The sequence below is a fragment of the Drosophila arizonae genome, chromosome X, assembly GCF_054131065.1.
Source record: "Drosophila arizonae isolate 15081-1271.41 chromosome X, UAZ_ARI_1.0, whole genome shotgun sequence".
Taxonomy (NCBI): Eukaryota; Metazoa; Arthropoda; class Insecta; order Diptera; family Drosophilidae; genus Drosophila; species Drosophila arizonae.
Window position 1 is genome coordinate 21,663,527 of NC_142927.1, and position 72,089 is coordinate 21,735,615.

Here is a 72,089-nt window from a genome sequence, read left to right on the forward strand (position 1 = left end):
CAATACAAGCTCAATCTCATTGTAGTTTCGTGCAATATACGTCCGTCCGTTCGTCTCTACGTCCGGCTGTCCGTCTCTCCTTAAGCAAGCAAGCCACTTCGACACTATTAAAGCTAAAGACTTTAAATTTTGAACATACATATATCCCGTGTGTATCCCCTGACTATAAAGAGATTTTTCCTACCCGCTCACTTGGGACTTACTAAATCGGAAAACTTATTTTCCGGTGTTTCAGAAGCTATGCTAGAGAGTTGAAATTTAGGAATATAAGCTCAGGTTAACAAAACTAAGGAGATACAGCGAATATATCTGCGCCAATTGGAGGCGTGGCAAACCGAGGTGGACTGTTCCTACAGTTTTAGAGCTGGAAACTCAAGATTTATTGATTAAATTACTATTTACATCAGATATAATAATATATTTATATGAATTTAAATATCTATATATTTACCAATTGATGCTTGGCAAATAGAAAAATGGTTGGCTCCTTTGATATAATGTTATATTAGTATTGTGTTGCAGATCTCCTCATCAGGCAGTTGTCATTTTATATACCATAAGGCATACATGGTTCGACTTGCTCCTGGCAACTGAGTGTTTTGTCCTCATTGAATTATTTACTTCGTCAGCCTTTCGCAAAATAATCCTTTCCGGCTGCAGGTCCACAAAGTAAATAAGCAAATATACATATGTACATATCTATCTATCTATATATATATATATGTAAAAGAGCAAAAAAAAAAAAAAAAGTAAAGGCGAAAAAAAGGGCTCGAACACCCTCACTTGAATTGTGCGCTGACATTTTCGCGTTTGGCTTTGTCAGCAACGTCCTTGCTGCTGTCATTTGTTTGCATTGCACAGCAATAGCAACAACAACAACAACAACAACAACTGGCAACACTCAAACAACACAAAAGGTGATTGCGATTGCGAATTCCGTTGACGTTTTTATGGCGCATTCAGCAAACCTAACAATTGCAAAACCGACAACGTGGAAGGAAGACCAAGAGCAAGCCAACTCCTTCGGCGCTGAATGCAGCTAACCAACCAGGCAATACACACACACACACACACCCACACACACACACACACACAATTCGCGAATATGAACACTTGCCTATTTAATGTTGACGCCGACTTCAAAACTCCAAAGGCGGTTGAAGTATTTTTGTTTTCTCTGAGTAGAAACGAAAACACGGCTGTTATAAAGAACAACAACTGAGCGACGGGCAGGAAGGATTCACTCAAGCATGACGAGACACCCACTCCAAGTCAACAGACAGCGAGACAGCGTGAGGGCGGGCGGGGGAGAGTGTGAGCGAAACATCCTTTCGAGCTATTGTTTAACGTCGTTGCGCCGCATTGTTGTTGCTTGTTGTGCTTTTTGCAAATTTTTATGGCTTGCTTAAACAAAACAAGTGAGGAAGCGAAATCCCCTCACACTCTCTAGCTAGACGCACGCCGACCTAGCCCGAGCCCCACCCAGTCAAAATCTTGCCAGTTCGTGTGTCGTATTAAACAGAAAGTGTCAAGCAATTGACTTGGCCAGAAACTCTTTTCCGTTTGCACTCTCACAAAGTGTAAGAGGGTATATTGGCATTCTGCTAATCTAGCTGGTCAGTTAGCTAATTGGTATGTATAATATGTGTCTTATATTAAGTTGGTTTGACCTTGATCAATGCTGAGATGTTTTGGAAACCACTCAGCAGCAGGCGTGGCGAACCAGGAGTTTGCTATACTCCCTCACGAAAGTGAAATGAGTATATTGGTTTGGTGCAATATCCGCCTTGCTGTCCGTCTGTCTATAGAAGATTTGAGGAATATACTCGGAGGAATATACCTCAATTTATAAAGTGAATGATAGAGCTCACCTTAACGCCTAAAAATTTTTGGTACTGCAGTTTATATATCTTTATATCTGAGCAAATCTGGTCACTTATTTAACTGTTCTTTCACATATCCCATCCCATCTATCTGCAACTTATCTACTTCTATACATAACTTATCTATGTTTGCATGTGATTGATCCTTTCTATACTCTAAGGTTTAACTTATCCATTTTTTATGAACTATTTTTCCCGTTAAATAACTTGTCGCTTCTTAAAATTACTTTATAATTTATGCCATAAAACTATATGATATAAAACATTTTTTTTTTTCGACTTATCTAGTTTAATAATTGACATATACTTTTGCTCTAACCATATACATACATATATTCTTATATAAATAAATTTTCTGTTAGCCCAATTCTTAAATCTGATTTATGATTTATTCCATTTGATCTGTACATATGTAAATATATCTAGATTATATTTAAAATGAATATATATATGTATATGATATGATACATAGAAATATTTATTCTCATATATAACTTAAATAAATATATTTAACTTTTTCAACTTTGATATATAGAAATATTTAGATATATAGAAATATTTATTCTCATATATAACCTAAATAAATATTTTTAACTTTTTCAGTCCGTTATATGACTAATCTATTCCGATATTTAACTTATCTATTTATCTATTTAATTGTAATCTATATGTGAATAAAATTTGACAGAAGTCTTAAAATTTTTTCTTACTCAGGCGAACGACTTCGATCTCAATGAGGATATATACTGTTGTTTTATTTTATTTTATTTTATTTTATTTTTTTTTTAATTTTTAGTGAGCATAAAAATAAAACCATATTTAATAAAACTTATTTACTTTATATTACATTTAAATTCAAATATTTGGATATATTTAAAAACTCGCATCCACTCTGTACTGATTTACATATTAACTAAATTCAAATTTGTATTTAAAACAGCTGATTCGCATACATTGAGATACATACTATATTAATGTATGTGTATGCCACTCCAAAATGTAGCCCCTTGTGCCAACACTCGAAGTTTTCGAGTTAATTTAGCTTCAAGTTGCATTTGTTTGTTCACTGAGCCGAAGACTCGTGACGTTCTTCGGAAATATGTGAAAACCGTTTGTTGGCCCACAATTTGGTAACTTTGTGAGCCGTTGACTGCTCAGCCTCAGCTGGCAATACAAAAGGACCTCCTGCCGCCGCTGTCGTTGTTGTTGTTGTTGTTGTTGTTGCCATTGGCTGGCATCCTCGAGTGGCCACTTGGCATTTGGCACTCATGTAAATCGACATAAATCGGTCGACAAATTTGCTATAAATCCGAATCATTTGCCCAGATTCTCATTTCACAAATGTCAAACGCACATTAACGGCAACCCTCAAAACTATTGATGGGGGTTACAGCCTGTATATAACGCATGAGATTACGAGCGGACGGTGCGGACGGTGCGGACAGAGCGTACAGCGGGTCGAGAGCGGGTAGCAAATAACATACGCACACGCACACGCACACACACACACACACGCAGAGCAGCCCGTGCGAATAACGAAATTGAAAATATGACAACGCAATGGGTCTTATTTTGGGTGTCCAGAAACTGTGCGAGAGAGAGTGGGAGAGTGGGAGAGTGAGAAAACCTCTCGGACAGGGGTCGTACGTACGTCCGGCTGCTTAGGGCGGGGGCTCTTCCTGTATACCGTCCGCCTATCTGTATCCGTATCTGCCTGCAAAATGCCAATATTGTCAATGCAGTTTGACAGTTAGCCCAAAAGCCGCGGCGAGGCGCTGCGCGGAGCGGCAAGAGAGAGCGAGGCAACTGTCATCCATCTCCCAAAAACCAGCGGGACAACAAACAACAATTGAACATATTTTGCTGACATTTTAATTAATTTGACACTCGTCGCACGAATTTTTGGTATTTTTCGGCTTAGGCAGCGGCTACTGGTTTCTAGGGGTATTACGCGGCATTTTCCCGGCAAGCGCAACATTTAATAATAATAGCAAAAATAAATTAAATATGAAATGCCGAATGGGAAAATGTATGCGCCACACAGGCGAATTGCATTTCAAAATAACTACAGTTATACGAAAATATGCTCGACTACAATATACCCATTGGGTAATGTAGATGCATGAGGCATGATTAAATAAATAGAGTGAATATAATTGAAAAGAAATAATTACAAAAAATTAAAAAAATATTGAAAAGTAATTATAATAAATAAAAGTAAAGTATCTTTCATATAATTGAAAAAAAATAAAATAATAATAATAATAATAATAAATAAAATAAAAAATGTTTTTAATATATATTGAAGAAAAATAACTGTAACAAGAGGTACAAAAAAATTCATTAAAGGAAAATCAACAACAATGATAAAGATATACCGAAAAAAAACTTTAAACTAAAAAAAAAGAAAAAAAAAATAACTGTATCGAATTTTAAATTTTAAAAATTTATAACCAAAAATTTTAATAAATCTTATAGCTGTTTAAAGTGCTGCCTTAAGGTAATTTCTATAAATAATTTCTACCAAAATAAACTTTTGAAATAATAGTTGAGCAGCGGGACTTAGCCATACTTTTTATACTTTTATTTATATAGTTTATGCGATTAGAGGATATGTCTTTAATACTTACCTTCTATACTCATACATACGCATATGACGTCTATATACATACATATACATATATCACATATGCTTACATGTAGTTATGTGCTATAAATTAGGCATCCTCTTTCTTTCTACTATCGTATTGCTGAGTATTATTGACACTACGCCAAAAAAATATATATTTACTTTAGTAGACTTTCGGGGTTTATACATTATTAAATAAGGAATTATTGGTATATTTTATCTCCCAGGTGAAATTGTAGTAGAGAGTCTAAAGCAACAGAATTCTAGTCTAATTTCTCTAGACTGGAGCATCTGGAAACTTCTGCCACTTCTTACGGATAAGTCTCTCCATTTCAATTTATACATATATAAATTTACTTCAAATTATTTTATTTTTAATTTTTAAAGAGCTTGATCGTTTTATTCTTTATTTAGCCGAATTTTGTATTTGAAGAATTGCTTGTAACAATATTGTTGATTCATTTATGGATATCTTAAACTCAGATATGTCGCATTGCTTCCATGAATAAAGATTTTCCTTGTCATGTTTCTGCAAAGGAAAGTTTAGGATTTCATAATTAATAATTTTAAAGCTATAAAAACTTTTTTTTAAATCTCAGAATAAATATATGTATACCTTTTATATACACATTGCCTTCTACATATATGTACGTGTATATGTATATGTATATATTCATCTTGAGCTACTGCTATATTACCCTCTTCCATACATATAAACTTATATGGCCTAGGCTCTGCACTCAACTAATTTCGTTTTAATCCTTTTGCCAAGCAGCCAGATTTCATACCCACTAATCCGGCCGAGTTTTACGGGTGCGGGTGCGGCGGTGGGCGGACTGAAAAGAGCTGGCCGAGCCGAACAATGGCATCATCTATAAAATGACAATTGCAAACAACAATGACGACAATCGCGGCAAGGACAAACAGTAGTATCGTATCCTTGCGATATACGCGTTCGCCTGCCTGACGCTGGCCCCGATTGCCAGACTGCCGGACAGCGCTGACTACGACGGTCTGCCTGCTGCCTGGATCACTCCTTTTCCCAATCCTTTTAGGCCTCGGGCACATTCTATTCATAATTAGTTGCAGGCAATTAAGAGATGCTCGCGGTCGCTCACAAGGCTAAAGATCTATCGAACTCTGGTGGGCGTCGGCTCACGGCCAGTCACAGTCGCAGTCGCAGTGACAATCATATTCACACTCACACTCACACTCACACTCAGACTAGCCGTGACAGTTCGAGCTGGCATTCGCGTTCGAGTTCGAGTTCGAATCGTCGCCTGTGCGTTCGCAATTTGTTTATTTTGAAAACAAGCGACACCCCTTTACCCGGAGGCGAGCTGGGTCACTGATCCGCGCATTAATCCTTTGACTTTTTCGGCTCATCCCGACGGACAGTTGGCTTAGCGCGAATCGCAAAGGCAGCGCGGCAGCGACAGCGGCTAGAGCACTGGTTAGTTTTTCCGATTTTCCGGAAAGTGTGGCTTACTTTGGTTCCGCTATCCAAAGTTGATAATTAACATTTGCTCGCATCGCCTGCTAAGCTGCCTGCCAGCCACGCCCCCGTCCACAATGCGGAACGTGCGAGGGGCGTTTGTTGTTTCGCTCGAAGGCAACGACTCGACTATACTAAACGGGTTTAGTTATAATTAACTGACTTTAGACGCGCCTTGCCTCCTCTCCTGCTTGTGCCACTAATCCGCCTTCTCACCTTGACCATGGCCGTTGCACGTTGCATGTTGCATGAATATGAATATGAATATGAATACGAATATGAATATGAATATGAATACGAATATGAATATGAATATGAATATGAATATGAATATGAATATGAATATGAATATGAATATGTATATGAATATGAATATGAATATGAATATGAATATGAATATGAATATGAATATGAATATGAATATGAATATGAATATGATCTGAATATGAATCTGAATCTGCCTATGCCTATGAATATGAATATGCCTCTGAATCTGAATATGAATATGCTCTGCCTCTGCCTCTGAATATGAATATGAATATGCCTCTGAATATGAATATGCCTCTGCCTCTGCCTCTGCCTCTGCCTCTGCCTCTGCCTCTGAATATGCCTCTGCCTCTGCCTATGATCTGCCTCTGCCTCTGCCTCTGCCTCTGAATCTGAATCTGACTATGCCTATGCCTCTGGATCTGAATGAATGATTATGAATATGAGACAAAGACGTTAAGCACTTTAAACTCAGCCAGACTCTTGTTTTATACTAAATTAAATAAATTTTTGCTGTGGCCCAGAGAACTTCTCTAGCCGCTTTATTCGGGGTGGCTGATTGAGGACTTTCAAGGACAAGGCGCAACCTTAGCATGTGTCGCCCTCCACTCCCGCCCGGGAGGCATAAAAATCAGCTCACATACAACCATCGCTTAATGCGCTTTTTTCCCGTGTCCATAATCAATTTTTGCCTGAGCCCTGCAAGCGCAAGCCTAATAATGCCAATTTATTTGTCCGTCGAAAGGGTTGAATCGGACGGGGAGTGTGGGGGGAGGGCGAACTGCCTGAGAGCTGGCTCTGGCTCATGCGTGGCCTGAGTGACTCAGAGCGACGTGCACGTGTCTTTAGCCGTGTCTGCATACGTATATCCAAATACCCGCAATTTATCTATTTGATTTTTAGATATGTGGCCATGCGCTGCCTCGTCTGAGCCCTGGCAAAACTTTTGGCTTGGCTTTTGCCTCTCGTTTCGCAATGTTTCATTGGCAGTGCGAATCAGTTCGCTTCAAATGCTCGATCACTTAATTTGCGCTGCGGATTAGCCCCAATATGTGGAACAGATTTACCAAATGCCGGATTATGACCCGACTTATGCCAGCCGAGCCAAGCCAAGCCAAAAGTTGAGCTATGAATATAAATGGCTAGCCTGAGGCAGCGTCAAACCCCTGTCGATTTTCTCAAAGAACATACGAGATTTAAATGCTAGAGATTTATAGTAAAAAATCGTATGATTACTTACGGATATCTGATTATATTACTATAAAAGACCCAAATTGTTCTTCTCGATAACGCAACGTTGTCTTTTTGTACAAGTCTCTTTTGTAACTTTTCATTGTCTTGCAGGCCCTTTAGGTCTTTGCTTTCTTTATTTAATATAGTTATAATTCTTTCCATATTCTTTGAGATTCACTCAAATAACTAAAAACAATTGTTAGGTTCTTAAATTTTTTAATATTTTTGTTGTCTGAAAATTGTAGACAAGAGCATGGCCTGCTTTGTTGTTTTATTAAAATCTATAAATTTATGAATGGAGTAAAAATACATAGATAATAGAAAAACTTAACTGAATTTCATATTTACATTTTTTAAAGTAGCAAAAATTAATATGACTAAATTTTTTTTTCTGGTTTTTGATGATAAACATTCTTAAGAAAGCATTTTAAATCTCAGTATCAATGTGCATTCAGAAATATTTTTTTTTTCGAGATTTTTACTTGACTTATAAAGATTTTTAAAAATTTATTATATTTTTCATTTTTTTCCCTAGATTTTTACCTAACTTTGATAAAATTTCTTTTGAACATTTTTTTTTTTTTTTTTTTTTTTTTTTTTTGACTAGGAATATTATGAAATGCAAAGAAATTATTTTTTTTATTAATTTGAAAATTATATTTGGTATAAAATTAAAGCTAGCTTAGGGTAGAACAACGTCTACTGAGACCTACGACTTAGAAATTATAATATATCTTTAAACTTTTGACTTGCTATGATAAGTGGTATAATGCACATTATATTTTGCGCCGACAGCAATTGAGCTCGTGTCTGCTGTCGTTGCTTTAATAATATTTCATATAAGAACTCTTATGCAGTCAGCTAGTTATAGGCTTCCTTATCATTGAACTGAGCTGAAATGATATAATCTTATCTGATCTGATCTCATCTCATATGATCTAAGGATTGAGCAAATGAATTTTCTTAGTTTTTCAGTCTGATGCAGGCTATCTATAATACTCTGTATTATAATCTTAGATTATACAAGCTAGATATATTCATATTCATATATATACTCTCAGTAATTGTGGCAGCTCGTTTCCTTGAAGGAGCATTCATTGATGCGTTGACTGGCTGGGCATCTGGCTTATTGATGTCTTAATAGCTGGAATATTGGCAGTTGCAGTGAAATGCAATCGTTGACAAAGTGTGGCAAGCATTGTTGCATGCCACCCAGTTGGTTTTTTCTCTATTCTTGGTCTTCTTCTGTTTTGGCAATGTGTGCAGCCAGCGACCCTCAAGTGGCCTGTGGTCCATTCAAGCTGATGACGACGGCCGCAGCAGCAGCAGGAGCAGGAGCAGCAGGAGCACCAATGGCAGGTGACAAAGCAACTTCACGACTTCATTGAGCTCGGCTCGAAACCTAATGAGAACAATTAGTGCAAATATCTCTTCCTCTTGGACCTCTTTTTGGAACTATTTTTTTGCATTTCATTTTATTTTGCTTTGCTTTTATTTGTATTTTTTTGAATGGAATTGAGTCAAAGGCAAGAAGCGTTTCTCATTTACGGGGTCAAACGACGGGAGATCTGGCCGTGCAGCAAGTGCAGCGCACTCGACTCAACGGCGACAACATAATCAGCAGCAGCAGCAGCAGCGCAGAGAGCTGAAGCTGAGGCTGAGGCTGAGACTGAAGCTGAAGCTGAGGCTGAGGCTGAGGCCGAGGCTGAGTCTGAGGCAGCAGGGCGCAGTGCGTCCGCTGTGCGAGAGATGCTGGAGGCCATTTGCCACAGGGCCGCGGGGCAGCAGCAGCAGAGTGCGGCGTGCGGCGAAGCGTGAAAAGGCAGGAGCAGACCGAGAGCGAGAGAGAGGGAGAGGGAGAGCGAGCTGTAGCGGAGCATGCACAAATGGCTCAAAAATTGCACGCCAGGCTGCTAAAGGATGTGGCACGTCACTCCGCACAGACACTTCAATTATGAGAAAGGTAAATATTTTGTAAAAACAACGCAACAGGATATCAATTGAGAATTATGTACCCAAGCGCATTATCAAAATGTGCCCATGTGCGTGTGTGAGCCAGCGAGCGAGCGAGCGAGCGAGTGTGTGTGTGTAAGTGAGTGTGCTCTGACATTTGAATAACTCAATTTGACACAAAGTCAATAGATGAGCAGCAACAGCAGCAGCAGCAGCCGCCTGAGGCCACCCCGGAAGCCAACAACTGGAGTGCCAATTGTAGAGCAGAGCTACACGTGTGTGTGTGTGTGTGTACTGGACAATGTCCAGCTGCTGCTGCTGCTGTTGCTGCTGCTGCTGCTGCTGCTGTCTACCTCCAGCCTTGCCTCGATAATAGTTACAGCGAATGCCGCTGCTGATCCTGGCGGCCTGACAGCAATGCCACATTACGCAAGCCATAAAGAGGCAGTCGCGCTCGTTCCACGAACTGGCCAACGCCGCCGCGTGTCAGCCTAAAAAACTACAAATCTGAAACAAAAAGAATCGAAAACGAAAACGAAAAACTACGAACAACAAAGTCGCAAATTCATCAAAAAATGAAAATAATATAGAAAACTGCACGCAACTAGAAGTTCCACTGGCTCATAAAACTAGACGCAAAAAAAGGACAGCCTCACAAAGGGCTGGCACAAAGGGCGCTGCGCGTTCGGGCCATAAAAGACGACAGACAAAATCAAAACAAAAAACGCACACGCAACAAAATTGCATAAAACGCGAGCGTAAAAAATGCCCAAAAATTGGCAGAAAAGAAAAAACATAGCAAAAAAAAATGGCATCAATAGAAAATCTTCGCAGATTTCGCCAAAAAAAAAAAAATCCTACGACCGTCATTTGCATCATTTTTTAATTTTTAGTTTCCTTCTGCACTTTTTTTTTTTTTTAGCTCGAGTTGCTTTGTTTCCGAGATTTGTGTTCTTAAAAAAAAGCAAGGCAAAAAATGTTTATGGCCAATTTATGATAGGGATCGCAGCGCAGATTATGCAACACGAAAACTGGCCAAGAAGACGTCACAAATTTCGGCCTTTTGGTTAGGTTTCGGGTTCGCTAAATGGCAGCAGCAATTTTGCTTTTTATTGTGATGAAGAAATGTCAACAGAAATTTTCATTTTTGAGACATGTTTTAAAAATATTAGAATTTTTTTGATTTGTTTTTTTTTTCTATCATTTTTATTTTTATTTATTAGATGTTATATTTGTTTAATTTTTTGTTTTTTTTTTTTTTTATCAGGATCATATACATTGGGTCAACTTTAATGTAAGCACTATGATACATGATATATATTATAAGGTATAATATATGCTCAAAAATATATATACATATAATATCTTATATATTCTAAGATATTCTTCTGCAATGCCTTTATAGCACGCTTTAATCATCCTGATATTATTCTCCTCTTCAGCTTCTGAGAAGAAAGAGTCATAGGAGATGAGCTCTGAGGTATTAGGGTCTTGATACAGGTACTTTGCGAGTTATTATTTTGATATAGTTAAAAATCAAATATGTATTAGCAAACTAATAGATTTTTAATGCTCCCGAAACGCTAAATGGATATGATAATGTCACAAAAATATCAAAAATCGAACTTAGGTATACGATTATGAAATACTTTGTGAACAGCTCTCACATAAGCACTGTAAAATAAAGTTCTAATTTTTTTTTATCATAATTTATAGTAGATAATCTCATATCTAATACCATATCATACGATAGATTAGATGTGGAACATATAAAATAACATATAATGGATTATATAGTAGATCATAGCATATACTAAATTCCCAATATAGATTAACGACTTAGGTTTTAGTTTATATTCCATCTAGCGTATGCATTTGTTGCCCTAGCATAATACATAATATAATAGTATATATAATTGTAGCATATAAAGTATTGTCTCTACCTATATCAAAAGTATTTTGTATTTACTTTAATTAATGATCTCCCAAGATTTATATGTATTTTATATAACCTAAAATCTAAAGTTCTAAAAAATAACCCAAATAACCTAACATTTTTTTCTTACCGTGAAATAAGTATCTAATGTGAGGATGTCCTATAACTCTAATAAAATATATATACACATTAAATTACTTTATATTAAGAGTTAAGTTGTCGAAAAATGTCTTTCATAAAATAAAAAATAAAAAAAAAATTATAAAAAAATTAAAAAAAAATTATATTGAATAAAAAAAATACATTTTTCGAATCGAAGTTTCCAAAATCACCAAGAAACAACAGCTAAGTAAATTTTTAATTAATACGCTTCCAGCAAAGAGTCGCAAACAATTTGCAGTTGTTTAAAAAACAAAACTCGAAGCAGAAGAAACAGAGTGAATAAGAAGACGAATGAGACTAGGGGTATTCCCTGGTGTAAAGAGATTCGGTATTTTCGCTTTGTTCTGGCCCAGTGCTTGTTGGCAGCCAATGCATTGGATGAAAATATTATCATTAGGCGTTAATTATGTTTGTGTCGAACAGTAGCCAAAATATTTTCGTTTTTGGCAAAAGGGTAATCAAAGGGCCGACGCCGACGGAATTCCGTGTAAGCGCGCAACCGGGCGACAGACAATGGGCCTAATAAACATGCCGAACACACAGCATGATAAGCATTTTGGCATTTATGTGTATGTGTGTTAGGTGGTCTTCGCTGGAATGTGGCTAACATCATTCTGGTTAGGCATGGCCTAATGAGTTGGCTTTTCTCCAACTTTCAATGTTTTCATTAGACTTTTCTCTCGCTCTCTCTCTCTCTCTCGCTCTATCTCTGTCCTCTTTTTTTTTTTTTTTTGGCAAATCATGCGAATGCGAAAATGTCGACGGCACAATTAGCCGGGACTTGAGGCGGAAGTGGCAGCAGCCACTGCAATTTATAACGGATCTTGACAGCCCTCGTCGCTAACAATGCAACAAACTGCGAAAATCTTTTTCGTATTTCACTCGCCCGTTCGGGCATTGAGCGTGATTATAAAATGTAAAATTGCAATCCACCCTGTCATTAGACGCTTGCTGCTGTCCGTTCGTCTCAATTGTTTACCAGTTGGCCATAAAAGGGTCCCAACACACACACATACACGCACGCACACACACGCACGCACACTCATTGATTGAGCATAGAGTTTCAGTGTGGCCTTTGTTGCAGCTAGAGCAGCAGCCTTGCCTCATTGCCTCGTTGACAGGGGGGATATAAATGTTGTGATTTCTTAATTTTTGTTTGCATTTTTCTCGAATTTAGTAGGCTGTTGAGGTAATTACACTAATTATATGGCCCCGATCTCTCGCCATATGTGTGTGTGATTGAGCTGTTAGCGACAGATCCACTAGACGTGAGTGTGTGAGTGTGTGTGTGAGCCTTGTTAAGGGTTGCTGCCTTTGCCTTTGCCTTTGGCTTTGGCTTTGGCTTAGCCGAGGTCATCTGACGCGTTAGATTGGTTGACATGTCAAACGGCAGAAGGATTTTCCAAACAGCAGAAAGAACACACAAGCGTGGCTCACGCTCTCTCTCCCTCTCTCTCTGTGTATGTGTGTGTGTGTGTGTGTGTGTTGCATTGTCATTGATACTGGCGTAAGTGCGGGGTGTGTGCCCAGACTTCCGACTCGTATTCCAATCATTCGAGTTGCGCATTATTTGCAGCCCGTCTTCAAGTTGCTTCACTGATTCAATTATCCGTTGCCCTGTCATGGATCAGATGTAAGACTAAAACTGTTTTTGACCTAGCCAAGGTGAGTCGCAGGTAAAAATAGAAATGCAAAGATATTCTGAACGTACCTTATGTAGATCTATATGTATCTACATATGTATGTATGTAAGTAGGTTGTTTCGATATGCACATCGATATTCGATATGCATGCAGCTGTATGCAGCGCTAATCTCTCACTATCGATAACCTGACTCACTTTCTGATCGATTATAATCGATATTTCGCTTATTTTGCATATACAAATTTGCATGCCAGTTATATGCTTATATGCATGAGTGGATATATGCATATACACATGCCTACATATGTACACATATGTAAGCAAGTATGCATGTTACATGCATGCATGAAAGTGAGAGAATATGCATGTCATACATGCGCATATGTATGCATGTGTGCATGCGTGCAAGTCAGCATGCATGGAAGCAAGTGTATATATGTACATATGTATGCAGGCTTGCATGCAAGTATGCATGCTGTATGCATGTGTATATGTATGTACATATCTAATTATGTATGCATGTATGTATATACGTATGTCTTCATGTATGTATGTATGCATATATGCAAGCACATATCTGTGCATAGATGTACGTATGTATGTATGTATATGTGGAATGTATGTATGTAATGTATGTTTACATATATGTATTTTTGCAAATATGCAGTTATGCATGTAAGCATTATTATCATATGTATGCATATATGCGAGCAGATTTGCATGTTATATGAATGTGAATGCAGATTCATTGTATGTATTTATTTAGACATATGCATCTATGCATATTCATAGGTATGTATGCATGTATGTATGAATGCCTGAAGGCATGTGTATATGTAGGCATGTAGGCATGTTATATGTGAGTATAAATTTATTTATATATGTACATGTGTATGTATGTATATACATATGAATGGCTGCATATATCTATGAATGTGTGCATGTACGCACATATGCATATACGCACATATGCATGTACGTATGAATGCATGAATGCATGTTTATATGTGTGAGCGATGTATGCATGCATATATTAATGTAAACAATATTACGCTTACATATGCATGCAAAAATGTAAACGAGTGCAAGTGCATGTTCGCATGCAAATATGTATGCAGCTAAGCGTGGCATGTACGCGCGTATGTCTGCAGCTATGCATGGCATGCAACATGCGTGCTATGCATGTATTCACCCCATGCCCACAGAGGACTCGATTGCTAAACAAAACTGCAGCTGGCATAAAGTTTCACCATTTATTTAGTTTTTCTTCATATTTAACTACGATCTCGGTTAATTTTGAGAAAAATAGAGCAATGGAAACTCTGCTTAGGTTAGACTTGAGTGAATTTGTAGCCAAGTAACTAGTTTACCGAATATGCTTTGCTAGCAAATGTCGCACAACAATTGAAAGTGAATGAATAGTGGGTGAGTGGGTGAGTGGCACAGTGGCACAGTGGATATGCATGAGCAAAACATGTCGCATGTCCGGTCAGCGACTCGGTCAGGGATGCGGTTGCCAGTGGTCGTCCGTCCGTCAATATTTAGAGTTAACATTACGTAGCAATCCCTTGCATAGCCTGTACATGGCAGACTCTCCACCATTCGCTCTGGCTGATCGTTTCGGTTTGAATTGCTCCGATTTACTCTGGCGCAGCTTGATGGCTTGGGCCCTCGATTTGGCAAATAGATCCCCATTGTCCGAGTCCCTGTGCGCTGGTGTATAGATCTGTGTATCCGATGTCACCTGCTTGACCCGAGCACTATATACGGGATGTGTGTATGTGGACGCCCTTGGTGGACGCAGTTCATCAAAGTTATGCACACCCGATCGCCGGTGCCTCGACTGGCCAAACTGATAGTTGCGCAGCTTCTGTGGGGTAAACGGTGTCGGCTCTGTGTCATCCATCTGCTGCTGTAGCTGCATCAGCTTGTGTATGCGCTGATGCACCTTCACATTCTCCAAGTGCACCTTCGCCCTCTTATCATTATGCTGATGCTTGTTGTCCTGCGCCTTTTGCATGCTCTCAGTTTGAATTTTGACCCTATCAAAATACGTATCCTGCGGGCAAAGCTTTCGCTGCTGTTGATTTTGAATTTGATTTTGATTCTGCTGCTGTGGCAGCTCCTCAAGCTGTTTGTGCTGCTGATGCTGATGCTGATGTTGGTGATGCTGTTGCTGCTGCAGCTCCTGCGTCTTTTGCAGCTGATGCTGCAGCTGCAGCTCCTGATGCTGTTGCTGCTGCTGCTGCGGCGGCGGCGGTTGCTGTTGCTGCTGCTGCTGTTGTTGCTGCTGCTGCTGTTGTTGTTGCTGCTGCTGCTGCTGCTGCTGTTCCCGTTTGCTGTTGGCCAAGCTGCTGCTGCTGCTAGACGTTTTGTCAGCCAACAAGATGCTATGGCTGCTGGCGGCCTTCAATTCCGATATGCTCTTCAATTGCCAGCTGCTGTCGACCTTCTCCGCCAGCTTCTTCGATGGCTTGGCCACCAGCTGATGATCGCTGGGCAGCTTCACGGCCGCGACAGTCTCCTCCTCATCGTCACAGTCGTCGCGCAGAAAGTCCACGTGCTTCTTTGGCGACTTCGATGGCGCCGATCCGTTCGACACCGACTCGGGAGGAATCGGCGGCTGGCGTGGCTTAACCAACTGATGCCGGGACAATGTCTCGCCACTGGGAAATGGGAACTTTGGCAATACGTGATGGAATGACTTATTGCGATGCCACATCGCATCAGAAGTACCTAAAATATGTGAGTAACCAAGCGATATTACATTTTATTCATTTTTTTTAATGTTTTTTTTTTTTTTTTTTAATATATGAGTAACCAAGCAATATTACATTTTATTCATTTTTTTTTTTTTTTTTTTTTTTTTTTTTTTTTTTTTTTTTTTCTTAAATTTAAATGTCATTCGTTAGTACTTACAAATTCGTACGGAAATAAACTGCTTCAGCGCGAAAGGCTTGTTTCTTAAGAGGGCCATCTTTTCCTCCAAATCTTACGAAATATTTTGAATCACTTTAAATATTTGAAATAATCTATATATATCTAGCTAACATATATAAATATATTTATAAATATTACTACGAATTTTGGTTTATGGAAAAATTATTTTCTTTTTTTAGCCGAAACAAACAAATTCTAAAGTAGGCTGTTAATATTAAAACTACGTGTGTCCGAACACTTGAAGGTTTAGAATTGTACTGAGCTCCTGAAGCTGAAACAACGCTTAGGTCGCCTGCCTTAGACGACATCGTTTCCAGCGCCTACTTTAAAACGATAAATATGTTTAACAAATTCGTAAAGTTTCGCAACATTTGTATGAAAGTTTTGTAGCTAGAAACGTATTTAGAAACATTTATATGCTCCTTCATGAAATGAAATGGGGATATCTGTTTTGTATGTTCGACTGTTCCATCCGAACATTAAGTTCTCGGACCGTATGAATTTAATTGAAGACTGAAGACTTAAAATTTGGAATATACGTATGTGCTCTACTCGAAAGACTAGTAGGGGGCGTGGTCTATGGAGAAACGCTATTGACGATTAATTAAAGTACTAGCGTCTTGCCAAGTACAATGTAAATATACGGTGCTAAAAGCATAAGGAACAAAAAATCTATAGCATGGATATAGAAAACCTTGTATCAAGCCTTAGACCCTCAACTTCTGAGCTTACATCGTTGTAGACTCCTTGGGCCCAGCCAAAAATAAAACATCCAAGTCAACTAAATGTGTGAAAAATTGGGAAAAAATGTATCCCTTCCTGTTGTATAGCTAAAAGCTCTAAGATAAATGTTTAAATTGCTGTTGATCTACTCTACAGAGTCAGCAAAAAGCGTGGGAAATTTTATTTATATTTTTGATTATTATAATAGATATAAATAAATGGAAAGTATTTTTAATGTTTATAATAGCAATAAAATAATAGAAAATATTTGTGATGATTATAATAGACATAAATAAATACCATGTGTAGAAAAAAGTGGAATTCCAAACATATTATTATTATTATTATAATTTTATTTATTTATTTTTTTTATTTATTTATTTATTTATTTAATTTTTTATTTATTTATTTATTTATTTTTTTTTTTTTTAACTAGTTTTTGTAATCTGTGCACACGTTTAAATCTGTACAATTCGCCGATATTGCAAATTCTTTCAGTTTAGATGAATGCGATAATCTCTAATACTCGCCTTGCTGTTGAGACTCTAAAAGGACTTATGAACTATACTAGAATTAATGTAATATTATCTTTAATAGATGAATAATTAATTGAGAAATATTGAACAATTATAAATAATAGATTTATAAAATTATAAAAAAAAAGTCTCTTAAATTCGCTTTCGCATGGCTAGGCCAAAAGCCTTCTCTATAAATATGTTCAACCGAACTCTCCATTTTTTCTCACACTTCAACTGAACGCAGGCATTATTAATGTTTATTTGATCGAGTCTAGAACTGAGATGGGCGCATTACACAGCTAAGTAGTGTTGGACAACGTATTGCAACGCATCGCACTCGAATCAAAATACCTGAATGGGAAAAAAGAGAAACAATCTCTAGTATCACATGTATATAATACCTATGTATATACATATATCTATATATTTAGCTACAGGGTGGGTTTGGCCTTTGTCACGTATAGGTAAGACACGCTGACAGACAGACAGACGGACGGACAGACGGATGGGAGTTGCAACGGAGTGCTCTGCGCCAGGGGGTTGCAAGTCGACATAGTAAATGACCCAAAACAGCAGACATTATCATTATGCTATAAATGGGAAAAGCATGAAAATTGTGGAAAATCGTCGCTCGAAATGCTCAAAGTGAAATGCATACAAAGCCGAATTAAATAAAAAAAAAAAAAAAAAAAAGCCCCGCTCGCCCTCTCGCTCACTCGCTATATCTCTGTCCTGCTCGCTCTCTGTCAGTGTCAAAACAAATATATGTAGATTCGCTTGGACATATTTTATGCATTTGACAATTGCCACTTCAGCCAGCATCCAGCAACGAAATCAAAGCGAATTTATGACTACAAGAAGAAGAAGAAGAAGATGGAAGAGAAAAAAAAAACAACTATTGCATAATTTATGCATTTAATGTAAACAGACGATTTAAGCTACACACTAGAGGGTAGTAGGAGAGGGGGGGGGGTATATCACGGCACAATATTATATATAAGAAATAGCAATCCAGCGAGGTGTGCTCAGTGGCTTGTCGCAAGTGTTGCAGCTATCTTAAATATCGAGTAAGCAAAAGTATTTAAAATTTTATTATATTTAAATACATATTTTTAATTCTATTTGATAGAGAAAAAACAGAGTTAAATTACAAAAAAAAAATTATAATAATAATAACAATAATAAATAAAAATAAATAAATACAATATTTATTTTTCCTAAAGATATGGCAATATTTATATAATGTCTTCTTAAAGAAAATATATATATTTATTCATAAATTTATATTTATTAAAATATGAAATGCTTACATAAAAAGAAAAAAAAAATTAATATTTATTTTGAATATCGTATAGAAAATAAAGTTCACGTAGTTCTTACGTAAATTAATGGTCGTATCACAGATCGCGATGTTTATTTTATGGTAATATTTACATCCTCAGAATTTGATGGCAACTCAGAAAACTGTGAAAATAATTTCTGTCTCAATTTTTCAGTAACTGCTAAACTATTTTTGATTTTTCAAATATAGAGTTACTATACACTCTCGTTTAAAAATATCGTAAAAATTGTTTTTTTGTTATATTAAATATAAATCATTTTTACTCTTCTAGAAATAATATTTTTTTTTTTAATATTTCTTAAAAATTTCAGTAATAAAACTTTCTATAATGTAAATAGTTAATTTTTTGAAAAATCAATTAAATCAAATAAAGCTATCAAAAAACTGTCAATACAAAATAAAAACATTATAAATTCGAGTTTTCTGAACAATCTCTTACAGTATATATTCTATATTATATAGTTTCCCACATGATTCAATCAAAGGTAAAAGAAACGAAATTTGCCCTTAAGGAAAAGAGCAATTGGCTGATGTATGTGGCGACCCTCGCAGCTATCAAATAATAATTTGAGTTGACAGCCAGCAGTCAGCGCCATGTCAGAAATCACAATAACAAGGAGTGGAAGAAGCAGCAGCGTCTAAAGAAGCAAAAGAATAAAGCAGAGAGTGAGAAAAAGCCGAAGAACTTTGGCCTAGGGTGGACCAAATGCAAAATAGGCTTGCTGGCAGTGAGGCAGACACAAAAAACTACTTGAAACGCCAGTCAGGGGGGCGGGGGATAGCCGAACGCGGCCACATCAGGACACTTCATGGACGCATCGGGGCCATGGTTCATTTACGTATCAAATTGGAACTTCCTCTGGGATGCCTCAGCCTGCGCTGATGAGGCTGCTGCTGCTGCTGCTGCTGCTGCTCAATGACGACGACGATGATGATGATGATGATGTAACTCCCAAAACGCAGCTAATACGTTTTTTGTGTCACAGCGAGGCAGGTAGCGCAAATGGGCCCGGGAAAAGGCGAAGCGGAAGTGCAGCGAGAGGCAACGGCACAGATACGCATATTAATGGCACTGATTGTGCCGCGCTGATAGCTAGCGCCCGGCTACTTGAATTACATTTACATGCGCCTTGGACCTCGTCCCGGTCTCAAGTAATATGTATCTACAGATATATATCTGTATGCCATATCTGTCTATCTGTGTATCTGTGTATCTGTGTGTATTTGTCACAATTGTGCCGCCCGCACCCAAAGCCGACAAGAATCCGTCAACCCGTCCTAAGCGCATTACGACAATGAATGCTAGTAGCAGGAGAAGAAGAAGAAGAAGACGAAGAAGAAGAAGAAGAATGCGAATGAGACGATTCAGCATTCATTCATAAAAAATCTGAGAAGATCTTTGTGCCGTTTTTATTATGTCAGGCGGATGAGTTCGTTTACCTCGGTGTGCAAACACACACACACACACACACAGTGACAAATAAGATGCAGCTACAGATGCCGCCCGCCTCCAGCCTCCTCTCTCGCATATCGATGCTGCTTGCGGATGAGGCTCGTAAAAATCATCATCTGGCCACTTTTTGCATAGCCGTAAATCTTTGACGGCATCAGATGGTCGACTTGGTCGCACGGGAGCCACTGCATCCATCACACATCAAAGTGGCGCCCCCACATGCGACCACATGAAACGCAGCTGTCGAACATTGTTGCCACGCTCAGCCGCCCAGCCGCCCAGCCGAAACAGAGCAGCCAATTGAGAGACAAATTGCCGGCGACTCAAGCAGCTCACTTAATTTGAGATCATTAATCAATGCATCTATCTGTGATTCATTTTCAGCCTCATTTGTGTCCCACTGCATGTCTGTCACGATTCCTAAGTGCTCCACTACAGCAAATAGCCATTTGAGCTACAGATAATACATGTTGTATATCACATTTGTAATACTGTTTTATGAGCTGAAAGATCATTTCACTAGATTCTGGAGAATCTGCAACTTGCATCAAGATCACAAACTGTTAAGCCTTAAATTATCTTATAGAGTAGATATAGATATATGTTCTATGAGAGTACATTTCTCTCAGTTTTTTAGCTCGCACTCTCTCTTCTTTCCCTTTCTCTTTCACTGCTGATCTGTAAATTGTAAAAGAGACAGAGCAAGAAAGATAGAGGCAGAGGGTGATAAAAAGAGGTAGAGAGGGATAGAGTGACAGAGAAAGAGGGAATATGCGATAAAGCATGAGATTGACCATTTGAATAGGATGCTTCCCATTCTTTCCCTCTCCCCCTCTGTAACTCTTTCTCCAATCTTCACTTCTTTCTTTTTCCACCACTATCCCTTCCCCCTCTATCTCTCTCTCTCTGTCATTCGCTCTTACGCACTCTCCATTGCCCTCTCTCTCTCTCTCTCGTTCTCTCTTTCTCTCGCTCTCTCCCTTTCCCTCTCTCTCTCTCTCTCTCTCTGTGTCATTCGCTCATACGCACTCTTCATTGCTCTCTCTCTCTCTCTCTCTCTGTCATTCGCTCATACGCACTCTTCATTGCTCTCTCTCTCCCTCTCTCTCTCTCACTCTACAATTTCCTCGCTCTCTCTAATCATCTCTCTTTCATCTCTCCTCTTTCTCCATCCTTCATTTTTCTGCCACTGTCTCTTTCTCCCTCCTATTCTTAGTCTCTTTCTCCACAATTCTGTTTCATTCCTTTTTCTGCCATTGTCTCATTCTCTTGTAACTCTTTATATTTTCACTCTTTCCTCAGCGCTTTCTCTCACTACCCCTCTCTCTCTCTTTCTCTCTTTCTCTCACTCTACAATTTCCTCGCTCTCTCTCATCATCTCTCTTTCATCTCTCCTCTTTCTCCATCCTTCATTTTTCTGCCACTGTCTCTTTCTCCCTCCTATTCTTAGTCTCTTTCTCCACAACTCTGTTTCATTCCTTTTTCTGCCATTGTCTCATTCTCTCGTAACTCCTTATATTCCCACTCAATGTCTCTCTACCGTTCGCTCTTTCTTCAATTTTTCTGTCACTGCCTCTCTTTTACACTCCCATCTATTTCTATCTCCCAGTCTCTTTCTCCCCTACCCTATATCGCTCTACTTTCACTCTTTCTCTCAATTTTCTGTCATTGTCGCCCTCTCTCTCTCTCTCTCTCTCTCTTTCTCCCATTCTCTCTATCTCTTTCTCCTCCACTCTATGACTCTCTCCAGCTCTCTCTCTTTTTCTCTTTCTATGCTATTGTTCCATTTACCACCCGTTCCACTAGACTAGTCCATATACTTACTATAAAACATTTTCGTATTTCGAATTCACTCAAAGTTTATAGAGCGAGCTTAGAAACCAGCTAAACGAAACTTGAAATCGAATCTTTAGCTTCGTCTATTCCAATTCAAGGCATTTCGGCCAAAACTAGTAAATAGTTGACCAAAAAAGGTGAGTTTGGACCAAGTGGTAGATCGGGTTAAGGCGCGTCGAGTGAGGCAATCACGTAATACTAAACTAATTTCGTTACACCTGCCAAGCTTCCAGAATCAAAGCGAAGCGTGGACGTCGCCAGCTGGTGTCAGGTGTCATCGCTTACCTGCGCTGCTTGGATGCATTGAAAGCCCAGCTGTTGCCAGAGATCAGCATTAGAAGGAGAGAAGCGGAGGAGGAATGAGCCATTAATAACTGCGCTAACTGCTTCATAGGTAAATGCATAATATTTTATTGAATTTTTGACAGCGCTCATTAGTTTGTTACGGCCCGGCGAGGATGGCCGGAACAAGTTGTTGTGCATGTGTGCGTGTGTGTGTGTGTTGGCTGTTGGCTGTTGGCCAACTGTGAGCCGAGTGAGCGATAAAGATAAAGGTCAACATCCGCTTGCCCCACTCCGTGTGCCACGACGCGTTGCATGTGGATTGAACGGCGATTGAACTTGTGCGCGGCTCAATGGCAATTTGTGATCATTAAAATGGTTCCGCTGGCCAAAGCTGAAGGCGCTGGCACTCGAAACGTTTACACGACGCTCTCCAGACACTAACCGAAAGTGTCATTGGGCTTAGCCCGGGCCAAGTTGGCCCAAGGGAGTTCGACAACAACAACAGCAACAACAACAGCAACGACAACATGTGGGAAATGAGCAATAAAAACGCAGCCAGGAAATCGAAAGACAATAGAATTGCGGCGACCGGGCAACGTAATTGTTGGCGTTGGTCATGGTGAACCGTAACAACGGCAACTGTCAAGCATCAGCCGGTCGGGTTGAAATGCAATTTAACTGCAGCGAGACCCCTAAGCAGCAGCAGCAACAGCAACAGCAACAGCAACAGCAACAACAACAACAGCAATAACAAGTGTAGCTAACACGTGCGTGGGAGCTGCGACTTCGGCCAGAGTCTAATTAAGGCTTAATGCACACACACACACACACACACACACAGAGGGACAACCTGCTAGCGCGTCAACAGCTGCTGCTGCTGTTGCCATCTCGCTCGCTCGAACCGAGCTGCATGTGCATGTTCTTTTTTTTTTGGCATCTAAGTGTGTTTACGTAGATTTATGTAAATTAGCTGCTGGCCCTGCAACATCCTTAGCCAGGCGCAAATGATTCCCAGAAGGCAGCAGCAGCAGCAGCAGAGGACGGCACAGGAGCAGGAGCAGGAGGCTTGCAGCAGCAGCAGCAGCGGCGGCAGCGGCGGCAGCGGCAACTCTTTCGCTTTCGCCTTTGCCGCATTTCATTCACGTGAAAAGTGAATTTTATTTAATTTACATACACACAACACAAACTGAACAAAGCATAAATAAATATATACATATAGTATATATAGTGTGTATGTGTGTGTGTGTGTGCATAGCTGGAAAGGAATGCGCATTGCTTTATGACATTGTTGTAAACCCTTTTAGCACACACACACACACACAAAGAGACAGCGGCATGCGCAGCTCCTTTGCCTACTTCAAATAGCGGCCAGAGACGAACAGACGGACGGACGGGTGGACGGACCGACTGAGCCTGACCACCCTGGCCACTGTTGATTTTTCGCGGTCTAATAAAAACTGGTCATAGGCAAAAAGGTTTTGGGCCAGCCAAAGAGTTGAGGCTAGCGCAAAAGGCTTGTGTGTGTGTGTGTGTGTGTGTTAAATGCTAAGAAAAATCAGTGCATTTTTCCATGGAAATCACGAAAACCTTTTGGTTTTTCACCGCCATCCGCTATAGCCCAACGGCGGCCAAACCCTTTGTGCCCAACCAAAGGGTGTGAGTATTTGCATATCAATGCCGTTCGTAGCACGTCACAACAGCAGCAGCAGCAGCGGCAGAGGCAGCGGCAGAGGCAGCGGCAGCGGCAGAGGCAGCGAAAGCTCCACGAATTCGTCCATAAAAATAAACGAAATGCCACAAATGTTTATAATTCAATAATTCATATTTCATAGTACATAATATAATATACATACATACATATATATACCTATACATATACATATATATGTATATAAACAATTTGTTGTTTTGAGCGATTCCATAAAATTTCATAAAATTCTACAACTATTAAAAATACATATATAAATATCTTATTTTAGTTGTTGATATATTTTAAGTAAATACTCTTAAAAAAAAAAAAAAAAAAAAAAAATTAGCTTAGTCAACTTCAAAGTAACAGTTCTTCGTGAATTTTAAGGTAAAACAGCCTTCAGAACAATTTCCAGCAAAAGCGCAAGAACTTTCAACTAGAATTCTATCAAGTTTTCTTTAAGTAAATATACTAATATGTGTATGTGTGTGTGTGTGAGTGTGTATGTTGCATGTATGCATGTATCTGTATGTATGTGTGTGTGTTGTATATACATAATGGTATTCAATTTGGTATTGGCATCGAGCAACCCTCGCATGGCTGCGTCGGGGGCTGTGGGGGGGCGTGGTGGTTGTGTCTGGTGCCACTAGCCAAAAGGCAGCCGATAGCAGCGATCAGGCCACCTGGCCAGAGCCAAAGTTTAAGCAAACAAAAGCAAAAAAAAAAAAAAAATACAAAAATAATAATAGTAAAAAATATACAAAAATAAAAAAATTAATACAAAAATAAACAAAAATATATATGTATGTATTGATAAGCTATCGGCCAATGACGCAAAGATAAAAGAAAACGCTCTATAGTTAAGTAGCAGCAAGAGGGAGAGAGAGAGAGAGAGCAAAAATATTATTTATACATATACATATATATTTATATATAAGATAATGATAATAGAGCGCAGCAAAGTTTATTTGAGGCATACCAAATATTTAGGGCTTTACAAGGCGGCCCGAACTGAGAGCGAATGGCCAGAAGGAAGCTGCATCCGATGTTGTGATGTTGATGGATATTGAATGTGGATGTCGGATGTCGGATGTCGGATGTCGGATGTCAGATGTCGTTGGGGGTGTGTACTGGGTATGCTGGATGCAGCATGCTGTGGATGATGCCCTGGTCTCTATCGCTCCTGTCATGGGATGATGCGCGCCTGTGCGCTATAAACAGTCAACAACTCTGAGGTAGATGCGATGCTCGCTGGCGAGCAGCGCGAACTTGGCATCGAAACTGATGCGGTCCACGGTGCGGTCACAGAACTCGACGCGATGCTGGCGCAGAAAGTAGATGAGGCCGAGCTTAATCTGCAGCATGCCAATGTGCATGCCAATGCAGTTGTGTGGCCCGGCGCCGAAGGGCAGATACGACATGGGCGTTTGCTTCGGTTTATTCTCGGCACTGAAGCGCTCCGGATCGAAGCGTTCCGGCTCCGGCCAGTACTGACAAGAGAACAGGAGAACAAAGACATCGTGTTAGTGCGGTACACAGTGGTAATTGGCATGGTCAGTGTCTCACCTGCGGATCGTGGTGTATGGCCAGATTGGAGATGAACACGGGCATGCCGCGCCGGGCATAGCACTCGGCGTGCGGGCGTAGTGAGTAGAAGCGCTTCTTGTTGATCGGCGAGCATTCGCGCTCCAGCAGCGGCACAATTGGATACTTGCGCAGCGTCTCCTCCACCACCATCTCCAGATACCGCATGCCGCCAATCAGCTCATAGCTCAGTCCCGGCCCGCCCCCATGGGCCGCGGCCAGGGCGAACGTGTGCCGTATCTCGCGCCGCAGCCGCTCCTGCATTAGCGGCTGCTTGGCCAGCTCGTATAGGGCGAAGGACATGGTTGAGGAACATGTCTCGATGCCGGCCACCTCGAAGGTGGCCGCCTGGGCGGCCAGAAAGTCCTGATGGTGCGTAAAGTGCGTCTTGTCCTGCTGTAGATCGGCCTCCTTCTTGAGGGTTAGCAGCATTTCGATGAGATCATTGCGCAGATCGCCGCCTCGTTCGCGCTCCTCGATCACCAATTGGATGACGCGGCGCAGGAACTCCGAGTGCGTCTCCGTGAACAGCTTCGACCGCATCAGCGGCACCAGCTTCGGCAGAAAGAATATCACAAAGAAGTCTATTATTCGACGCACATTCGGCTTGAATATGTCCTGACAATGTGAGCCGATTTCAGACTGCGTATTCCTCAGGCTATACGATCTCAATCCAAATGCGATGCTCGCTATCATATCCGTATTGTACAGATCGCACACATCCTTGATGCTAACGATGACACCGCGCGACGCATCGCCGCGTCGCAAATCACGCGTCAATCGCTTCAAATACCACTCCAGATCGCAGCCAATCTAGATAAGAGATTAGAGTGCGGATCGTTAAAATGCGATTAGTTTGGAGTGCAGAGCGAAAGCTTATATTGGGTCTCAGCACTGTGCAACAAGAAAGGAATCGAGAACAGTATCTGCGCAAACAGGGCATGTACAAATTATATAAATAATATATATATATATTTATACTCTATATACATATCTCTCAACATTAGCCACCTTCAACAATGATAAGCAGATAATAAATACAAATATAGTCAAGTGCATGCAATCATTTAGCTAATAAATATTTTGTTTTTATTTGCCTCTTTTGAACCTATGAAAAAGTCAAAATTCCATAGAACTTAACTGAAAGTGTAAAGTCTAAAAAATTAGTAGGCATGCGAAACCAGTTGTTCAATTCTCATTTATATGTCTATATTGTCAGACACTTGCGATGAACTTTGGTAACAGCTGCTCGCACGCGAAGCTTACATTAGTTTACACTAGCGAGCAATACAACGAAATTACCAGAAAAAATATACAAATGTAAACATTGTTACAAAAAAAAAAAAAAAAAAAATTAAATTAAAAAAAATAAATAAATAAAATGAATAGCATATAATATTTCACTAATTAAAAAGTAAAAAAATAAATATCCGCACGCTTACACTAGTTTACACTAGCGAGGAATACAACGAAATTACCAGAAAAATATCAAAAAATACATATTGTTAAAAATAAAAATAAATAAATAAAAAATAAAAAATAAAAAAATTGAATTAAAAAATAAAAATAAAATGAATAGCATATAATATTTTACTAATAATAAAATAAATATCCGCACGAAATTACAAGAAAAAAAATATAAAAAAGTAAATATTGTTACAAAAATAAAAAATTAAAATTAAAACTAAAAAAAAAAAAAAATTAAAATACAATCAATAGCATATATTTTACTAATTTAAAAATAAAAAAATATTCGCACGCTTACACTAGTTTACACTAGCGAGGAATACAACGAAATTACCAGAAAAATATCAAAAAATACATATTGTTAAAAATAAAAAATAAATAAATAAAAAATAAAAAATAAAAAAATAGAATTAAAAAATAAAAATAAAATGAATAGCATATAATATTTTACTAATAATAAAATAAATATCTGCACGAAATTACAAGAAAAAAATATAAAAAAGTAAATATTGTTACAAAAATAAAAAATTAAAATTAAAACAAAAATTTAAAAAAAAATATAAAATAAAATCAATAGCATATATTTTACTAATTTAAAAATAAAAAAAATATTCGCACGCTTACACTAGTTTACACTAACAAACAATACAACGAATTACCAGCAAAAACAAAAAAAAAAAACATATTGTTACAAACTTAAAACTAAAAATAAAAATAAATTAAAAAAAAAAAACAAAAATAAAAATAAATAAAAAAAAAACAAAACAAAATTAAATAAATAAAAAAATCAATGGCATAAAGTATTTTACCTATCAAAAATTTTGTAAAAATATATTTTTTATAACAGAATCTGGAATATTTCCTTAGATGAACAATAGAAATAATTAAAAATAATAGTAATAGTAATATAATAATAAATAATAATAATAATAAAAATAATAATAATAATAATAATAATAAAAATAATAATAATAAAATGTATAAAAATACAAAAGTTAATAATTAATGACAAAATGCAACAAATAAGAAAAAATTATAGACTAAAATTATTTTTAAAAATAAAATAAAAAATAATAAAAAAAAAAATAAATAAACAAAATTAATAAATAAAAAATAAACAAATAAAAAATTATACTTAAAAAATTAAATAAATGTATTAAAGTAATTTCAATTAGAAATTATTTATGAGATATTTTAATATGTACAACAAAAATTAACTAATTAATTATTAATTAATTAATTTAATTAATTTTTTTGACTGAAATATTTTATCAGTTAATTTAAATTAACAAAAAAATTATTTACAGTTTGCTTATAAAATAAAATACAAATAAATTTAAAAAATTAGAAAAAAAAAGTATTATAGATAGATACTTTTTACATGTATGTATACAAACAAAAAGCAAAAAATAATAATACTAATATTAATAACAATAATAATAATAAAAATAGGTTCAGAGAAATTTTAATCAGATATTTGACATGCCCACAGCATGCGAATGTTTGTTGTTGACTCTTCAATTGATTCATTAAAGAGAAAATCGAAATTTTGTTGCACAGTGTATTTTGATTGGCTCGCAGTTTATTGACTTACCTCCTCCATGAGTGAGAACATTTGCCTGATCTTGGCGCCGGTGAAGACCGGCGAGAGTCTAGTGCGAATTTCACGCCATTCGGGCTGCCTGGCAAAGAACAGATTGAGGGAGCCCATCTTGTCGTGGCGCATGTCACATTTGGCGAACCGATTGGAGAAGCTGACAAAGTCCTCGACTAGAACGGTGCGCACCAGCTGCAGGTCCCGTATGAGCAGTGCCGGCTGATGGAAGAGGTAGATGCCCACGACGGGCTCGTTGCGGAAGCGCTCGTCAAAATAGAAGCGGCGCAGTTGCAGGGGGAACGACTCCTCCAGCTTGAGCACCTTCTTCAGGTTGCCCAGCAGATGCGTTGGCTGCACAAACTTGACGCGACGTCGCTGCCAATAGACGTAGGTGCGACGCGACCAGATGAACACGGCGGTTAATATGGTCACAATGCCCAGCAGTATGTTCGTGGAGTAGACCATGGTGAGTGAGCGAGACAGTGTGCGGCCAGTGACAGTGACAGTGGCAGTGGCAAGTGAGAGGTGAGAAGTGAGAGTGTGCCGGAGACGGAGAGAGTACGGCAGCTACGGTTTGTGTTGGGCGAGTTGTTGTTCTAGCAGAGGCGCTTTGCGGCCGCCTCGAGAACTTGTGGCTTGGATGCAACTGCAATTACACTGGGGCAACCAACGGGTCCGTCGTGGCACGCTTGTGCCAAATACAAATAAATAAATACTTAACAAATTATATCACAATCAAGTTTTTGGTCTGCGCGGCGGCCACGACGGCAACGACAGAAACGGCAATAAAAACAATGCGGCGACGTCAACAACAAAAAGCTGGCAAGAAGAAGAAGAAGAACCACTGACAGAAGTAACAGAGAAGAATATCACAAAGCATACTCAAAACGCCAGAACACATACATGCACAGTCATACAGTCACATAGACGCATACAAAATAATACATATGCACATGTATGTATGCACACAGAGTGTTGAGAATTGGCGAGAACACGAAAAAAAAACGCGCTAGCAAGCTGTACAAGCCGACGCAATGAACTGACGTGACGTCGACAACAGTGCTGGCCCAACGGGCCCCAAAAACTTAAATTGCGAACGCTACGCGGCGACGTTAGCGTCGGCGTCGCCGCTCCCGATTATCAACAAAAGCAGAATACAAAGCAAAGTCAACGATTGACAGGCCACAACAACCGCAACTGGCGTCGCAAACGCCCCCGTCATCGTGATTAACCGCAAAGTGCTCACGCTTGGCAAGGGGCAAGCTGATGAAACGGCAGCAAACAACGCCACTGAGATCTACATACGCTCTTAAAGCACAGTTCCACATAGAAATAACAACGACAACAATTGAGTACCGGTGGTGAGAGAGAGAAAATATAAGAGAGTATAGAATTGGCTCTCCCGTACTCGAAACATGTGCATAGGCACACTGACGCACACAGTAATTAATATATGTACATAAGTTTAAAGTGTAATTTAGATATATAAGTTTCTCCAATTAAAATCATATGCTATTACGCATAGTCAATTATACAGCAACTGCTAAATTTGTAAATACACTTGCAAGTGCATGTTTAAGAACGTTAAAATGGATTAAGTTATAAAAAATATATGTATATATTCTCTAAAAATATACGATAATATATGAAGATAAAAGATGGACCATATCAGTTATATGGCGATTTAAATTTTTTAAATAATATTAGACACATTTAAAATGTACAATTCAAATAAATTGGTTCCACCGTGCGCAAGAGACTGGGCGCGTATGCCGACCGCAAATAAAAGTGAATATTAAAAGCGAAACAGCGATAGCGACAACAGCGAGCAACATCGATAGCAGCTACTCCACGTGACAAAGCTGTTCATGAAAACAAACTACGCTCTCAATACTAAGCACGAACAAAGCGAACAGCAGTGAGAGTAAGAGAGCCGCCTCAATATCAAAGCAGAAGCTTCTGCTGGACAAAAAGAGAGTGAGAGCGCCGCGTCTGGTTTAAAAATAACCGCATGTTCGCTTTAGCTCGCCTGATGTTCGTTCTTATTGCTGTTTGCGTTTTGTTTTCGTTTCTACTTCACCATAATAATATGTACACATATGCACACATGTGAATGCATGCATTTGTATGTGTGTTCCACTTTCGACCAGGGCGCATGCAGTTACTAAGAAAGCATATGTATGTACTAGTCCAGGGCTGCGTGCAACGTTGAAAGTGCGCGCAAATTGAATCTTGGGCTTTGGTAAGCTGCAAACTAAATTCAACAAATCGCTTCTTACCACCGCCCCAACCAATTCTTGAGCAAATTGCTACAGACAGACAGCGCTTTGTCGAGAGCAGGAAAACGGAAACTCCATTTACAACAATTGACAAAAATTTGCACTTGTGTGTAAAACTTTGACGTACACTAGTTGGCCCACTACGTCTATACACTAGCCAAACTATCTGCATAGAGACTATGTAAGCTGGTTCGACAGATTTACATATGTATGTATGTATGTATGTATGCTTGGTTATTTTTGAACTCAAATATTCACACGTACATACATACACACGTTTAGTGTGATATATAAATATATTTAATTGTTCATTGATTCTCAGTCTATTAAATCATTGAGCGTGGCAATCTGCTAATAAAATTCTTTAAAGGGTGTGCAAAATTCGTTACGCGTGTTGCCTTAAAACGAAAGCAAAAAAAAAAAACCGTTTTCTTTCCTTTTATCTTGTTGCCCATTTTGTGTAGAGGCAACACCCGAAGCAAGTTACAGTTACAAATGTGCAACATTTCCGGTTGCTTCAGTTTGGGATACCAAAATCTGTTGGCCACACTGATGGGCTGCGAGCGGGTTATAGAAGGAGGCAAAGGCTGAGGCAGAGACAGAGGCAGAGGCAGAGGCCGAGGCAGAGGCAGGCGCTCGCTTTGCTTTGATTAAATTTCACGCACGACCGCATGGCAAGGGGTTGGGCGGGTTGGTTTGGTCTATGGAATCGAAATTGGAATTGGGAAAACACACAAGCATGCACACACACACACACACACACACACACACACACACACACACGTACGCTAAAGCGCACTGCAGTTCGATTTGCATTTGTCTTGTTCGCGCAAAATGTTTGCTCTTCAGCTGGAGAGTTCACCTTCGACATCTGTCTCTCTCCCTCCCTCTCTCTCTCTCTCTCTCTCTCTCTCTCTCTTCGCCTTCATCATCTTACCCTCCTCCATGCGTCGCGTAGCCGGTGATGTGTCAATAATCGGCGTTGCTTATGCATACAACGGCTCTACAAACACGCGCGCACTTGTCGTGGTTGGAAGGGTTTGGGTCGAACGGTGGGCGGTGGTCGATGGATGGGGGACGGGATGGGATGGGATGGGTGGTGTGGGCTGGGTGGTATGCGTACATGATGGCATCAAATTCAGTTGAGCCCCGTTCAGCTCGGCTCAGCTCAGCTCTCGTGGCACAAATCAAAGCCGTCTCAATAAACAAACATTGTGCGCATTTCATGCCCAGCCCACTTCCCACTTCCCACTCCCATTCCCATTCCCATTCCATTCCGCGCTTTGGCAACCGCCTTGTGCCATTTAGTTTTGGTCTGCGACTATGTTTTGATTCCATTTACATTGTTGACACTAGAAATCTTTTAATTATTGTCACGCATTGTGCTCGCACCCGGAACACGCAGCCAAAGCAAATAACAACTGAGGCTGCTCCTTGCGCCACTCCCACTCTCACTCCCACTCCCACTCCCATCGTGCCTTCGCTTAGCTCTTGCTCTGCTGCAGTAGTTTTTCTCTGCGCTATGTTGACATTTCGGTTTTCGTGTGGGAGCTGCGCCAGGTGGGAAATGTTTGTACACCCACACGCCCTGACGCCCTTCTAAGTGCTTTTCCGCCGTGTAATGAGGGGGGTGTGGCAGCCTGAGTGTACATACGCAAGTAGTTGCAATTATTTAATGTGCTTCCCAGAATTAATCGGGAGATATTCGGCCAAAGCGCAGCTGCATTTGATGGGATTTTCCAGAGATATTCGGAAGAGCTATTAGATGATTAAGGGGATGAATTACGTTTAAGTTTATTTAATTAGATTTTAATTATGGATTGTTTGTTGGTAATTGAAGGGATTGCAAGATGTTTTGCCGAGGTTCTGTAGAGAAAATTTATATTATTTTTATGAAATATTTTTATTACTATTATTATCACAAAAATCCTTAGATCTAAGTATTATCAAAAAGCTCTTTATAGAAGAAGAAAAAAAAAATTAAATAAAAAAAAAAATTAATTAAATAATTAAAATATAATAAAAAATAAATAAAAATAAAAATCGATAAAATAAAACATACTCTGATATCCCATATTCAATGAGTTTAGGGTATAAAAATATACTGGAAAAAAGAACTAAAACTAAAGAACAATTCCATACGTTATGGATATGGGTATGAATGTATCCTTATAAGACTAAAGCTGTTGTAAACAGATATTCCCTAGATGTACTCTAAAGTATATACACGTATTACGAATTTATACTTATTAAACAAAAGCTATTATAAAGAGATATACCCTAGATCCATACCTTAAAGAATATACGATTTTAACCTTATTAAAGTAGAACTGTTATAAACAAATATACCCCAGATTGATAACCTAGCAAGTATACAAAGTACAAATATTTGAGATCAAGCTAAACAGTTTAGTAAATTTGGGTCTCCTTATCGGCTTTATCGCTAAGAGTTCTTTATTATGGTACCATGAACATTGCACATATCATATAATACATATGAGGATCTGCACCTGCAACAACTGGACACGCAACGTGCCACACATGAAATGCGGAAAAGCGGAAAAGCAGAAAAACAGTTCACAGTCCAGCCGAAATCTATCCAAAGTAGCTAACAATGGAAATGATTCCATATCTCTATATCAGGCAGATTGAGATGCAGATGGAGATGGAGATGCTTTGAGATGCGATGTCGGTGCTCCGTAGATAAAGTGCGCAAAATAGCTGCGTAATTTGACGTTAATGTTACGCTAATAATAATCTGTCAGCTCGCATTAGGCAAGGTAAACAACAAGGTAACACACGCACACACACACACACACGCACACACACATGCGCTCGATTCTAAAGATTTGTTGATTCTTCTTTGCTCGTTTTCCTTTGGCATTAACCTAGGGAGCAGCTGATCCTTATCTAATGCGCATGTGAGCATGTGCATGCGTGTGTGTGTGTGTGTTTAGCTCCGATTACAATCAAAATGCGAATGAGTTTGCGAATGCAATACGTAATGTGCTTAGAGAGAGGGAGAGGGAGAGGGAGAGGGAGAGGGAGAGGGAGGGGAAAGGGACAGGGAGGGAGAGGCGACGTAACAACCTTAGGAGAATGCCGACGTCGTCCTTGCTGGGTCCTTGGTCCGATAGTGTCTTGGGTGCATTGTCGATGTGTTTGCCATTTTGACGGGTCTCGATTACGCTTGCAGTTGCCCTCTCGCTCTCGCTCTGTCTCTGACTCTCTCTCACCGTCTCTTTCGCTCTCTGCGCTGCTTTCCTTTGTAAGGATGCTGCTCTGTCATGTGTGTAATCCACTCTGCTCGTTGCTCAAAGTTAAATGATGCGCGCCTAAGTTGCGCACAAAGAGGGAGACCAAAGAGGCCGAGTTCCATTTATTTATTTTCCTTCTATATATTTTTTTTCTTTTTTTAGACACGCCTCGACGGCTGATGAAAGCAAATTGCATGAACAAATAGAACTGGGCCAAAAAATGCATTGCAATTAATTGCAGTTAGCTGTGTGTGTGTGTGTGCAGTCCCAGTGGGCCTGGCCAAGTCAAGGCCTGTGCCGGACCGTTCCCTGGACTCCCCCGGGAACCAATGCGGCTACCAGCCTTTGCTTCTGCCTTTGGCTTTGGCTTTGCCTTTGGCCATAAAGTCAAAGTCCAACAAACGCAAAGTCAAAACGCAGCAAAAGTGTTTTTCCTCTTTCTCTGAAAAAAAAAAAGAAAAACATACAAACAAATTGACAAAAAAAATGGGAACTGAAAACCTTCCAGGAAATGCAGAAAAAAGAGCTAAAAAATAAATGAAAAGCCATCAATAGGACAAGCTCTGCTCTGAAAACCTAGAAATCTAAATAGAGTTCAGTTTCAGTTTTATTTTCCTGTTCGTGTCGAGGTTTTCTGGAAAGGCAAATAACTGTAAAGAAGTTAACCCGGCATAAAATGCATTTTTCTGCGTATTAGTGCTAGGTATAGACGCGCCTTTAACCCGTTGCTGCCGCACAATTGTTGCGAATTCCTTGTTTCGAAGGGGTTAAAAAAGCGAGGCAGAAAAAAAAGAAAAAACTGATGCACCCTTTTTTTTTTTTTTTTTTTTTAGCTGTCTTCTTTTTTTCGCTGCTTTTTTAACGCTCGTAAAACAATAAAGTCATAAACCTCGTAGCGACATAAATTAGAAGATGTGGAACAGTCGCCGAAGGACGCAGGACGCAGGACGCAGGATGCACAATGCGCCGGGCGAAGGGTTAAAAAGTGAACGATTTACTTTTTTTTATTGCCATTTCGCTGCTGCTTCTTCTCGTTGTTGTTGTTGTTGCTTTTTTATGCGATTCCATTTTGTAATCACTGCGAGCTGATTTTTTTTTTCTGTTTTTTGTTTTGTTTCGGGGTTTACAACTTGGTCAGCGCGTGGGTGGGAAGTAATGCTAATTTTGTGAGTTCTTTCGCCGAATCCGAGCAATCTACGTGGAACCCGTAAAAAAAAAAAAAAAGAACCAGTGCAGTACTGAGAGAATAAGTGCGAACAGTGGGTGGACCAGAGATGGCTTACAATCTCGGTTTTCCACCGGGTTTGACTGCTGCGGTGGTAAGATCAATTTCTATACTCTAACTCTAGCTCTCTATGTGTGCATGTGTGTGTGCGTGTGTGTGTGTGTGTGTGCATGTGGCCGCTGCTTAACATAAAGACGCAATTAACGTTAACCCCTTTGTGCCGCTGGTTTGCCGCCTTTGAGTTGGCCAATAAAACTGTCGCATAAGTTAGAAATTTCGTTGCGCCTACAAACAATGGAGCGAAATATACATTTTAATTAAGCCAATGCAGACCGAAGTCCGATCAAAATTTGATATTATGAACCTGCTGCCGTTGCCTTTACAATTCACATTACAGTTTCTTTCATCTTCATCATCATTTTTGCCTTCTTCTTCTTCTTCTTCATTGTCTTTTTTCTCACTGTGCGGCCTCACTGTTTCCTCTTCAATTAATTTTCTCTCTCTCAGGTTCTCAGACCCTCAGAGTTTACGCAACCAACGCCATGTGTTGCACTCGGGCAGCCGACGCTCAACATTTTTATTAGCCCTATCAAATTTGTACAAATTGCTGTGAGATAATCCCAAATGTTGCTCTTGTTGTTGTTGTTGTTGTTGCTGTCGCTGCAGTTGGTTTATTAAGTTGTTAGTTGCTTGTCCGTTCGCTTAGACCCTAGAAATGAGGCCAGCTAATAGATTCTTGTGGGCCCAAGGCGTGCCCCGAAAAATGGGAGTTCGTTTGGGAAACTGGATCAAATCGAAGCGAGATGTTAGAGTGCTCTATAGCAGCTATTTAAGATACTAAGTATATACGCTGTAGAGCTCATAATTGGGGTATTTTAATGAGTATATCAATTCTGATATTATTGCCCAAGTTTTACCGTTGCTCGTCGAACTTTTTCTGTAGTTTATCCTTCCGACTCTAAGTGTTTGATTTTTCATTTGTTCGAAAATTCTCAAACCTATATTTATTATATATGATTTACCTATACATAACTGAGTTAGTCTAAAAATATTCCTCTAGCTTTATTCGAAAATTCTCAAACCTATATTTATTATATATGATTTACCTATACATAACTGAGTTAGTCTACAAATATTCTTTAATCTTTGTTCCATACAAATTAAATTTAGAAAATCATTTTTCATTTGTTCGAAAATTCTCAAACCTATATTTATTGTATGTAGTTTACCTATACATAACTGAGTTAGTCTGAAAATATTCCTCTATCTTTATTCGAAAATTCTCAAATCTATATTTATTATATATGATTTACCTATATATAACCGAGTTAGTCTAAAAATATTCTTTAATCTTTGTTCCATACAAATTAAATTTAGAAAATCATTTTGCAAAATACAGTTTAAACTCTCTTCTTAATATATGTAGCTTGCATCTGATAATTTTTATGCCATTGGATGTTCAATATTAAAGTCCTTATATGACTGGCAATAGATGGCGTGGTTGTCTCCTTTAAGTCGTTAAATTCTTAATTAAGATCAATAGCTCTAATGAGCTAGCTCTGTCGTTCTATCCATTCATATGTCTGTCCCTCCGTAGTTTCATACGTCTGTCTGTATGTCGCTCCGTCCGTCGGTTTTGAGGCAATGCTTGAGGAATATACGGCAGGAGCAATAGACAGATATCTGCTCTTCCGCTCCTCCGTTTATGTGTCCATCTGGCTGTCCGTCTGTCCTTCCGTCTCCTGCTTGAAGAATAGACGAATGGAGTTCCATAAAGACGTTTGCTCTTCGGCTCCTCCGTCCCTTCGTCCGTCGGGTCTTTGTTGTGTATGTTCCTCCATTTCTCCGTTTCGCTATACTTTCATCACTGCTCTCGTTAGTCTTTCTGTTCCTCTGTCCTCGCTTTAGTTTGTATATCTGAATATGCAGAGCTCGGGTCCTATATTTAATATAGATATTTTAAGTTTCTTAAACGTTTAAAGTTTATTTTAAATCATCAGAAAACTCATTAATTCAGTTAACTAGAAAAAACAAAAAAAAAACAGTACATCTTAACTGCATATTCCAATAAGTGTTCTACGAATGTAAGCCCAGATAGTGAATGTTTCTTTACCATATCTAAGATTTTTTCGATATCTTACGTGACAAAAAAAAAAAAAAAAAATAAAATAAAATAAAAAATAAAAAATTATTGATTGTCTCTGAGCTCTAAAGCAACATCATTTAGTTCCATTAAGCAAAGTTCTGTGATAGCTCATATTAATTCTAGCTAGATCTAAAATCTACAACTTAATATGATAAATATTTGAGTTCTGAAACATTTCATGCAGGGCAACAGCAATATTTCATAACTGAATCAATGTTATTGAGATTCGACTGCAAGCATATGGAGAAAAGACTTATAGGTAGAGCCCTAGTAGAGCAAACTCAATGCGAGAGATGCAATGATGTGATGTGGCCTAGGCAGAGGATGTAAATCAATGCAGATAATGCTTTAAGTGAGTTGAACTTAAAAAGTGAAGAGGGCGAGACAGGCAGAGAAAGGGAGAGAGAGAGGGAGACAGAGTGTGGCTGAGTGTATGTGTGTGTGTGTGTGTGTGTGCACTGAGTAAACAGCTTCAGTTGGCAGTCATCAGTGGGCATCAAACGAGAAGTTGTTGCATTTGCAAACAGTGCGGACAGACGTGTGGAGGTAACTTAATCAACATGTCGTGGCCATGTCTAAGCTGAACAAAGCCGACTGGCCAACATTTGGCCACAAGTGCAAGCCCGCAAAACTCTCTCTCACTCTGCCTTCCTCTCTCTCGTTCTCTCGTTGAAAAGTGCAACGTGCAACGTGCAACGGGAACTGCAATCTAGAACCACTTGAACCAAAATTGCAAACCCAAACTGCAGCTAAGTGCGTGCGTCGAGCGACAGGCAGCAGGAGTCGGCCCGGACAGGAGTCGGCCCGGACAGGACTCGGACTCGGCACTGGCCACAATATTTGCATTAACTAAGAGCGACTGCCGGCAGAGCAGTGCATCTGATTAATGGCCGTAATGTCGTGACCTTGCAGTGCTGCCGTTTGACTGCCATGAGCAAATGCATTTATACTATTTTCATTTTTTTATTTTTTATACCCTGAACCCATTGAAAATGGGAAGTCAGGGTATAATGGTTTTGTTGAAAAGTATGTAACAGGCAGAAGGAATCATCGCAGACCCCATAAAGTATATATATTCTTGAGCAGGATGACGAGCTGAGTCGATATAGCCCTGTCCGTCTGTCCGTCCGTCCGTCCGTCCGTATGAGCAAAAGGATCTCAGAAGATATAAGAGCTAGAGAGCTGAGATTTGGCATGCATACTCGTGTATACCATAGGCAGTACAAGTTTATCTTATTTTTCGATAACTCGTCCAATAACTTTTTTATCGAGAATAATCGAAAAATCGACATTGTTTTTCAGCCTAATTTGAACACTTTTAGACCTGGAGATTTCAAATTTGCGTTGTATATAAAGTTTATGGATACAAAGACTTTGCAATCTACAGAGTTTATATACCACGCCCCCTTCGCCCTCAATTTGCAAAAAACGCATTTCAAGTACTAGAGACTTGTGCTTTGGAATGAGCACACATTTTAACCATATGATTACGCTCTGAAAGTTTCAATAAGATTGTATGTCTATAAAAGAAATTATTCAAGAAATAAATTCTCATAATATTCCTCACATTGCAGCGCAGCCCAAGCGCAGCCGCTGCTAACTGCGCAGTCAGCAGATCCAGATCCAGAATGATTAGAATATTAGCTTGGAGGGTTCAGGGTATCTCCTAGTCGAGCAGTCTCGACTGGAGCCTTCTTACTTGTTTTTTATATATGTATATTCCTTCAGCTCTACCCTGGCAACGCTTTGCATCTTAATTAAGCCGTTGCGCGTTAATGCACAGCGGCCAGTGAGAAGCCAATATTTTTGTTTGGCAATAAAATCAATTTCGTATCATAAATTTTAAAATGCCTCTACCGATGACTGCACAGGCCGGTGCCGCTGGTGCCGCCGGTTCAGGCCACCCAGTCGCGATCCAATCCGGCGCCCGTTCCGTGGTCATGTCAGCAGCAGCGCTTTGGTCGTCGCCCGGGTGCCACATATTAATTCCAGTTTCGCACTCGCACTCGCAGTCGCAGTCGCAGTTGCCCACCACTGCCAGGACATGGACATGCCGTAAATAGTTGCTCACCTCTTTGAGCATCCACCCAACCAACCAGCCAGTCAGCCAGCCAGCCAACCAGCCTGCGCCGCCTCCTCCGACCGCACAGCGTTCATGGCTCCCGCTGGCGCTGCTCCTGCATTTATTAATAATTATAATGTCTGCGCTTGTCGTACACGCCGGCCATGCCGTCGACACCATTGCCAGCCGCCCCATTGCCCTCCTGCTGCTGCTGCTCCTGCTGCTGCTCCTGCTCCTGCTGCTCATGGGCATGGCCAACATTGTCCTAGATTCGGGCTTGGCTTGTCTCGCTTGGCGTTTAACGGGTTTGGGCTGCAACATGGCATTCATAAATCGCAGCTCATTTCGGCCTGGCCACGGAATGCACACGCATAATTATTTCAACATGCAGTTTGCACTCACCGTATGGGCGCGGGCGTGGGCGTGGGCATGGCCATGCCCGTGGGTGTGGGCGAATCTGTGCTGAAAATGGCGTAGAATGTGCGCGAATGGAATGCCTCTAGAGGCGACGCATCAACACATGCTTCTCATTGTGGCTGCGATGCTTTCATACCATAATTCATTTCATCAAAAATGCGATGAAACAAAATAGATATTATATATGTCTATAGAATGGAAATGTTGCATAGATACGTATGTGCTCCCATGCGCGTTAGTGTCTATATATATATTTGAATTAGAGATCCTGCTGGTATTTTAAGCTAAATATTTATGCTGCTGTTGAGATTTCATGGAGAAACTTTTATCGACTTTGAGCTCAACAATGGCGAAACTTGGTAAGTCGGGCTAAAATATTCCCACAATTCTAGATAGTTTTGAAAGACAGAATTCATTGCAAATTCTTCACTTACTGGATATGAGGGAGATTCCAAGTTAATCCTATGTTGATAAATGAAAGATGAGTTAGGATAGATGACAGGAGGATACATTATGTATAAAATATGATAGATGATAGGGTATCGGGTCTAAAGAATCAAGAATAGATTATAGATATTTGTAAATGATAGAGGTTCATAGATTATAGATCATAGATACATAGAAGCTCAAGGATGATAGTTCAGATGGATATATTATAAACGATTAACAATAGCTGATAGATACAGCTGAGTCTTCATAATTTGTACCCCACCAAATGAAAAATCTCGATAAATCGAAAAAGTCCCCTTGAAAACAATTCGCTCTCGATAATTTGAATTTCTATGTAAATCAAAAAATAACTGATCCCCTCGCCACTTCGAATTATCGGAACTCGACAGTACCTGGCAGCAACCTACTGACCCTGATAACCTTCATTTCCATCTTATGCAGTCGCATATTTTGGAAGCTCTCTGACTTTGATATGATTTCAAAGATATTTCAGCTGCGGCTCATCTGAAAATCTCACTCCACAAGCTGATTCCATTCGAATTATTCGTTATTCGACTCAGGTTATGTCAGACTATATAAGAAAGAAAGAGAAATTCCCGAATACAAATACTTTTTGAGCGCTCCAATGTAGTTGGTCTGAATCAGATATGCCGAAGAGCTGTAAATATTTCTGGTATCTTAGCCAATCGCGATTTGAAGCCCCTGCAACTGCACTGCAGTGCTAGATAAGATTAATAATAAGTATTAACACTTATCATTTGTTATGAAATTTAACTGCATTTGTTGTTGCAGTAGCTACTTTAATATGAGAAGCGCATAGAGAGGCCCTAAAGACTGATTTGTAAGTTGAGTGCAAAAAGTTGCGAAAGTTGACTACAGTAATAAAAGTTTTGTCAAGAGCAGACAAACATGCACACAAACACACACATACACATACACACACACACACACACACACACATACACAATGCAGCGACAGCTGATGCTCTATGTTTGAATTGTTGAGTTGCTATTGGATATGCCTCGTGCCATCTCTTTTGCACACATGCAGTTCGCTGTGTCTGTCTCGCTGTTTGTGTGTGTGTGTGTGAGTGAGTGTTGTAAGTTGCCAATTAGGGGACGCCCGGCGCCCAATGCCCGATTTATACCGTTACAGTGTAACCAATTCTCCATGGTTGCGCAATAACTGCAAATTTAATTTTGCAATTTCGCGCCTTTCGCCCCGCCCCGCCCCCCGACCAGCCTAAACAGTCGCACGAACATTCTGCTTTCCCAGGCGCCCATAAAATCTTACACACACACACACACACACCTAATCTCAGTCTCTCTGTGTGTGTGTGTGTGTGTGCTATAAATTTACAAATAAATTGGCGAATGCTCCAAGGCCGTGAAAGCCTCAGAAGCATTGCAAAATTAGCGGAAAGTTTGCGAAGCCGTCGAAGGCAACAGATTTGTTCCCTTTTTCCCGTTGCCGCCTTTTTCCGAGTTTACGTTTGGGTATTTTGGGTATTATTGGGTTTCGCTTTATATTCGAATCGCTCCCTTACAAATTGAGACTTGAATCCATTTTTTGATTGTTTGGATATTTGCAAATTTTAGGATATTGATTTCAGCAAAATACTTGGGGGAATTGCAGATCAAAAGTTCTCCTGGCTATATTTCCTGTTAGAATAGAATACCGTTTGATTTCAGCTTAAATTGCGAGATATATAAGTATATGTGGTTATATTTTGCATTAGTTGATTGACTTTTGGTAGAAGAAGACTTGGGATAGAATTATTGGACTTGTTAATTTTTTTTTTTTTTTTTTTTTTTTTTTTTTTTTTTTTTTTTTAGTTTTTAGATGCTATTTGGTAATATAGCATTGAAGCTCTTTTGGAAGTTTTCGAAGCTCTTCACGAGAGTTGAATATGTTTATTTTATTGCTTTATTTAAGAATAGAGTCTAATTGAAAGAAATGGTAACCAAGGATATTATGATGCTTTTGGTATTTTTTCAGTCTTAATGATATATTTGCAGTTAGCTACAGCTCTGCTGTTACAATTTTTACTTTTTACTCATTCATTTATTTTTACAATTTATTTATATTTATATTTATATTTTATTTGTTTTATATTTTTATATAGTTTTATTTTTCTCAATTTAATATGTTTATATAATATTTATTTATATATGTAATTTATTTATTTGTATATTTTTATATAGTTTTATTTTTTTTTTCAATTTAATATGTTTATATAATATTTATTTATATATGTAATTTATTTATTTGTTTAATAATTTTTTGTTGTATTTACATTGGTATTTTATTTATATTTATTTTGTTTTAATTCAATTCATATTTTCATATTTTTTTTATATATATGATATTTTTTATTAATTGTTTTTGATTATTATTATTTTGATTATGATTATTAAACGTATTTTATTTATATATATATATTTTTAATTTTGTATAGAATTTTAATTTAATTTGAATTTTTAATCTGTTTATAATTTTTAATTTTTATTATTATTATTTTATTTGGATTTATATTTTATTTATTTTTATTTAATATTAATTGAACTCAATTTTTATTTTAGTTTGGTTAACTTTATTATTTGTTATTTATTTTATTTTAGTTTGATCCATTTCATTATTTTTTTTTATGTAATTTTTTTTTTAATTTTATTTTTTTTTTAGAATCTTTAGGTTTTTCAGTCATTTTCCTATATGTTTTTCCGTTTGAATCAGTTTGATAGTTTATTAGTATTGTTGCTACGTATAAGCAGATTGCTGCTTGAGCCCAATAGAGTTGATTACATAATACTGTGCGGCGGACTCACCTCTGTATGCATCCACACACACATACACACATACAAAATGGCAAGCGCGACTGTCGCACAAAGTGAATCGCTAATATTGCCACCAAAAAGCAATTGTGGAAAGAAGAAATCCATTTCAGGTTATCCGCGAATTTCAATCAGTCCCGCGATGCTTAAGCCAAGTGAAACGAGGAGTTGATGCTGCTGCTGCTGGCGCTGCTGCTACTGGCGTTGCTGGTAAATATAAATGGCTGCTGCTTTTCAAGAGAGCGTGGGGGCCGGACTGGGGGTTGTGGGTGGGGTGGTTGGCATAAAAATAAATAAACACAAAGGGCATACGTGATGTGCTGAACAAGACGACAGCGTGCCGCTTGGGGCAGACAGTGGCACTGTCACTAAAACACCAACAACAACAACAACAACAACAACAAGTCTTTGCCACGTGCAACATTTAAAGATGCGATACATTGGGCAGGTAAGTGAGGGCGGGGAGGCAGCTGGGGGTGGTTGAGTTCTAGAATTTCTGTTTTGATTCTTAAAAATTGCCATTGGAAATCCACTTAGGCTCGTTTGACAAAACTACTCGCCAGCTCGAGAGGTTTGCAGTGGGAGTTGGAGGAGCTGGAGTAGATCGTGTTCTTGGCCGCACAGCTGGCGCGCGTGAGCAGCCAAAGATTTATGGCATCTTTTACGTGGCAGCTCAACTCTTTGGGGCTGCAAAGAGTTACGGCAAGAAAATCTCATCAAATTTATTTAAATGCACATAAATCTTGCAAACAGCTGCACAGCCAAAGCCAATATACTGACTGAGAGTGAGAGGGTGTGTGAGAGAGAGATGGCTAGATGGAGAGCAGATAGTTTGAAAAGGATTTTCTCAAAAACTGTGCAATGCGCTTAAGCGCATTGTAAATAATTAGATTTGAGAACGGGAGTCTGGGGCCCGAGGCATTAAAAATGTTTAACCATTGGCGCCACTTTCTGATAATAAACAATGTTGAATGCGCACTGCGCTCTGTGCAACTGTTGGCTGCACAGCTACAACATCATCAACATCATCATCATCATCGTCGTCGTCGAATGCTCGAGTTGTTTATGCATTCGCTTGGCGTGAGAAATATTCGCTCGTGGCCACGCCTTTGACCAGCGGCCATAAAAGCCATGCCATAAACAAATCAAACACAACAAGAGCAATAAACACACACACACACGCACACACATACAAACTCTCTCACATTTTTCAAACAAATCGCCAAAAGCAAAATATTTGGTTTTCTGGTCATGACGAAAAGCGCGAGGCGCCAAAAACAAAACAGATTTGAATTGATACGAAACGCAAGTCGTAGACTGAGAATATTCAAAGTTTTAGAGCACAGGCACCGTTAGTCCGTAGCATTTTTATGAAAACATTTTTATGATGTTGCGTTTTTATAGCCAGTAAAACAGCAGCAGCAGCAACAACAACAACAACAGCAACAACAACTACTACAGCAGTAGCAGAAGCAAACAAAACAAAAGCACGAAAATACTGTATTTTGAAAAACAATCAAGCAAAACAAAGGGAAACTCAAAAGTTTCAGTTGATTTGGAAAATATTTTAGATTCACGAATATGATCTTGAGATCGGGAATTATATTTTATATGTATACAGCTGCGCTAATCAAAATATATAGTGCGATGGAGCACTGAATCACAAGGAATCACAAATGTAGAGACTTAATATTGACTTTCAAGTTTACAGCAATATGAATTCATTTTAATATTCGTTTTAAATAGTTTTAAAAATATTGAGTTTATCCTGGTACTATTATACTACTGTTACAATATTCTACTACTAATACAATTATTCTACTACTATGACTACTATTCTATTGTACTATTCTCCTACTACTACTACTACCACTACTATAATTCTCGTACAACTACAACTATTCTGCTAATAGTAATACTTTCCTTCCTAATATTAGTACTATTATACTACTTTCCTACTAATATTAGTACTATTCTACTACAGTTTCTACCAATACTATTCTACTACTACTACTATTATTCTCGTACTACTACTATTCTACTACTGCTATTATTCTACTACTACTATTATTATTCTCGTACTATTACTACTATTCTACTACTACTACTATTATTCTCGTACTATTACTACTATTCTACTACTACTACTATATATACAACTAGTACTACTACTACAATTTTACTACTACTAGTAGTATAGATAATACTAGTACTACTACTACTATTTTACTACTACTAATAGTATAGATAGTACTTGTACTACTACTACTATTCTATTACTGTTACTACTATTCTCCTACTGCTACTATCACTATTCTACTGATAATACTATTCTACTACTGCTCTGCTATTTTCCTACTAATACTACTATTCTAGTACTACTAATACTATTCTAATACTGCTACTACTATTGCACTACTACTACTACTATTGTACTACTACTGCTACTATTCTACTATTACTACTGCTAGTTCTACTACTTGTATACGCTCGTATACATCTTTTATATAGATATACATATATAAATAGAGTGAATAACATTAATTCATTAATGTATGTATATTTTATATAATATTTTGTAAAATTTTAAATTGTCCTTAATTTAATTTTTGTTGTCTAATATTTCTTATATCTAACTAAATGATTAAAGTATTCCCTAAGAAATAGACTTTACGTAAAAAAGTTTAATAAGTCTCTTTAAAGCGTCAGCTCAGCTGATTGACAGTTGAAAGTTGCGATACTTGGCAACCCCCAGTGCAATGCGAGGGCAGTAACAAACGAACGACCATGAGCATGGCCATGACCAGGGGCAGGAGCAGCAGCAGGAGCATGAGCAGGAGCAGGAGCAAGAGCAGGAGTAGGAGCAGGAGCAAAGCATGGGCACCCTTTTTATAGCGCAATGAGGCTAAGCAGCATAGAGTCACATCAAAAGTATCTTGGGATGTGCTTGGGCCTGGCTGTGGGCTTGGGTTAAAAAGTTTGCGAATTGAATTTGCCACACGACTATGCCACACGCGGCTCACCAAATTTCGCACAATTTTGCGTGCGAGGCGGCTGTGTAATGATGCCATGTGCCATAAGCGATGGGCGCCACAGCAGCAGGAGCAGGAGCAGCAGCAGCAGCAGCGACGGCAGTTGTGTGGGTGTTGTTAGGAAGAAGTGGGCGTGGCAGTGTCAAAGCATGCCAAAGTGCCGCACAGAGACTAGGCAAACGCACTGTGCGTGTGTGTGTGTGTGTGCGGCGCCTTTGCAATGAGCCCAATAAAGTCAACATGAGGTCGGAGTGTACAGGATGAGGACATCAAGAGCGAAAAGAAGCAGGAGTAACAGCAGGAGAAGGGGGTAGAGGTCTAGTCACGACGCGACACACGCATTTCCCGTTACCGGGGGCAGACAATGAGGCAAGCGGCACGCCCTTAACCAGCGGGCAAACTTTGCAAGTTCGCCCAGCTTCCTCACACACACACACACACACACACACAGTCTTTACTCCCCAAACGCAATTCAATTCAACTATTACAGAGTCCATTGTGTGCGCCTGATTTTTGATTATCGTACGCCAGGCACAAGAGTCACGTCATGGCCCTTTGGGCTGTGGCTTAATCGAAGATGCCGCCAGACAGCAGCAGGAGTAGCAGCAGGAGTAGCAGGAGCAGCAACTGCAGAAGCTTTGCGAGTGTGGCATCATCAAAGTCAATTGTTCGGAAAACTGGCAGGAAGAAAGCGCGTAAAACATATTACGCAGATTGTATTGATTTCTTATTATTTTGTCGCGACACGAAGCAACGCTGCCGTTTGATGCTTAGATTTATGGGGCAAGTGGATTACCCCATGAAGATGAGCACTCAATGTATGTGCGTGTGTGTGTGTGTGTGTGTGTGTGGGCTTATGAGCGGATTGTGGATGTGGTTGTGGCTTGTGCCATCTAACCCAAGCCATTACCATACAACAAAGTAGCTTCGCCCCCTCCTTCCATCCTTCTTCTCCTCCTCCACCTTCCACGCCGCAGTTGATTGCGGGGACAGCAATGCGACTGGAATTTTACTGTAAGCATCGCTCATGCAACAGCGAATTACAATATGCAGATTCGGGCTCAGACTTTGAGCAGAAAAACATGAGATCTTAACTCGTTGAGCATATAAAATAAGAAGATTCATAAATCTTTTTATTAAAATATTCTTATATCTGTTTAATAATTATATTGAATATACAATACAAAATAATTGATATATCTTAATAAATGCGCTTTGATTAAATATATATGGAATACAAATTTAATTTGAACTATTTTTTATGACTAAAACTTTTTATTTTGTCACACTGTATTGTTAATATAAATACAATATTTTAATATACAATATATTCTTAAATTAATTTAATTTTTTTAAATTAATTTAAATAATTGTAAATTAAATATATATGTATACATATTTATATTTATTTCCATGAATATTTTGTTAATTATTTTGAAACTTGACATATTTTAAAGGATAGTTTCATAAGAGTTATATATGTATATCGTCAGTTGTAGTTAAGGGTGTCAATGTAGTTAAGTGTTTCGTTATTTTTAATTATATATAGAACTAATATATAATATTAAGAATAAGAATTGAGCTTTCAAAAATCATTTTAGTGATTTGTGTTAAGAGGGGAAAGAACAGACAAAAAAGAAAATTAAATAAATAGCAGAAATAGCATTCAAGGCTACAAATAATTAGTGGCGTCGCGGGAGGATGTGGGTGGGTTAGGGAGATGTGGCACCCATATTAATCAACCCAATGACGTATATTAATTCATTTGTGAAATCTGCATGTTATCGCAAAATACTCAAGGAAAATCTGCCAAATTCACTTCCCCCTATCATCTCGCCATGCCTCTACAAGAAACTTAACCTTTTCATACCTTTGTAAACTAACGGTAATATAAAATCTCTTAAAGCGTATGTTGCATAGTGCAAATAAAAATCATTTCAATTTGTTTTAGTTGTCATAAGCCTAAATTCAAATAGTTTCTTTCGTGTTATATGAGTTATTGATAATAAAATTCGTAGTCCTGAGTCCAGACGTATGCCAGCTGCATAGTGGCTGAAAATGGAACTCTTATACATATATAATAGTCTTTAAAAAAAGGTTCTTGTATTTATTTTAAAATAAAAAAATTGTTTTACTATTCATTTATATTCAATATCATAGAATAGTAAATTTCTATAAAAAATTTCTATTAGACAAGCTAAAGAATGATTTGAAATTTTTAACATTTCTTTTAAGCTGTTGCGACAAAGATGAAAAGAAATTGAGCAGCTCATAAATAAAATTATTATTATTATTAATTATTTTCCTTTACTCATTTATGATCATTATTATAAATTATTTTCCTTTGCTTATTTAATCTTAGAAACTAATTTGACTAACAGAAATTTCGGTTTGTTATCATCGGATTTTTGGTACACATTATGAATACAATAACGAAACTTTATTATATTGATAGTTATTTTTAATTTGATTGAATTATATGTATTTTTATATTATATTTATTTATATATTATTCTCAATTTAATGGGAACCTTAAATATTAATGCATCTGGAGACTTCTTAAGCGTAAGTAAAACAAATCATATTAATTCCAATTGAATTTGCTGTGAGGCATTTTGTTTTTCGTACTCCCATTGCTCGACTTTGTTTTGCTTGTTTGTTATATTTTTTTTATTTATTTTTTTTTATGTATCTGCTTTTTAGACACATGCCAAAATTCTTAAGCAACAACAACAGAAACACAATCGAAATGAATACCAGAAATAAAAACCATTTTGGCCATAGAAGCGCGGTGTGCGTTGCAACCCGCAGATTTCCAAACAGCGGAACTGGATAAAGACAGAGTGAGAGGGCGAGTGGGAGAGCAGGAGAGGGAGGGAGAGGCACATAGAGACAGAGAGAGGGAGAGAGGTAGTAGGGGGACCCACTCTGCTGCTACTCATTCTCTGCTTCTGTTCATCATTCTTCGCTTGATGATTTTATATGTTTTTTTTGTAACAGCCGCGACAAGAATAACAACAACAACAACAACAGCAGCAACGCTAGCCGCCATTTTGCGTGCTGCTTGCCTTCACGCGCGCGTGTGTGTGTGTATTTGTATACAAAGTAGCCAGCGCGCACCCCAAAAAAAATATATATAAAATAACATGAATAAAGGCGCGCCCTGCTACGTTTTTATTTAGTTATGTGTTGTTGTTGTTGTTGCTGTTGTGCGGCCCTTGAAGAGCTCGTCCTAACAAGCATAAACCACCGCGTGGCTCTCACGCTGTTACCCACATACAAATGCATGCTTGCGTGTGTGTGCGTGTGTGTGTGTGTGTGTGATAGCGAGAGAGGGAGACAGAGATCAAGAGTGTGAGTGAGTGTGTGGATGGCCGCGCGTTTTTGGTTGGTGATGGCGTGCCACAGATGATCATTAACAATAACAGCAACAACAACAACAATGGGAATATCAAGAATATCAAGAGCATCGACGGGCGATGGCGGTGGTGGTGCTGGTGGTGGTGGTGGTAGTGGAGGTCGTAGTGGTGCTAGTGCTATTGCTAGTGGTGGTGGTGGTGTTGATATTGATGTTCGGCTGCTCCTGCTCCTGCTGCTGCTGCTGCTGCTGCTGCTGCTGCTGCCTGTGGTGGTAGTATTTGCCGCGTGTCATTATGCATATGTATATGTATAAGTGTGCATGTGCATGTGCATGCGCCCCCGATGCTGCTGATAATAATAGAGGCAGAGTGTGCAAGCGGATGAGGACGAGAGGAAGGGGCTGGCTGCCTCAGCGATATATGAAAGTATATAAGCATTAGAGTTTACATAATTATAGATTCGACTATATATATATATGTATATATGGACACATGTATAGATGCATATCCATGACTCATAATTATATATCTATATTTGTATAACAGCTCTCTGCAAGAAATAAAAGGCGAAAAGAGTGAACATTTTTGAAGCTGTCTTGAACGTGCTTAGAAGGGTTGATTTGATATTTAATTAGTAGTTTAATCTTATCGGATATTACAGAAATCTCCTATAATTATAATATATAATAATATATATGATTTTGTACATATATATCATATAATAATAGTTATACTAGTTATAATAGTTAATGAAGTGCAAGCAATTCATAAATAGCAAAAGCAATCTTCATGAAATGTTTTGGATTTGATTGAACGATTACTATATATATATTTATTTTTGTATTTATATAGCTTAATGCCTACACTTAGGTCAGTATCAGGTCATACATTAAAATTTAATAAATAATTAACTTAATTTAAAAAATTAAAAAAATAAATTATACAAAAATGAGACTAAATATGAAATATACATAGATATTTATTTATTTATACATATTTAAAAATATTTTTTTGTATTGTTTATTTATTTATTATTATTATTTTTATTTAATTTTTAATGCCTGTTTTATTTCATTTTACTTTATTTATTTTTTAATATTTATTTATTTATTTTTTTTTGTTTGCTTTATTTCCCTTGAACATTTTATTGGCAATCATATAATGCTGTATGGCTTATATTTATTTCTATTTATTTTTTCTGATTGACTATGATTTATTCAACATAATTACAGTTTCAGATCAAAACAAACTACTTTCTAAGCTTTATACATTTTTTTGTAAAGATCTAGGAGTTAAGATTTTATATATGAATAAATAATATGGAATAATTTGCTCTAAAACTGGGACACTCATTGATTTGATATGGGTTTATATCAGCTATCTATATCTTATCGATTTTGAGCTTTCAATTCAAAAATACGTTCCATTCAACTTGCTAGCATTCCAACTGGATTGGTTTCTGAGATGTATTGACTGATTGGTAATGCAGCTAGTGGTTGGAGGAGGAAACATTTGACGTTCTATAATTTCAGAACATACACCAATATTTGTTTCAAATTTCGAATCTCTTGCTTCAGTGAAATGGTTTGTAATATACTGAGAGCAAGACGGATATTGAGCAAAGCCAAGATACCCTTTTCATGAGTATGGAAAGTCAATTTTAAAGGAGCTCTATAATAAATTCATATTTCTCATAAGACTTAAAATTATTATTTCGCTTTTGCTTCCCTTCAGGCAACTAGAATCAAGTATTCAGTTGAACTGATTAATAAATCTTTATATATACATACATAAGTATATAATCTGCATCAAAATTATGCATGAATCTGTTAGATAGCTGTTATTTATTGCATGTTGTTGCACCACACCGAATGCTGTGGTGCTCGAATCTACCCGCTGCTTAAGTATCTGGGCGTGCAACATGCCACTTCAGCTGCCTCTCTGTCTGGCGCTGCACGGCCGTGTCTCTATGGCCGTGTTGGCTAGTGTTGGGCTCCGACTGCAATTGCTACCCCTTAGGGCAGACTTCTAGGCACACAGCTTGTAGCAAGGTAGCTGAGAGGCATTCAATAGAAAGAAGGGCGCGTTTACAAATATTTGTCGTTGCATCCGTTGCAGCAGCAGCAGCAGCAAAAAAAAAAAGACATTAACTTTTTTTTTTTTACTCTAGCTGCTTTTTATATAAATATCTATATTTATGTGTATGTGTGTGTGTGTGTGTGTGTGCATCGGCAACATAATTCTTAGTAGCATTGACGACAAAGGGATAACATTGCATTTGTTGTCAGCCCAAAAACTGTCACAGCTCGCCAAAAGGATCGCATTTTCATTCAGCAGTTTTCATTGATTCGGTGCGAGGAGCGAGGAGCGAAGAGCGAGGGCAACCGTGGGCAACCCTCTAGAACAATGGATGCGTTCGCATGAAAGGAAAATGTTGACAAGACACACATTTTTCACCAAATGCCTACAATATTTGGCGTTTTCGATATTTTATAGCGGCAACAACAACAACAGCAACAGAGTCAACAATGTCCTTGCGCATACACGATCAGCCCCCTTTTGTTTGCCAGCGCCCAGTTTAGTTTCTGTCAGACAATGCGGAGACAACAAAATCGTCTTCATGACGTCTTCGTTCAATGTCTTGCCTTCCTTCTCTTCTTCTTCATGGTCTTGGTCTCCTGGCAAGGTCCTGGTGGTTATTGTCCTCTGTTTGTTGTTGTTGTTGTTGTTGTTGTTGCTTGCTTGCTCTGTTCGCTTTTGTCACGTTAACGTCGCATTGTCTACGGCCAGAGTCAATAGATTTTCCAAAGCCGTTAACAGTTTTATGCTGCCAGCTCCCTATAGTTTGATTAACGTTTATTTACGATGTCATCGTCTGATGTTTTCATTTACGCCTCGGCCAGTGCTTAATGTGCAATGCTGCCTCTCTTTGTTTTTCGTTTTCATTCTTTCCACATATTTTGTTTTTGGATCGTCAGATCAGTCAAGTAGTCAAATTGCTAATAAAACTGCCTATGAATGCTCATAAATGGAACTATATTTTCAATAGTGTTTAGCTTAATAAAGGAAAACTTGTGATACTTTCAAGTGATAGATGTATAGAGAGATAATATATATGGTCATGCCAGAGCAACTTCGGTACATATTTGGAGAGAGGTAATCTGTCTGTCATTCATTCCCATATTTGAAATAATTATTGCAAGCAAGTAAGAAAGCTCTATTTGATACTGTTGGAGTACGAGATTTTCTGAGCAATTATTCTTCTCTTCTCTTCTGCTTTTTATAACAAATATCCAATTTTTATAAAATAAACTTGAGTTTATATTTAAAATTTGAAAACTCTAGCTTTAGAAATGTAGGAGATATATTATTAAGGCTTTTGATCGAAAACAAAATAGCGGAAGCAGTTATTGATTTTTGAAAACAGCCGTGATATGCATGTGGTATATACGGACTTATCAAAAAAAATCTAAAATCTCTAGCTCGTATATCTTCTGAGATCGGCGTGTTAAAACATGCGGACAGAAAGATGGAGAGGTCTTAATATATATCTTAATTTTAAAAAATATATTCTTCACAGTATTTTAAGTTTTTATATCAATTGTTGTAAATGTTTTAAGTACAATTAGGCTGTTTTGTTTATGTGCATGTGTTTTTTTTAATTATAAATATAAGTCTTTATTTTTAATTTTTGAATGTATTATTTATTAAATATTTATTTGTCAAATTTATACTGTACACACACTGTTTGCTTTTATATTATATTTATATTCAATTGTTTCATTATTTTCCATTGTTTATTTTTAGTTTGCCACTTTTTTGCTTTCTGTATACATTTCAATAATTTATTTTCTAAGCTTCTCGCATGTTCACTCAACCATCTGTGTTGCCTATCCACAAAAGTTCAAAGACTGCCAAAAAAAAAAAAAAACCACGAAATAAACTTTGTCATATTCTGCGGTGCAAACAAATAAAATAAATAAGTAACAAGTTGCTTTGACCTTCAGCTATGTCGCAAATGAAACACCCTTCCAAGAGATAAACCCAAGCTAAGGCCATCGCTATTTAGTAAATAAATATTAGTTTTGCTGAGTGTAAGATTTTGTTTTATTTTTATTATCTTTTTTTTTTGGGGCAGGAAAAAAATGTTTTAGAAATTCTAGAAATATTTTGGTAATTCTTTAGCTGTCTAAAAAAATATAGCAAATAAAATAAAATAAAATAATATTAACAATATTAATACTCAAAAAGCACTTGATTGGAGCATGCTCAAAATAAAGTGTAGAATATTGATGAATTTCAAGGAGAGTATATCTGGGAGTACTTTTGAACCGGGGGCTTCCGTAGAGGCAGCATATAGATGCGAGCCAAAGGCAGCTCAGCTTGGTTGGAGAAGTACGAGGCCGTACTTAAGAATATGGTTAAATACCTCAATGGACGAAGAGCAATGGGACCACTAGAAAATACCTAGCAAAAGCATCTAAAATGATTACGTTTGATGGACCTTCACAACGGATAGTATATAAATAATATAGGAATAAGTTATGGATTATATTTATGACTATTTGAATTGGTTTATTTATATCTTTGATGTTTTGAAATGTGAATAGCCTATTTGATATATAATATTAAAATACGTATATAAGGAGCATATCGATAGGTAAATGAGTGAAACCTTTCGCATGGAGTGTATAGAAATAGCCATGCGAAGCAAATTAGTTCAAGATTTATGCGTGCCAAAATAAGCGAATATACGCGAACACAAACTATATATATCATACCTATATATACATATATATATTCAGTTATATATATACAATATTCATATTTGGCTGCTGTTCTTGTGTTTATTTAGCCATTGATTTATGCCATGGCCATTTTGCGGGGCATCGCTTTATATTGCGGCCGCATTTTGGCGAGCCACAAATATTGAATAATAATAATACATATAAATATACAATACATACATATGTATGCTCACGCTATATAATTAGTAAACCATGTTATATTTTATAGTTGCCATAGGGGCCGCAGCAGAAATTAATGACAAACGCAATTTGTTTCCTTTTTTTCGGTTGTTGGTTTTTGCTTTGCCATTTATAAATTATTTATCAGCTCTATAAAAATGAAATAGTTTTCGCCTGATTGATTCACTGATTGATTGACTAACGACTCATGCGTCTTATACATATGTATGAAGTGAGTGCCAGAATAATTAAGATTCCGATTAAATTTACTTGCAGCTGTTAGAAATGTATGCAAAATAGTTTAAAATAGTTTAGTTTAGTTTTAGTATAATTAATATAATATAAAAGGGAAAATTTACTAAATTTAAAATTATTTTTTAAATTTATATTTAGAACGCTTGTAACATCTTAACTACTATTTATTATTTATTATTTATTATTTATTATTTATTATTTATTATTTATTATTTATTATTATTATTTATTATTTATTATTTATTATTTATTATTTATTATTTATTATTTATTATTTATTATTTATTATTTATTATTTATTATTTATTATTTATTATTTATTATTTATTATTTATTATTTATTATTTATTATTTATTATTTATTATTTATTATTTATTATTTATTATTCCTTCCAGAATAAACTCGATGCAATCGAGGATCTCCTCGTGGATCGACGGCAGCCCTTCATTGTGGCAGGCGATCTGAATGCACGAGCAGTGGACTGGGGAATGTCGTCTACTAACTCTAGAGGACGAAAAATTATGGATATGGCCGCTAGGTCCGGGTTAGTGGTAGCAAACCGCGGAAGCAGACCTACCTTCCATAGGCCGGGATGTGAAGGCACAATACCTGACGTAACCTTTGGATCCGAACACATCGTAGATCGGATAAAGGACTGGAAGATACTCGATGACTTCACGGGAAGTGATCACGAGTATATATCATATGACTTCCAAAATACCAGTCAGCAAAACCACCCATCATACTCAAGAAAGACTTCTCATAGATGGGACATAAGTAAGGTGGATACAGGCAAACTACTAGCTGAATTAGATAGGCGAGAACGACAGTTCGACGGCACATTGACGTCGAAGCAAGTGGTCGAAAGAAGCCTAACCGCTATGGAAAGAGCGTGTAACGTATCGATGCCAAAAACGCACAGCAAACACGGAGGTAGACGACAGGCGTACTGGTGGAACCACGATATTGCAGAAAAAAGGAAAGTATGCATACAATGTAGAAGAAGGCTAACAAGGGCACGACGCTCTGGAAATTTCACGACGGAAGCGTTAGCAGCCAAGAGTGCGAGAAAAGAACTGTCGATTGCTATCACACGCAGTAAGCATGACAAGTGGAAAGAGCTCTGCAAAGATATAATTAAAGACCCTTGGGGACTTGGCTACAAGATAGTCATGAAAAAGCTGAGAAACTACGGAGCAGTGCCAAACGTGGATGATGACACGATGGATCACATAGTGGAAACACTATTTCCAGCACACATCCACGAGGCGCATGAGCGAGCACCCGTAGAGCTCGATGGTTCAGTCCCAGATTTCACCGAGGAAGAACTCAACATTGCAGCTCTCTCCCTGAAGAACAAGAAAGCGCCGGGACCAGATAATATACCGGCAGAAATACTGAAGGTGATAGCATCAGGACGTCCCACTTTTCTACTTAGGATGTATAACGCATGTCTAAAAGAAAGGATATTCCCAGAAGCGTGGAAAGAACAACGACTGGTGCTCATTAGCAAAGGCAAAGGCGATCCCAATACACCCTCGGCTTATCGCCCATTGTGTATGTTAAACACAGCTGGGAAGCTTTTAGAAAAGCTCATAAGACCTAGACTACTCGCAGCAGTAGAGGCTGCTGGAGGACTTAGCCCTAGGCAACATGGGTTCAGAGCTGGAAAATCCACAATGGGAGCTATCGATGAAGTGGTTCAGGCAGCCAGAGCTACGCAAAGAGGAAATGCATACTCGCGCCCAGTTGTTCTGTTAGCAACGCTGGACGTTAAAAACGCCTTTAATAGTGTAAGGTGGACTGATATGCTTACTTCCTTGGAACACCGCTTCCAGATACCGGAGTACCTCATGAATATGATCAGGAGCTATTTGCAGGATCGAATACTCCTGTACTCCACGGAAACTGGAACAAAACGATACAGAGTAACTGGAGGAGCTGCACAGGGGTCAATCCTGGGACCAGACCTGTGGAATATCAGCTACGACGACATCCTAAGACTGGAAATGCCTGAAGACACCTTCCTTATTGGTTATGCCGATGATATCGCAGCCGTCATTACTGCCAGAAACACCATAGAGGCCCAAAAGAGACTTACCCAAGTCATGATCCGCACACAGACATGGCTCAGCTCTCGAGGATTGGAGCTTGCCACCCATAAAACAGAGTTACTTCTGTTCACGGGGAAGCAGATCCCAACCGAAATAGAGATGCGAGTAAGCGGAAACCTGATAAGGACGCAGAGGACAGTGAACTATCTAGGCGTTAGGCTGGACAGTAAACTTACCTTCTGGGAACAGCTGAAGTATGCCACGCGGAAAACAGCGACAGCAACGGGGTCTCTGAGTAGACTGATGGCAAACGTTGACGGCCCGACGGCAGGAAAACGGAGACTCCTCATGGAAGCGACAAATGCAATACTGCTATATGGCAGTGAAGTATGGGCGGATACCTTAGAGGCGAATGTAAGGCGAAAACCGATGCTAGCTGTGCAACGAAGAGCAGCCTTAAGGATAACATCGGCGTACCGCACAGTCTCCGGGGCGGCCGTGACTGTGATAGCAGCAGTCATACCGGTTGACTTGCTTGCCCAAGAGCGCAAAAAAATATGGAATCTTCGGCAAAGAGGAGAATACTCAGAACATGCGGCAAAGAGCATACGACAGCAAACCATAGTCTCGTGGAAGGCGAGATGGTCATGCGAAAGGTATGGAAGATGGACCGCTAAAATAATCCCCGATCTGGAGCAGTGGATAAATAGAAAGCACGGTGAAACGTCTTTCTATTTGACACAACTACTCTCCGGACATGGATACTTTCGAAAGTACCTAAATAAAATGGGGAAAACTGCCGAATCCAGCTGCATTTACTGCGAAAATGCAATGGACGATGCAGAACACACCTTCTTCAATTGCAAAAGATGGTCGGAAGAAAGAATCGACCTGGCAGATACAGTAGGTGAAGTCAAAGTAGAGACGTTAGTACAGCAAATGTGCAGCAGCATAGACGCTTGGAAAAAAGTCTATGACTTCGCCGAAAAGGTTCTGCGGCGGAAGAAGTATGACCTGCACGCAGGCACACAGAGGGCAACGCTCATTTAGAGCACACAATGGGGTTCCACCTTGAAGGTTAATGCGGGATATCTCCTGGTTCCAAGGTGGATTTGAGCCCCAGAAGAGGAGGATTTTTTAGTCGGTAAGCAGTTATGCAGTCCGACACACCGGTCAAAGTGACGACATGACTGACGGTGCATAAAGCATTTTTTCCTACCTCAGCCCAACAAAAAAAAAAAAAAAAAAAAAAAAAAATTATTTATTATTTATTATTTATTATTTATTATTTATTATTTATTATTTCTTATCTATTATCTATTATCTATTATTTATTAACATATGTGTTTCTTTGATTGAGCGGTTGAGGTCGGCTTTATGCGCCATCCGGTTAGGTTTGACCTATGGCTGGTGAGTTGGATTGCATTTTCTTCTCTTCTAGGGCTGTCTCCTATCTTCTTCTCTTCTAGGGCTGTATCCTATCATGTCGGGCACTCGCCATATCAGACACATACAGACTTTAGCCTCTACCTTGACTTTACCGACAGCTGCTGTCATTTTGGTTCATTATTTTGGCCATAATTATTTTATTCATATTTTTAAAAATTATAAAAATCATAACTATGTACGTAACTTACTCGAAAAGCAATTAATAAAATAAATACAATTTTATTTGATATCTTCACAACTTTTTGATTCATTGGGCATTCATTTACAATTCTATACAAGCTTTAATATATTTGAATAATCCACATATTGACACATATTGATTTATATATGTACATCTACCTCTATGTCTCACTCCGGCACTTCGAGCACTTGTTAAAGTCGGATTTCTGTTGTTGTTATGCGCATTGCGAATCACAAATCGGTTTCCCACGCCCCGCTTGTTAGATCGGTTTTACACTAAGACAATGGACTTTGATTTGCTTTAAATTGAGTCGGATGACCGAAATGCCAAATGTTTTGTAAACATTTTTCCAAAAACATGTCAATGGCTGACCGACCCATGGCCAGCATGGGCAGCAGCACAACCCATTGTTGACCAGGGTCCTCAGTTCAGTTGCCTGCCGTTTTGTCTGGTTCGTTTGCCTTTATGTTTTTTTCTTTTTTGATTTTCTCGTTTCTTTTTTTTTTTTTTTTTTTTTTTGGCGGCGGAACACATGAAACTGAAATTGACTTGTTACAATTTGGTTTGGGCCGTTAGGGGTACTGCGTTTCGCCGGAATCACACCTTGGCCAGGAGCTGTGGCCGTGCCGCAGGTGGGGAAAAGGCAGCTAATTTATTGTGGCGGCAGCTCTCTCTGTACTTTCTTTCATGCGGACGCTCAACAACAAATTGTGCACTGGGCACAGCAACAAGAAAGGTCCACAAACACACACACACACACACACATATGCTCACAAGGCTTTTTCCTGATTTTCAATTAAATTCGTTCTCTTTCACTGATTTCAGGAATCGACAAAGAGCATCATAACAAAAAGTGCTAATGGGCTGACCCACAACTGAGACCATTTGATCGAGGTGTTCATTTTGGGCATTTCATTTAATTTTCTATGTGATAACTTATTGGCTTTTACATTTTTTTAAAGTTTAAAAATTATGATATAAATTTAGTTAGATGATAAAGATAATTAATTTTCATTAAAAAAATATCTGTAAAATTTCTTTTAATTTCCTGATGAGCATCGACAGCAGAGTCGACTTTATGCTGTCCGTCTATCTGTTAGTTTATTAGTCTGTCAGTCAATCAGTCTGGTCTATCGGAATGTTAGTCAATCATTTTGTGTATCAGTCAATCAGTCTGGCAGTCTATGAATCAATCAGTCAATCAGTCTATCAGAATGTTGATCAAGCAGTCTATCAGTCCATCTGTGTGTCAGTCAATCGGAATGCCAGTCAATCAGTCTGTCAGTCTAACAATCCATCAGTCTATCAGTATATTAGTCTATCATCTAATCAGCCTGTAAATATGTCAGTCAATCCGTCTGTTAGTCAATCAGTAAGGCATACTTACATGTCATATTTGTTAGTATTATACTTATTGGTATTTCAAATATTGATGAGCCTATATAGATCCCATGATTATGCCTGCTTTAGAACTTTGAAGTCCTTCAGAATATAACTTAATCGATTGCAACATTGATTAGTCTACATAAGTCCCATATGGTTTACGGTCTCTCAAGTCCTTCAAAATATAACGTTATCCATAACAATAGTGAATGGTCTTTAGAAATCATATATCAATTTTTGATCCGTAGCTTAGAATCTCTGAAATCCTTCAAAAACTAAATCGTTAGCAATATTGATTAAACTACATGAAACCCATATGGCTTAGGATCTTTGAAGTCCTTCAAGGTATATTTTAAACGATATTGAGTGGTCTATAGAAATCCTATTTCAATTTCTTATCTATAGCTTGGAATCTTTGAAATCCTTCAAAATACAACTGAATCGATAACAATCCTATATGCATAGCTGCTCGATAAGTTTGGATCTTTGAAGTCCTTGGACAACAAGTCAAGAAGCGACGACTGCTGTTAGCTAAATGATTCGCGCATAATAATGGCACATAAAATTGTTTTAACACTCTCGATTATAATTCGAAACAACTTTGCTGAATGGGCTGGCAACCCTTTTCAGTTTGATAGCCTGCTATTGTCCAGTCTCGCTCTCACTCACACTACCCCTCTCTCGGTCTCTGTCTTTCGTTCTCGGCCTCAACTCTTTCGCCTGTTTTATGGCGCCTGTGTAATGGCATTAAGCGCCTGCTGATTTATGGCCTTGCTGCTGGCTATATTTGAAGTTGTATTAATGAGCCAGCACACCACGCCGCCCCTCAGCCGGCCACCCGGTGCAGGTTAACTGCCGCGGCCCCGCCCCCTCCACGGCTAGCCGCCCGTTGTCACTTAGCATAAAGAAACAATTAAAAAATTGCCCAAAAAGCCAAAATGCTTTTGGGGGTAGCCGCATAGCAGCCAGATAGAGCGACGGATGAAGACAGATTTAGTAAGTGGTCGAGAGAGACAGAGACAGAGACCTAGGTAGAGAGAGAGAGAGAGAGTGAGAGAGGGGAAGAAGGTACGTGAGGTTGTTGGAAATTAAGTGCACCCGATGGTGGCATTTGGTTGGCGCGAAAGCGCGAAACTCATTAACTTGTGTCAGGCGCAGAGCTCCCCAAGAAATGAGCCCACTGCCACGCCCCACACGCCACCCGCCATCCGCCATCCGCCATCCGCCATCCGCCAGCTCGCTGGAAAGGCAAGTGCGAATATTATCATTATCACCAATCCGGATAAAATAAGTAGTTGGCAGAGGGGGCTGACTTGAGGCTCAACATTGTTGCGCTTAATTAACAAGCGGCCTGTGGGTGGCTGGGTGGCTGGGTGGCTGGGAGGGTGGGTGGTGCGCGGTGGCTTGGAGTTGGGAGACTGCTGTAAACGCAAAGTACTAATCATGAAAATTAAAAATAATTAAAACTTTTCTTTCAATTTACAGGGCCTGCGCCTTCGGCTTTTGTCAAGTGAATTTCCTTGGAGGCCATAAAACGTTGCCGGAAATGTTGATAAAGTGCCTGGGAGCAATGGGCTGGCGGTGGTGCTGGTGGGTGGGGTGGGGTTACGGCTTGTTGTTTCTTATTATATGTTTTCTTTTCTTGTTGTTGTTGTTGTTGCTTTCGTTTTTTGTTTTGGCAATGGCCGTCGCGGTTAAATGGCGCTCCAGCGATTTTAATCACAATTTACGCGCTGCTGCCAAAGGGTTCGCCTTGTGAATTTGTGAATGCTCGTAAATTATCATCACGGCAAGTGGGGCGGTCTGTCTCTCTCTCTCTCTCTCTCTCTCTCTCTCTCTCCCTCTGTGTGTTTGTTTTGCGGGAGTATTAGCGCTGCTAAGCCGCAGGCAGGTTGATGCGTCTAAGCGGCCTAAGTGAAATGTCTCCCGTTCCGTGGCTGTCTGTCCTGCCTGTCCTTTGGCCCGGAATTGTGTCATCTATGCCGCCAACTGCCGGCCATGGGAATCTCTGCTAATCGCATCGTAATCGGCTGGGTAATCAATCTGCCTCGGCTACTTGCGACGTGCAACTTGCCTTCGTTGCATTGACACAGGTTGTGCGTGTGCGTTAGAGTGTGTGTGTGTGTGTGTGTGTGTGAGGGTGTGTGTGTGCCACTGGCGATTTTCCCATGAAGATGCTGATGCTGCTGTGTCGCAGTTGCTGCTGTTGTTGTTGCTGCTGGTGGTGTCAGTGTCCTTTTTGCCGCCGTTATCTGTGCGAAACAGAGCTGAGCCGCTTGCGCACGGTTAGCTGCATTGTCCTTTTCTGGATGATTCCTTAAGCAGCGCATGCAAGATGATGCATTATGCACTTCCGACTCTCATCGACTCCCGGCACACTAAGCCGCTTAGCCAAGTGTCCTGGCCCGTCTATGGGCGAAGGCGAAAGGCACCTCCGTTGGCTCGACTGGCTCCTGTTTGCCCGGCCCATTCATTGTCCTGCCCCGGGCTCCATTCAGCGTTGACATTCGCTTTGTAGCTGCAATTTTAATTCATTTTCTCTTCTTTTTGTCGTTTTTTTTTTTCGTTTTTGTTGTTGTTGTTGTTGTTGTTGTGCTCTTCTGTTCTTCTGTTTTGTGTATTGGTTTAATGCATTTTAGCAAATGCGCTTGACAGCTGAGGCCGGCTCAGTGTCAGCATTCAATCATTTCTTGGCTAGTTTTGCTCCTTTTGAGCGCAGCTCAAGCAGCTGACTCTGCACGTTGACTCGCTCTTCCGCCGCTTCGACGTCCGCTGGCCGTCCGACCGCTCGCTGACCGCTCTGGAAGCAGCTAATTATGTAATTAGGCTGTCACGGCGCTCGCTGCTTTTGGCCGGGCCAAGCGCGTCAAGCGCGGCTAAACGCTGCTCCTGCCACTTTCAAATTGTTTAATCAATTTTATGTTCTATGCTATGTTTTGTTATTGCTGTTGTTGTTGTTGTTGTTGTTTTCGTTTGTTTCAGTCCCGTTGCGGTTGACCAACTCGCTGGCCATTCGCCTGGAACTTCTGCACCACGATCTTGACGTCGCGACGTCTTGACTGCGACGCGGCCAACCATGCAGCCAGCCCAGGCATAGCGCACCCCAAGTGCCCAACGTGGGGGCGTGGCCAGAGCAGTTGAGCGCCGATAACAGCTGCTGCCGAGGTGAAAGCCAGCAAGATTTGAGAGCTGCCTTCACTTGTCATGTCCAAGCTTCGCCTCCACTCGAGCAGCTCCTCGTGAATGGTCAACTGCAGTTCTTCGACCTATGGCATATCAGCTTTTATAATGCTTTGTATTATGAAGGAAAAGTTCAGTAGAAGTGGCAAATCGTATTCTATTATCGCATTCTTATTATTTTTATTTTATTTTCGTTTTGTAATTAGAATATGTAATTTATATATCCTATTTATATTCTCACAAAACGTCTCTAAACTGTCTTTCAGCGTTTCTTTTGCTTGCTTTTGCTTTCCCTTTTACCTCCTCAATCATTCTTGATTGACATCTTTATTGCTCTTAAACTCACTCTCACTTTTCCCCTCAGTCGCTCTCTCTTCCTCTCTGTCTATCTTTCACCCTCTCTCTCGCTCTCTCTTTCTATATTTCTTTACTGGCAACTCGCGCTTTTTCTGTATCTCTACTTTTCTCTGTAGCATTTCATGACTCTCTCTATCTCTGGGTTATTTTAATTCCGGCTTTACGTAAGTCTCTTTCTCTTTCTCTCTCTCTCGTTCTCTCCTTCTCTCTTACAACATCTTTTGATACCTATTTCTCAGTCCTTTTTTCTCTTTTTTCTCTTTTCTCTCTCTCTCTCTCTCTCTCTCTGTCCCTCTCTGCTTAATGTTTTCAGTCACTCTTTAATTTCCTCTCCATTTTCATCATATATTTTCCATCACTACTTCATTGCCTGGCAATTTATTCATTTGTATACTTTTACTTATCTCCCACATTCTACATAGTTCTATATCTTAATGTTGATATCTTTTACTCCCTCTCTCTCATTCTCGCTCTTTTCGCTATTTTCTAATGTTTATACCTCCCACTCTCTTGCTCTTTCTCTCTCTCTCTCTCCCTTTCCCCCTTTCTTGCTCTCTTTCTCTCCTGTTAATTTGCTCTATCGCTTTTTGGGATATACATATTCATATTTTTCTGTACCTTTCTGAGTAGATCTCCACTTCCCTATACACACACATACATCCATATGCATATATACTCTTATCTTTTTGTTTTTTCTCTCTCTGTCTCTCTCTCTCTCTTTTTCTCTTTCCCTTTCTCTTTCTCTCTCTTTTTCTCTCTGTGACACATTCTCACTCTTCTCTTCATTGTCCTTCTCCAAAGATCTTTTCTTATCCCACTCTCTGTCTATTTATTTCTCTCCCTCTCACTCTCCATCCCACCTCTCGTTTTTCTTACCAACTCCCGCTATTAATGGAGTGTGAAGAGCTTCACACAAGCGTCAATCTCATTGATCTGATTTACCCAATTTGCTGTCCATTTCCGTAGATCAAGAGCTCCCATTTCTGCTGCCAAACACAACTCGATTATTGCACTCATTCAAGCTCCCCGCTCATTAATATGATTAAGTACGTTAGCTTATGTTTATAGATCTCCCATAGACGTCGTCGTTGTTGTTGTTGTTGTTGTTGTTGTTGCAGTTCTTGGTGAATTAACTGTTGCCTTTTGTTTAGTTTCATGCCGCGCTTTGCTGCTGCTGCTGCTGCTGCTGTTGCTGCTGTTGGTGCATTTTGACATTTGACGAAGAGGAAATGTCACGTCACGTCGTGTTTTGCCGCACACCTCCAATTTCCGGTTGAGTGAGCTGCCGCCGTTGCCGTCACGTTGCCAGACATTCACCGTTGCGTGGGTGAGCCGGAATGCCCAACTGCAGGCCTAACGCCAACCAGCTCGAGCTTCGGCTCCAAATGCAGCTGCAACTGCATTTGCACCAGCACACCTCACTCTCTCTCCCTCCCTCCCCCCCCTCCTCGTCCTCCTCCTGCCCCTCGTTGCACATTGCAATCAAAAATTGCACGCACCAAACTGATAGCCATTGCTCTGGCCTGAGCTTAGTTGCCATAACGTAGAGCAGCCCCCCCCCCCCCCCCTCTGCCCGCGCACCTACCCTCCTCCAGTCGGTTGCCCCACACACTTTGAGCTGGGCATGGCACGGCCTGGCCTCTGGGCAGGTTGGTCGATTGGTTAGCATTTCTGGTCGTTTTGCGGATGCATAGCGCCAGACGCATGAACACCACGCTTTGCGGTCTAGCCGTTGTATGATTTGGGGGCCGTGCTCCACACTCACTTGCTGGCCAACAGATGAAGCCGTAAATTTGGCCCACTAAACGCAAGGCACAGCGCCCAAAAAGCTTAGAAAACGCAACAGCAAATACAAATAAATTAATAATAAATAATTTATATTTATTAATATTTTGATTTCCTTTTTTATTGCTTTGTCTAAAATATTTTGTTTATTTATATTTTTATATGTTTTAATTTTTAATTGTTTTAAATTTCTTTAGTTTTTTTTTTTTGTGCTGTTGCTCAAACTTTAAGAAGTTTTTGCTGTGGCGCCATCTGGCGCAGCGAGCGTGCAACTGCTGCCCTGCTCTGCAGCTGCTCTCCATTGAAGCTCTCGTGGCACTGAAATTGTAAATGGAAAATTCAGTTTATTTAGTGAAATTCACAAACAAAAATTCTGCTACAATTTTGTTGTGAAAGCAAAAGGAATGAACACATTGGATTTATTTGAATTGCTCTCGCATTTGTTACATTGTTGCGCGCAGAGCGTGCGCAGCGCCATCTGGCGGCAATGGCCGGCAGGCATAAGCATTTTTATTTAAAATGGCGAAAGCTTTGGCGCCATGGCGCTCGCCGTTGCCGTTTGGCTTAAAAAACGAAAGGGTTGCACGCCGCCTCTCGTCTTGACGCACAAAAGTTCACTGGCTAAGGCGGCAGCTGGGGCCAAAAGAGGGGCGTGGCTGCAGGCGATTGGCATGGAAATGATTTTAGTAAGTGCAAAAAAAGTATATATAATGAAAATTTGCAGTATGAAATTGCAATAAATATTACTACCACTCTCTCTTTCCTCCTCTCTTCCCCTCTCTCTCTCTCTCTCCTTTTCGCCTGTCATTGCTTATAGTCTAGGCATGCATTGTAGTCTGTACACTGACCCTTGCCTGATTTGTTTGCCTAACGCCATGTCACATGGCCAGTAAGGTAAATTTACATTTGCCACGCCCACCACCCAAACCGCCCCTCTCCCCGCCCAAAATGCTTTTCATCTTTGATGTCTGCCTTGCGGTCGCCATTTAGCCAGCGTCCGAAGTTTATTGCACCAAACTGTTAGCTGAGGCCGATTGACTGCCTGAGCGACATTTATATTGGACATTAGAATTATCGATCTATATAGGATATAAGCATATGAAAAGTAAGTTAAGTCACACATTATTCTAGCCACGTCTATAGGCCAATTTTGTATTGCTTTGATACAGAAATCAGTGATTAACTAAATTTTAAAATTAAAATCTTATCAATGTGGCAGTATGTTTAATCGATTATTATCGTTCCACTTATCGATAGCGAATTAATGAACTGCAATCGCACCTAGCGAATGCTTACTGTCTACAGTGTGTGGCAAAATACTTGGACCGGATATTGGTATCAGCTAATTAAAACGAACTTTAATGGGATGCAGCTGGGTCAGTGGGTGGGTGGTTGGGTGGGTTTGGTTGGTCTGGCTGTAAGGGATATACCTGAATGGTTTAATGTGCACATAAGGCATATGCAGACAGGGCAAACAGCAGGACACATACGTGTGTGGATGTGTATGTGTGTGGATGTGTATGTGTGTGTGTCCATGTGTGCTACAAGTATGCGAGTTGCTCATTAAATAAAAACATAGACCTTTACAGCGGGATTTAAAAAGAAGCGAACGCAGGGATTGGCTTTTTAATGCCACTTGGTTGCTCTCTTTTTTTTTTTTTTTTTTTGTGTGTATTTTTTGTTGTATTCTTGCTTTGCCTTGGTTGCAAGGCGCAGACACTGAGCCACCCAAAATTGAACCCAAAAGCAGCGCCCAGCTGCTGGCAACGCAACCCAAGCGCTTGTCTCGTCTCTCAATCCAGCGAGTTTTTTGCGCATTTGCGAATTACACGCATTAATTTTCTTTTGTAACCCTTCTTTGTGTTAAGCATATGTGTGTGTGTGTGTGGGTTCGTCTCTACTTCTCTCTCTTTCCCACTCAGCTTCAGCGAGTGTGTTTGAGACTATTTAATGAAATGTTACACATGTTTCGAACAGCAATAATAGCAACAAAGTGCGCTGCTTTGTCTGCTCATTATGTCGATATTGTTGAGCGGCGTTTTTTAATTGCAAGACTTTCAAACAAGTACAAAAATGAAGAAGAGAGTGAAAAAAAATATATATACATACATATATGTGTATGTAAAAAACTTCAGCTAGTATGGCCAAGCAGTAAAAATGCTTTAATTGCCATTGCTAAGAGAATTTCAGATTTAATTTATGTTTCATATATATTTATATTCAATATGTACATAGACATATCTATATATATAAATAAAATTTATTGTTTACTAAATTAAATTAAATAGTAAAAGATTAAAACTAAAAAGTGTCTTAAAAATACTTTGAAATTTAAATAATAGTTTTTTATTAAAGATGAACAAAATTGGGTTTAAAATTTAGGTTTTTGTTTCTGATAAAAACTAGAAATTTCATAAGTGCTTCTGAAAAGAAATAATTTACGCATGGAAATAATTTAACAACCATAAGACATAATATTCAGGAATTTTTTTGAAACATAATAATAATCATATTTGTGATAAATAAATTAAGAAATATTATTTGAATTAAAAATTAAGGGAATCACAAAAACAACTTATAGAAATTATGTGATTAATTATTAAAAATTATTTAATTAATTTATATTTATTTTTGTATATATTTATTTATTGTTTTCTTTTTTTTATCATTATTATTTTTTTTTTTTATATAAATATCTATTTTTGTAATATTCGTATTATTTATTTATTACATTTATTTTGCTTAAAACCTTGATTTATTTATTCTTTTATTTTTTATTCATTTGTTTATTTATTATCTAATTAATTTCTTAAATTTTATTTTTATATTTATATAATTTTATACACATTTATTATTATTTTATTTATTTATTTTGAGAAGGAAATTCAATAGAATCTTTTATATTAATATCAACCATGACATTTGATTTGATTTACAAATACTTGGTATTTTAAAATAGTTGCCTATATATGCATATTTTATATATGCAATATTTAATTCATGTCCAGGCAGCTGCTGAGCAGCTGCATAGTTTGGCCAAAGTACTTTCGTGCGAGTTGCATGGTGAATGCAGGAGCAGGGGGCGCAGAGGCTGGGCAAGTTGTGCTGTTGGATGGAGGCGACATCAAAGGTCGCTCGCACGGAGATCCGGTTCCGTCTGCTCGCGCTCTGCACTGCAATTGCAGCGTGGACGAGCAGGGCGCGCCATGTGTGGTCGCTGCCGTCTGTTAGTTTCTGCCGAGGATCGGTCAAGGCGCTCGCTCAAGTGGCCACTTGAGGCCGCCGCCGCCAGGCTGTCTGGGATGTCGCGCAGTGTCTCTGCTTCCGGCTCTGCAATGTGGCGGCGGTCAACCAACAAACATTGGCCGCCCCACTTGACCAGGACAACGGATCCGGCTACTGTGATTGATGCGGGTCTCTGCCCAGCCGCTGCAGACTGCCTGGCGGCATCGGAACTTTGCCTCTCCAATTTCAAATCTGACGACGGAGTAGCCCACTCTTAATGGCCTGCCCTGTCGCACTCAAATTAATGATCTGTTGTTTTTGGCACTGCACTCTCCATAAAACCCGAAGAGAACTTTCCAGCGATCTGCGCGATGATTAATAGTCGACCGGCATGTGAGCGCGCTCAGAGCTGATCGTAGCAGTGAAATGTGTCTCCCTAATGATTGGCTGCTGCCAGGCCTAAGTCGTAGCTACATAAATATTTGTACAATTGTTTGTCAAAATGCGTGAGTAGTGGGTGAATAAGACTGATCTTCAATAAATAATCATTTTATATTATATAAAAAATAGGCGAAGTCTGTGTAAATGGGAATCTCTTGTTTTTTAGCTGGAGCCAAAATGAATGCTCTGATTCAAACTGCTCAACTATAAGTAACCCAGGATCCATCGAATTTATCCTATGCCAATTCCGCTTTGTCAAAGTCCCAGTGAGCATATGCTTAAGGCTCTTTAGGCTTCATCAAATAAAATTAACTGGATAGCTAAAGGCAAACATGGATGATGAGAAACATGAGGATATTGCCTGAAAACAACATATATATATTTTTTTATAGTTTAAGCTAGCATATTATTAATGATTATATACTATATAATAATAATAATACATATAATATATGTTTTATTTTTTAAGCTGACCTAATACTTAAGGGGTTTTCCCCTTCGTACTTTTGTTGCTTTCATACAAATTAACAAGCAACGTATATATGATTATATTTAAGTAGACTAGAGTGTCCTGTGCTCTTAAATGAATAATAAATATTGACATATTATTTAAAATGAAGTGTTCCATAAATAAAATTAATTAATAATAATAATTTTATACAACAATAATAATAATAAATATAATACAATATAATCTGTAAATTTTAAATATTGAAATAAATATAAAAATATATGTATATATAATAATAATATATAATAATAACATGATAATAATTGTATATATATATTAATAATACGGTAGAGTCCGGCTATAACGATTCCGCTTATAGCATCCGTTATTGCAACGAAATTTTTGATCCCCAGAGAAACTTCTATGGGCAAACTTATACCGTTAAAGCGTCTTCCGTGTATTCCGACGATCCCTTGAGCGTCGTTATAAGCAGATTATATTGAATATAATTACAAAAATATAACAAATAATATAAAAAATATAGCAAAATGATTTAGATAAGTATATACGGAAATATATGATATTGAACTCAAAAATATATAAAAATATATATGAATAAATATTAAAGTTTTAGTAATAATATAAAAAATATACCAAAATTATGTAGATATAATCGGAAATATTTAATGTTGAACTAAAAAATATACATAAATAAATATTCAATTTTTAGTAGATTTTTTGGATTTCTGTTTATTTATTAGGAAGCACTTAGAACTGCTCTTTGATCTGTTAATAATCTTGTGTCTTATAGTAACATTACCAGTAGACCTGGTAATTATGATTATTTTCTACTAATTTCAACGCATATGAAAATAATAATATTTAGTTAACTACGTTGACTTTAAAACAAAAATTCGACTACATTTCATATTTATTAAATAATCTTAAACAGAATTTTGTGATTTCTTTAGTTTTAGTTATTTATTTGAATATATTAGCAGAATCTTTTAAGGGCTCCAAAAGCGCCTTCTACAAGACAGCAAAGTATGCGCACAATACAAATAATGAGCAAACACACACACACTCGCACACACACACACATCATGTTGGGTGCTCTCCATCCACTCTGAAAAACTTAATTTTAAATTGCATAGATTAAAAGTCTCATAGTTTAGTGCACGATGTATGTAGCATACGTGAATGGACTCGCCTGGGGGGTTGAGTGAGCAGTGTAGAGAAAGGGGAGACCAAACCGAGTGTGTGTGTGTGTGTGGGTGGGTGGGTTGTAGCCAGAGTGACTGACAAGCGAAACAGCTCAGACGACGGCGATGTGTCTCGCGCGCTGTCACTTTTGACAAATTATCAGCGGCATTGGCAGCGACTTTGATGGGTTGTTGGCTGTTTGCTGAATTTGAAAGATAGCCCGGCTGATTAATGCGATAGTTTTTGGAAACCTCTTGAGCTTGCGGCATGAAATTAATTAAAAAATATCTCACTGAAGCTCACTGAGAACACACAGAGCCAGCAGCGGAGCAGCAGAGAGCGTCAGCAGCGGCAGAGAGCGTCAGCAGCGGCACCACAGCTCACAGTGCACGTAACACGTGACGCCTCTAAGCCACGTTGAGCGGCGCATAATAGTATTAGGCAACAATGGCGAGGCACTATATGAGTGACGTCCTGTCAGCGCCCCTAACATATATCTGCCTCTTATAGTTTTTTATTATGAAAGCGAAAACATATTGTTCGACTATTTGTTTTTAACTATAACTCAATTCCACGTATTCCATGTGCCAAAATGTAACAACTGCCGAACGAGCGGCCGTCATCTTGTGTAAATAGCAGCAAGACGAAGGGAGACGCAGAAGGAGAAGAAGAAGGAGAAGGAGCAGGAGCAGCAGAGGCAGCAGCAGAGGAAGACAACCCCTGGTTGGCACAACACAAAGACAGATGAAATTTAATAACACTAATAAAGCTATAGAGCGCAGAACACGCACCAACAACAAGACTTTGGCGCAGGCGTATAATAAATCAATTAACGTACAATCGATGGGCTCTAGCTCGCACTGGAACGACAACAACAACAACAACAGCAGCAACAAGGGCAACATGAACTGTTAGATTGGATGTAGAGGGAGCGGGGCTCGGGCCGTGGCTCGATCGCAACTGTATTTATTGTTTACAGTTCCGGCTGGACGAGCGTGCAAAGGATGCGCAACGTCGCGAATGAGCCATGACAGACAGCATGAGCCTGAGCCTCAGTCTGAGCCTGAGCCTCAGTCTGAGCCCGAGAGGTCGGAGATTATATGGAGGATCAGAGTGCGCCAGTTTCAGGTTCAGGTTCAGGGCATGGCTTGGCTTGGCTTGGTTTGGGGCCCGGGCGAGGAAGTGGCAGGCGCCGACATTGCGCACGCGCGCTTAAACAGTTTCAATTAGCGTCCGTCTCCGTCTCGGCATCGGCTTACTCCTTTGTTGATCCCCTTTCATTGTGCGTAGGTGCCTGGCGGACAACATCTGGCCCATATCCTGTGGCAGCCGCACACGAAGCAAGCGCAAGCGCTGGGCGTGCCGCGGGCGTACTAATTTGTTGCCAACTGCTAAATGCTATATGTTTAATGATATGTGTCTTTATTTATTGTTTGAAATGCTCTCTAATTGATGAAGTTTT

At 38.9% G+C, this 72,089-nt stretch overlaps 2 protein-coding genes across 3 annotated transcripts; both read right to left on the reverse strand.

Annotated features, from left to right (window-relative positions):
• Positions 1–14,441: 14,441 nt before the first annotated feature.
• LOC149268005 (uncharacterized) lies at positions 14,442–16,511 on the reverse strand. The gene is made up of 2 exons (XM_089473163.1): positions 16,122–16,511; positions 14,442–15,938 (listed from the first exon to the last, which is right to left on the reverse strand). Exons 1-2 carry the CDS (start codon positions 16,177–16,179, stop codon positions 14,737–14,739), a joined length of 1,260 nt encoding a protein of 419 aa, XP_089329289.1. The 5' UTR covers positions 16,180–16,511; the 3' UTR covers positions 14,442–14,736.
• A 7,590-nt stretch (positions 16,512–24,101) lies between these two features.
• Positions 24,102–30,106, reverse strand: Cyp6v1 (Cytochrome P450 6v1). 2 transcript variants are annotated; one of them, XR_016270855.1, is made up of 4 exons: positions 28,635–30,106; positions 25,556–26,386; positions 24,969–25,479; positions 24,102–24,672 (listed from the first exon to the last, which is right to left on the reverse strand). XR_016270855.1 is itself a non-coding variant. In XM_018016953.2 (3 exons), the coding sequence occupies exons 1-3, from the start codon at positions 29,100–29,102 to the stop codon at positions 25,201–25,203; spliced, it is 1,578 nt and encodes a 525-aa protein (XP_017872442.1). In that variant the 5' UTR covers positions 29,103–30,106; the 3' UTR covers positions 24,102–25,200. The 2 variants fall into 2 exon arrangements, 1 of the variants encoding a protein (XP_017872442.1); XM_018016953.2 differs by having other exon boundaries at positions 24,102–25,479.
• Between the last annotated feature and the right edge of the window lie 41,983 nt (positions 30,107–72,089).

Excerpts from the sequence above, each read along its gene's own strand:
- LOC149268005 (XM_089473163.1), bottom strand. The coding sequence starts at position 16,179 with ATGGCCCTCTTAAGAAACAAGCCTTTCGCGCTGAAGCAGTTTATTTCC. Across the intron at positions 15,939-16,121 it reads GTTTATTTCCGTACGAATTT|GTACTTCTGATGCGATGTGG; the intron begins GTAAGTACTAAC and ends CACATATTTTAG.
- Cyp6v1 (XM_018016953.2), bottom strand. The coding sequence starts at position 29,102 with ATGGTCTACTCCACGAACATACTGCTGGGCATTGTGACCATATTAACC. Across the intron at positions 26,387-28,634 it reads TGTTCTCACTCATGGAGGAG|ATTGGCTGCGATCTGGAGTG; the intron begins GTAAGTCAATAA and ends TCTCTTATCTAG. Across the intron at positions 25,480-25,555 it reads CCATACACCACGATCCGCAG|TACTGGCCGGAGCCGGAACG; the intron begins GTGAGACACTGA and ends TTCTCTTGTCAG.